Source organism: Schistocerca piceifrons, chromosome 5, assembly GCF_021461385.2.
Source record: "Schistocerca piceifrons isolate TAMUIC-IGC-003096 chromosome 5, iqSchPice1.1, whole genome shotgun sequence".
NCBI lineage: Eukaryota > Metazoa > Arthropoda > Insecta > Orthoptera > Acrididae > Schistocerca > Schistocerca piceifrons.
Window position 1 is genome coordinate 680693389 of NC_060142.1, and position 72089 is coordinate 680765477.

Genomic DNA, 72089 nt, shown 5'->3' on the forward strand with positions numbered 1-72089 from the left:
TATAACTAACTGCAAATGAACCTTGAGAACACGAACGTCCCTAGAATGTGATTTCAACAAACGTTGTTACTTTTCGGTGTCATTTCTACGATAGCACGTGATCGGTAGCAGGACAGAAGTTATAGCACTTCAGTTTTTCGATGTTCATGTGTTGAAGATTTTAATGCGCGACAGAAAAGGTATCGTCGTAGTTATGAATATGAAAGCAACTACTTTCTTTACCCCTCTTAATGGCTACGTATAAGAAATTTTTTCTTTGTGCACTTTTATCACCAAGAAACTTTCGAATTTTGTAAGTTTCATTGGGTTCATTGTATAATTAATATCAAAAATCGGTACCGGTACCTCAATTTTCATGTTCACGCTTTAACATTGTTATTTCGAGGCGTTGCTACGCTATATTCTAAACTCTAACTACACGTCTGGTTAAATAGGTGATTACTTTGGCACAACTACCGCTTTCTTTACTTGTATTAATGAAATCCAATATATTTTTGCTGTCGTAGAAAAAAGTCTACAGCTGAATCTCTAGCATTTGCTTGACGCCGTGGCCATTTTCCTGAACAAAAATCAAACACAACCTGTAGACACTGTTTCAATGTAAAAAAAAAGTATTACAGGCTGGTAGGTAGGAAAGGAAATGTAAAAATCAGATAAGTTAATGAGATAATAGGATGATGCTGAAATAATGAGATAATTTGTTCGTCGATATTAAATTCGTACCTCCTGCTACTCAGCAATCTGTAAACGACGGACGTGTAGCTATACTGGGAAATAAATCATGAGTATGTAACTTGTTAATTGACTCGTTAGAAATAATTTAGAGACATATCGTGCCAAATATCTATAGAACATGCTATAAAGGAACTAAATAGTTAAGTTCTACTCTGTGTATCGGAAACTCTTATTTTGTACTTGCAGCTGAGTTACGTACATTGTGCGTAGACTTTTACAGACGGAAGTACCGGTCAACGTGCGTACTAGGAACCCCTAAAACGCACACGAGAGCTTCCTGGTGTAGAGTGTTCTGCGTTTTTCCGCTGCCCTCACGGCGTATAATTACGACTGGGGGTTCCGCCCTCCCGGAAAGCTCAGCACGCAACCCCCCCCCCCCTCCCCCCTCCAGCGCCCACACTGCGCTACGTCTGGACACTGTGCAAGTAGAGACTCGCGCCAAACTGCCCCGAGGGAAATTCCCACAGCACGCTTAGAAAACAGTACGCCATCGCACCAGAATGCAGTTTCCAAGGTCTGCAGTCGTAATCGGTAGGAGTGTTAGCGAGCCACCTATCGACATTTAGAGGAAACTTGTTTTTCTACTCTCCCTGGTGGCTATCCCGTGAAGTACGTGATCCACTGTAGCCAATGTTGTTGTTGTTGTGGTCTTCAGTCCTGACACTGGTTTCATGCAGGTCTCCATGCTTCTCTATCCTGTGCAAGCTACTTCATCTCCCAGTACCTACTACAGCCTACATCCATCTTAATCGGCTTAGTGTATTCATCTCTTGGTCTCCCTCTACGAGTATTACCCTCCACGCTGCCCTCCACTACTAAATTGGTGATCCCTCGATGTCTCCGAACATGTCCTACCAACCAATCCCTTCTTCTAGTCAAGTTGTGCCACAAGCTCCTCTTCTCCCCAATTCTATTCAATACCTCCTCATTAGTTAGTGATCTACCCATCTATTCTTCAGCATTCTTCTGTAGCACCACATTCCGAAAGCTACTATTCTCTTCTTGTCCAAACTATTTATCGTCCATGTTTCACTTCCATGCATGGCTATACTCCATACAAATACTTTCAGAAACGACTTCCTGACACTGAAAGCTATACTCGATGTTAACAAATTTTTCTTCTTCAGAAACGCTTTCCTTGCCATTGCCAGTCTACATTTTATATCCTCTCTACTTCGACCATCATCAGTTATTTTGCTCCCCAAATAGCAAAACACATTTACTACTTTAAGCGTCTCATTTCCTAATCTAATACCCACAGCATCACCCGATTTAATTCGACTACATTCCAATGTCCACGTTTTGCTTTTGTTGATGTTCATCTTATATCCTACTTTCAAGACACTGTCCTTTCCGTTCAGCTGCTCTTCCAGGTCTTTTGCTGTGTCTGACAGAATTACAATGTTATCGACGAACCTCAAGGTTTTTATTTCTTCTCCATAGATTTTAATACCTACTCCGAATTTTCTTTTGTTTCCTTTACTGCTTGCTCAATATACAGATTGAATAACATCGGGGAGAGGCTACAACGCTGTCTCACTCCCTTCCCAACCACTGCTTCCCTTTCAGACCCCTCGATTCTTATAACTACCATCTGCTTTCTATAGAAATTGTTAATAGCCTTTCGCTCCATTTATTTTACGCCTGCCACCTTCAGAATTTGAAAGAGCGTGTTCCAGTCAACATTGTCAAAAGCTTTCTCTAAGTCTACAAATACTAGAAACGTAGGTTTGCCTTTCCTTAATCTTTCTTCCAAGATAAGTCGTGTTCCAACATTTCTACGGAATCCAAACTGATCTTCCCCGAGGTCGGCTTCTATCAGTTTTTCCATTCGTCTGTAAAGAATTGTCGTTAGTATTTTGCAGCTGTGACTTATTAAACTGATAGTTCGGTAATTTTCACATATGTCAACACCTGATTTCTTTGGGATTGGAATTATTATATTCTTCTTGAAGTCTGAGGGTATTTCGCGTGTCTCATACATCTTGCTCACCAGATGGTAGAGTTTTGTCAGGACTGGCTCTCCCAAGGCTGTCAGTAGTTCTAATGGAATGTTGTCTATTCTAGGGGCCTTGTTTCGACTCAGGTCTTCCAGTGCTCTGTCAAACTCTTTACGCAGTATCATATCTCCCATTTCATCTTCACCTACATCCTCTTCTATTTCCATAATATTGTCCTCAAGTACGTCGCCCTTGTATAGACCCTCTATATACTCCTTCCACCTTTGTGCGTTCCCTTCTTTGGTTAGAAATGGGTTTCCATCAAAGCTCTTGATATTCATGCAAGTGGTTCTCCTTACTCCAAAGGTCTCTTTAATTTTCCTGTAAGCAGAGTCTATCTTACCCCTAGTGAGATAAGCCTCTACATCCTTATATTTGTCCTCTAGCCATCCCTGCTTAGCCATTTTGCACTTCCTGTCGATCTCATTTTTGAGACGTTTGTATTTCTTTTTGCCTGCTTGATTTACTGCATTTTTGTATTTTATCCTTTCATCAATGATTTATTCAATTTGCTGTTGCCGATCCTATCGCCGCATGCGTCAGTGTTCGGAATGAGATCGTATTTTAATAGTTTGTGTCCCGTATTTTCTGAGGAAACCAGGGGACCAACCCAACATTTGCCTAAACATGCGTGGAAAAGAGCCTAAAAGGCGCAGTGTATGCGGCTGGTGCTCCAGCCACGGCCGTTAATCCACCACGCGGATTCGATCGTGTTCTGATCCATATCGATGGTGGCAAGATATTCGTCTACCCATTCCTGGGAAAAAGTGGTCTTAACACGAGGAGGGACAGACAGTCGGATAACAAATGACAAAAAATATTTTGTCATATGATATAATTACAAGTTCACACTTATCAGATTTTTTGAAACCTTGCTTCTTACCAAATTTCATGATTTCAGGGCATCGGGAACGACCGTTTTGGTCTTTATGAGTGGTTTTGCGAGCATCAAAAGTTATGAGATAAGTGGCCGTTTCGTTTGATTGCATTGACTTAAGCGGTTAACTTCTCGACATCGCCAAGGGACCGTAGACCCCAGCATATGGAACAAATTTCGACTTGATACTTCAAACCGTTCCTGAGGAAAAGGAGAGACAGGCAGCCAGATCACAAATCATAGAATATTTTATCGTGTGATATAATTATAAATTAACAATCTTCACATTATTTTCCTTTACTTTTACTGTGATACCTCGCTTCTTGCCAATTTTGTCATCGGAAAGTACTCTATAGGTTTTGTTGAGTGGGTTTGCGAGTATGAAAATTTGCGGCATAAATGTATGTATCTTTTGATTACACTTACTTAAGAGCATATATTTGTTTCACCGCCAAGGAACTATAGACCTTAATATGTATTATAAATTTCAATATGATACTTGTACCCGTTTCTGGAAAAAAAGGGGGCTTAACAGACAGACGGACAGATAGATAAATGACCCAAAAAATTTTTGTAGTGTTATAATTACAACTAAATAATTTTTTGATTATTTTTCCGTTAGTTGCATTACCAAAGCTTATTTCTTCCCAAATTTCATGATTCTAGGTCAACGGGGAGTACTCTACAGATTATGATGAATGTGTTTGCAAGTATCAAAATATCGTAAATGGCCATATCTGTTGATCGCGTTGACTTAGAAGCTTCAATTTCTTCCACCGTCAAAAGACCGTAGACATTAATATGTGACATAAATTTCACATTGATACATTAACCCATTACTGTCTAAAAGGGGTTTTTTTCCGTCTGACAGCCAAACAGACAGATGGGCAACAACGTGATCCTGTTAAGGGTTCAGTTTTTACCGAATGAGGTATGGAAACATAAAAATGAACATGTAAGGACTTCCAGAATGAGATTTTCACTCTGCAGTGGAGTGTGCGCTGATATGAAACTTCCTGGCGAGTCGAGATACTGGCAGAAGTAAAGCTGTGAGGACGGGGCGTGAGTCGTGCTTGGGTAGCTCAGTTGGTAGAGCACTTGCCCGCGAAAGGCAAAGGTCCCGAGTTCGAGTCTCGGTCCAGCACACAGTGTTAATCTGCCAGGGAGTTTCATGTAAGGACTTATAAACCATTCTGTACTCACCTAGGAATTATGGCAGTTTTAGATTTAGTTTATGTCAGGCACGGTTAGTATATTTATTCGTCTGGTCGTCAGTGAGTGAATCTTACTTACACGTTAAGTTTTCGATTCTATGTAAGTTTCAAATGAATTTCATAGAAGACGGGAGGACACAGTCGCAGATCGTAGCGACACAAAACGACCTGTAGCTGGCTGCTTCATTATATTTATTCCTGACATTTAATGCGTGTTAATTTCCACAGATCGTAATGTTTCATTTCGAACAGAACATATAACCTGAGTGACTGCGCTATTGCAGATGCCCTAAAAAGTGAAATTACTTCTGTACCGACAACTGAATGCGAGCAAAACGGTATTCTTCAATTACTAGTGAATTAAATAAAACAACAACATTAAAACATTTATTACGTTATGAACATACGTAACTACAAGAGTTTTATACCAGAATGAAGCTGTTGATAAGAAATGTATGTGCTTTATATGCATCTGGAAATTAGTTTTATTGTTTTAAATTTAGGGTAAAACTATATCTTTTTAATTGTGAATCTTTTTCTGCCACCACAGACCAAGTAAATAAATATAAATGGTTATTCCAAACCAAAAGAACTAGCGTTATGCAAGGGACGCCCTTGAAAGCTGCACTATTTATTTATTTATTTTTAATCTAGTCTTCACCCAACGTTAACGTCACACAAAATTCTTTTCAGCTCTTAATTGGTGATGTAAATAATGCTTCACTAAAACTGAACCAGTTCAGAGGAAAAACAAACAAAAACGGTTGTTACTGAGGTCTCTCCTGAATCGGATGGATGGTAGCTAGATGAGTGGTCTCAGTATACTTAGGCTGGTAACATTTTAGTAATGTTAGCACTCCTGATGCCCTTCGGATGTAACAGACATGCTGAAGTCACCCCCACATTATTTTACAGTTGAGGATGTCTAGCAACTTGTAAACCATTTATCTGAACGCTTGTCCATCAATGTTTCTGCATGTTACAAATTAAACTGATAAAAAATATTCCTTACCTTACCCCATACTATAGTAACAATGAAGAACTGTAAACTGGAGGGCAGATAAATGCGGGAACTATTGCATAATCAGCTTGACATTTCGTAAATCGAAACTGTTGGCTAGTGTAATAAAACTAAAGAAAGTAAAGGAAGTTGAGATCTCTTTCAGTATGGGGCTACGAGTAGTGAAGGCTTCCGTTTTACAGTCCTCGCTTTATGATTAATGATGCAGACAAGACTTTAGAAATATTAGGATATTTTCATAGAAACTGTCGACTTACAAAAAGCCTTTGATAATGCAAAGTTACGCAGAAAGATTGAAATCGTTACTGTAAAAGCTGTGGACTATAGGAGAGGACGGGTAATATGCCGTATTTACGAGAACCGTGAACATACTATAAGAATGGATAGGCAAAAGAGAAATTCTTGGGTTAAAAGCGAATAAGACATAGATGTAGGCTTTGTCATGACGTTTCAAAGTGTATATCGAAGAACCAACGAAAGAAATAAAAGGAAGTTTAAAATTCGCTCTGGTTGTATATCAGTGATACAATTCGATGATGACATTACATTCTATTACAGTGGTGAATAATTACAATAACAATTGAATTAAGTGAACAGTCCACTGAACAGCGAATATGGATTGAGATTAAATCTAAGGCAAACAAAAGGACGTAAATCCAACATAAAATTGTAAAAAAACTACCTGTACAAAATCGTAGAGTGTTTAGAGAAAACAAAACTTTTTAAAAGTGACAAAAATTTCAAAGGGGCACATTTTCCCCGCTAGGAGTCCATGGAGGTTTTGGCTCTAGTGATATTCGGCGAGAATGTGCAAATTTTTGTTTAGGGCTCACTTCATATAATTATTTGATTGAACTGGGTTTACGGAAACGACACGGTATGGACGGCATTCAAGAATAAAATCAGCACTTTTACACTGACGTATAAAATTATAGCAGTAATTTCCTAGTGAAATACATTCAGTTTCGTAGATATAGAAACGTACTGCATTAGTTTTCCTATGGGGTGCGTTCATAATGTAATTATTACTTCATAGTGTGTCTATTAACTAACGCATTGGCAATTAAAATATGTCCTGTACCGAGGTAATTTCGCATCGTGTATCGTCTGGAATACCGTAATATCTTTGATGTATAGTGCAAAACGACTTATACAAATCAGCACACATCTGGTGTGATGCATCAGTTTAATGAAACAGTCCACTACACAGACTTCAACGTCACCGAAACCGTGGGTCTTTCAGTCTTCCAATAAATGTTATCACTATTTGCTGTGTACACAGTAATTGACAACGGGATGTGTATATTGGATTCATTCGCAGTTGCTCACAGTAGGGGTCGTATTTGTTGTATCTGACATAATATATATCAGAAAATTACTAGCCAAATTATGGTTTTGTCAAAACTATGTTCTGTGCAGTCGAAATTTAACTAAAATATTACGTGGAGGATTGAGTTAGTTATCCAACTTTTGCATGTAATTGTTCTAGTATGCATGGAAGTCAGCAGACAATTATAAATATATAAGATGCACTCTGCGAGGTGCCGGGGCTAGCAGTGTATTTAACACTAAATTCTTCGAGAATCTTCATATATAAATGATGCTCTAAGCCCCCCCCCCCCCCCCCCTATTTTAACTCCGACTTTTGCTGTTGCACATGGACTAAAAAGAAACGCGAACTGACTGTAATCGACCCTGCAAGTGGAGTAGAAAAGAGTTTGGCACCTGCAATAATTTAATTTGATAAATAAGTTAAATAAAGGAAAGTTTCATTAACATAGTGAGAAATGAAAGGGTTGCTCTACCGATTAACAGAACGAAAGTTCTGTTCAAAATAACAGTATGATTTATTATTACTAAACTCAAAATAATAAACAAAACACACGAAACATTTACAATACATCAAATTGGCTCAAATTGGATACTCAAATAAATGCTGTGAAGGTGAAGTTGTCCCTAAACTAGATTGTGACATTTATGACGAAGTGGTATGTGGAGTCAATCCTCTGCAACTCAAATCTTAAGAGAAACACACAAACAACCCAACATTAATTGCTGCTACAATAGTGAGAACTCAGACAATGAACACCCAAGACAGAACAAAGTTAGAAAAAGACGAACAGGCGCGTTCTGCTGAGCTCTGATTATCACAGTGCAAATTCCCTAATCTGCCGGTGCTGCGGACATACATTACCAAGCTGTCTTCTTAACTGCAAGGACACGATCTGGCGTACCGGAAGCGATGGCTGGTTGCTTCGACGTCCCGTCGTGGTGATGGTAATGTCGCGAGTATAGCCCGAAACAAATTGTCTTGGTCTGGTTGTTCCAGACTAAAGACTTCCTATCAATACAAATGCGCCTCTGAGGGAGACAAAGAAGGCTCGCCACACAGTCACTGACGGTACAGTGATTGATTTTAACAAGCGAAGTCACACAGTAACTCTGATACAGTCAACTTTAGCCAAAACTGCCCAAGACAGACAACATAGGCCGCTTGTACGTAGAACGCTCAATTGCCAACTGTACTCGGAAAGTTACGTTGAAGTCGAAACTTCAGCAACTTCATTAAACAGTTACAATCAAATAAAAGTATATTAGACAGCCAACGGAAGACAGGCTGTCCAGAGCAGCGAGAGCTCAGTCTTGTAACCTACTCCGACTGAAAGGCGAGAACCGACTACCACAAGAGCACCCGCACAAACCAAACACAGAACATTCCCACCCCCACGACAATGGTCGTGGTTAAACGTTCCAATCAGCAACTCGAAAACCGGCGGAAAATTCCACTCTATTGCCGAAGCACTACCATTCCACCAATGGAGATTCTTGGCGCCAATTTCTGCGCCGATTTTGCTACGTCACCGAGCTATGCCCTGAGCAAGCGAATCACAGTTACAATTTTGCAGAAAACGCGGGAATTTGCCTGCCAAGACTGCATGGGGACACAAGTCAATCCCACGCCTCGCTGGTAGCCCCCCAGAAAGTGTTTCCACTACGTTTCTGCGAAGTAACGGAATCTCTAGCCCAGCCGCTCCTTCAGGCCCCTGCGGGCGAGTCTCCTCCGCTATTATGACAATGTCGGCGTCTAGAAAGCATTCACTCGACTCCCTCAAACCCGTCGGCTTAACCTTTTCAAGATCCGCAGAGCCCGCCTGTCACCGGACCACCCGGGTAACGAGAGACACTGCGTGGGAAGTCCGCATGTAAGGGAATAGCAACTTTTCACTGCGTGCAATTAGGAAAATCGAATTACTCAGAGTAAGATAGAAATAGGAGAGGGGGCTTCTGCCACCTCTCAACTATTCATGATACTTTGTTATTTATGAAACTAACCTGCGCACTGATCTTCGTTGAATCTTCTCTGTTCCCTTTATCAATCCTACCTGATAAAATTCCCAGGCCGCTGAACAACACTCAAGTCTCGGGCACACAAGGGTTTTATGATTTAACTCTTCTGTGGGTGGACTACACTTCCCGAGGAGTCTTCAAATTAATCTCAGCGTCAGCAGAGTGGCATCTGCCTTTCATACGATTTTTTTTATGGAGTCGGTTCACTGGAAATTGCTCCATACACGTATGTCCTAATATTTAATGAATGTGACTTATTCCAGTGGATGTTCACTGATTATGTACTCAAACAATAAGGGAGGAGACGTTCGGATTGGGGATAAATGGGAATGGAAATCTACAGTATCCTCTTCAGCGGAACCATTGCAGCATTTACCTTGTTCGATTTAGGGGAAAACCAAAGAAATATGTGGATGACTGGAACGGAATGTGGAATGTCATCCATATGGTATCACGTATCGATACCTCCCCTCTGGCGCCTCAAAGTTAGTAATGGGACTGCGAGTTTCCATCTGGTGCCCACAGCAGTCGCACGGTAACTGATGGACCCAGTGGTGCATGCCCACTGAGCCAAGTCTCCAGCAGCTCTGGACTACGAGCGCCCTAAGCCACAGCAATATAGGATGGCCAGCAGCAGCCACACAGCGAACTTGCACTTGGGGTCTCTTCACTGCGACAACATCCTTCGTGCTTAATGCAGCAAGGTTAATCCTAATTGACATTTTGAGTTCTGGACCCTATTTCTTGCTGTATTATTTGTAGTCTTCGCTCGCTTGGAGAAACGCAGGTTAAGTAAAACTTCTGTCTGCTGTGTTAACTTGTTCGCTAATTAATTCTTCTCCTGCCCAGCTTTCCTATGACGACAGTTGCTGCCCCACTCTGTAGCCCATCTCTCCTTACTGTTATGTACGAAAGCTGTACAGAACAGTCCATGCCGCTGCGAATCTAATATCTTATATACATCACAAGGACGCATGCTACGATGTCTACTTGGCTAAAGCAACTACTTCTCATGAACAATGCCAGGCAAAAATTTTCATCTTTCACGACAGATAAAAAAATGTCGTTTTGAATGCGTTAGTTAACGAATGTAGCTGGTTCCTTTGATCTGAGTATTACCTAAGATATTAAGGATGAAAGTGTAGGACAACAGATACACGCATTATCAATAAGCTTCCCTGTTTCACTGCCACATACATCATGATTTTTGTTCAAATGGTTCAAATGGCTCTAAGCACTATGGGACTTGAATCTGAGGTCATCAGTCTCATAGACATAAAACTAATTAAACCTAACTAAACCTAAGCACATCACACATACCCATGCCCGAAGCAGGATTCGAACCTGCGACCGTAGCAGCAGCGCGGTTCCGGACTGAAGCGCCTAGAACCGCTCGGTCACAGAGGCCAACTTGATTTTGGTCTGTTTCACATTAGAAAGAAGGAAAAATTTCCGAATACCATGTTCACATTTCTTCATCCACAAGGCGTAACAAAAAGGTAAGGCCAAGTCCCGAGAAAGATCTCCCACAGACAGAGAAAGAAAATACATTATCAGCTACGTGATGTAGAACTGACAACTAAATGTCACTTCTAAGGCTGCTCACGTCGACTGTTGATGATGTGACAGTGAAGTGGGAAGGTAAAGGAACAATCACAGGTAAACCAAGACCACGCAGACCCAATGTACTGACGGACAAGTACCGTCAAGCACTGTGGTGGGTGGTTGTAAAAAAATCATATTAGATCATCGGAAGGAATCACTCGTGAGTTTTGAAGATCTGACAGCAATCCAGCTAGCTCAATATCTGTATGGGTACAATGATCGAGAAGCTGCTCCTGTGTAGTCAAATGGTTCAAATGGCTCTGAGCACTTTGGGACTTAAATCTGAGGTTATCAGTCCCCTAGAACTTAGAACTACTTAAACCTAACTAACCTAAGGACATCACATACATCCATGCCCGAGGCAGGATTCTAACCTACGACCGTAGCGCCTAGATCCGCTCGGCCACAGCGGCCGACCTAACTGTGCAATCGACGCTAAGCAATGCTTAAGGTGGAGTAAAGAGCGGCGCCATTGGACATTGGACGACTGGAAACGAGTCCTTCGGGGTGATGAATCACGCTGCCCCTTGTGGCAATCCGATGGATGGATTTGTGTTTGGCGAACGGCTAGAGAAAGTTACCTGCCATAATTTGCAGTGGCAACAGTCAAGCGTGGAGGAACGGAGCTTTGGTTGTACAGTACAGGGCTGATCTTCATGGTTAGGGTGTGATCCCATCATTGCACTTAAGAAAATTCTGAATTCACTGTACACCGTGTGCATTATTGGAACGGTTTCGTTATGATTGTATCAACATGACAATGTACCCTGTCATAAAGCACCATCTGTAAGGCAATGGTTTGTGGACACTAACATTCCTGACATGGACTGGCCCGTCCGGAGTCCGGACCTGAGTCCAATGGAACACCTCTGGCATGGAACAGAACGTCAACTTCGCTCCAGACCCAGGGTCCAACTCCTTCGATTTCAGCCCTTTGGAAAGAGTGGGCTGCCATTCCTCCAGAGGCCGAAAATGTCTCCAGCAGATTTCAAGCCATCCCAGAGGTAAAGGGTGGACACACTCCATAAAAATATCCATTTGTTAGGTAGCATATGTTATATGAGCATATGTGTCGAAACGACGTATTTGTGTACTACAGCCTGTATTGTACCACTCTTCATACTACACCAATTAATCGAAATAAGTAGGAACTGAAGGTACCAGCATACAATATATACCTCTTCCTTGCGTCATATGTCAAAAGTGCTGTACATGCAATTGATACATATCTCGAACCGCAGTCACATTAATTCTATTAGGAGCAGTCAAATAAAACCGAAATAGATGGAGGAAAAGCACGTAAATTGTTTATTTTTCAAACATAATCGCCATAGTTGTTAGTCCATTGATCCCAGTGTAAGACCAGATGGTCAAGGCCTTCATGGGAAAATATTTGCTGTTTCTTACGGATACGTGGCTGTACCCAGGCGTGCACCACTGGGTCCAAAGCAAGTCGATGACCACCAGTGTCTTTCTTCAGGGCTCCAAAAATATGGAAATCGCAAGGGGGACTGGTTGTCTAATGTTGGGAGGGTACCAGACAGCGACGTCATCGGTCCAATCGGATTAAGGAATGATGGGTAAGGAAGTCGGCCTTGCCATTTCGAATGAACCATCCCGGCATTTGCCTGAAGCGATTAGGGGAAATCTCAGAAAACCTAAATCAGGATGCCCGGACGCTGGTTTGAACCGTCGTCCTCCCGTGTATGAGGATATATCGGGATTGTAATGAGGACGTGAAGGAGCTTCCCAGCGAATCTTCTGCAGCGTAGACAAAACAACTTTGGCAGCATGTAGACGGAGCCCTAAAGAAAGAGAATGGTGGCCGTCGATTTGCTTCGACAACTAGTGACTTTTCAGGGCTCGATTTGCTTCGGCCGAAGGGTTGCAAGCCTGGATACAATCATGGGTTTGTAGTCAACCACAAATATTTTTTCTTGAAGGCTTTGACCGTTTTGTCTCACAGTGGGATAAATGTATTAGCAGTTATGACGATTACTTTTGAAATAATAGACAATTTACTTACTGTTTCCATATGTCTCGTTTTCACTTGACTGCCGCTTACACTGCTCGCTGATGTATCCCTGGAGTACTGCGTATGCTATCTTAGCCGTCCGCTATACGGATACGAAAAATCTCCACAAAGTTTACTGGAATTCGTTAGCAAAGTTTGCAAATAGTATCGCTAATGACAGTCTAGTTGGCTTAGGAGCCGACGAGTTTGGTACGCCTTTTTCTATGAATCCGTCAAGCAAGCACACTGGTGGTGAACCTAAGACTAAGAATTACAGTCAAGAGGGCATTCTGAACTTTCGTGTAAGAAAGTGTTTAATGTGGTATGCTGGTACGTTCTGATCCTGTCTGCTTCCCATAGTTAATGTATTATTAAGAGTTGTGGAAACTGTGCTAACGTTATGATGTAGACTCCTGTGTCCACGAAAGATATTTTCTTGTTGTATGAGAGGAGAATGTACGCTGAAAGTCTGGCCGCACCTATTTTTGATAACGTATAGTAATGATGCCGGAACATAATTAGGGAAAGGGGTCCATCATTTCCATTGTTACTCGCTCCCAATCTCTCGATCACCACGATCTGCCATTTGCAGCAATCTCTTAAATCTTTTCCTCTGCATTCGATCGCGAAAATTTTGTCATTTGCAATATTAGCACCTCTGCGTTTTGTGTCTCATCACGTGCTCTCCACGTGGCCTACACGTACTATTTGGTGCCGTACAGGTCTGATCTTACTGTTCAGGCTCATGGGCCAATAAATTCCCCGACATAAAATTATAGACGTATCGTGTTACGAACTGCTACGACTAAGTAAAATGTTAACCATAATAACAATACTGCCCTTAAAACTTCGTGACATGTTTCAATTGTGTAACTAAATTTTCATGGAGAGGTGGCAACGGCGCCGAAGGAATGCATTCTTGTAAGTACAAGTGACTTATGTAAGGTAAGTAACAGACACCTGGCAGATGCTGCCAACACTACACCACCACATCGTAGATAATTTGTTTTGAGAATGGTTGTGTAACTGAAACTGCTCGCAAGATGCTGACAGAAAGCAGACCGTTTATGATCAGTTTCTCGAATATAGTTTTCTCGCACTGTTTCTTTAGCATGGTGAGAGCAATCTCACTCGTCTAAGCGCGGCATGTAGTTATTATATTATTATTACGATAACTATTTGACACTATACCGTAAACTGTAGTTTCAACACCGCCATCTGTTTGTACTGACGTCACTTTCCCAGTTGTAGTGAGAGTCTTTCTTTCAATTACAGGATGGAGCACGAAATGTGTTACCATTTTGTTTTTGAATATAAACTTTATTGTCAATACAATCTGAAAGGAACATATACTACAATGAAGAGCCGTCCATGGAGATTTGTTCTAACTCAGCACATACTCAACATGTCCACCATTTCGTTTCCTAACTTCCATCAAACGAACACTGAAGTTAGTGATTACCCTACGGCACATGTCTTCCGTAATTTCACTGCAAGCTTGAAGAGTAAGTCTTCTGAACTCCATTAAATCACGTAGACGTTTCGGGAAAATTTTTTCCTTTAGGTACCCCCAAAGAAAAATACCATATGGATTGAGGTCTCGGCTATTGGGGGGGGGGGGCAATTTTGTCCGTCATTGAAGCGACCTGGAAACCGAGTGAAATGATCCGCATGTTGAAATGCTCGTGTAAAAACTCCAACACAGTGTTTGCAGTATGTGGCGTTGCTCCATCTTGCATGAAGGGCAAGGCAGTAGCAAGGAGCTGTGGAATGAAGCTATTGCGAAGCATGCTCAAATAACGCTCGCTGTTCACAGTTTCTTCAAAGAAAAATGGTCCAATAAATCCGTGACTGGAAATTGTTGCCCACGCTGTAATCCTCGGAGCATAATGTTGTCGTTCCTGAAGCACTTGTAGGTTTTCAGTGGCTCAAATGCGTACATTTTGTTTGTTAACCACACCGTCTAAATGAAAATGCGCCTCGTCTGAAAAGCAAGCGTTGTTGAGAGCTTCTTCCAAATCCTCCGCCCACTGAGCAAACAGTAGTCTCTGCTGCTTGTTTTCTTCAGTGAGCTTCTGTGCACAGGTCATCTTGTATGGATACATATGAAGGTCACTTTTAAGAATGCGTTGAAAGGAGCGTCTGGATATTTGCAGTTGCACTGCTGCCTTTCTACACGATTTCCCGGGACTTCTCTGTACAGCAATTCGTACCGATTGAATATTCTCCGGCGAACAAACAGGTTTAGGCCGAGGTCGCTTCGCTTCCAATACTGTCCCTTCCTGTACCAATTTATCGTACAACCTGTGGATGGTCTTCTTGCAAGGGACCCATCGTGTGTTAAACTGTTGTCGAAAACGCCTCTGAGTCACAACAAGGCTTTTCGCTTCATGAAAAGTAACACAATTGCCGATCGTTGCTGTGTCGTCAGTCTTCCATCGTCAGCCATTGCTGCTTACTAGTCTCCTAGCGGCAGTATCGTGAATTACACGTCATTTCGTAACTCATTTGTTTTTCCAAGCTCTGCTGGTACTGCTGTAGAGATCCCAGCGGAATATCTAATGTGCGTCGTAAATTGTGAAAGAAACAATTGGTAACACATTTCATGCGCCACTCTATACTTGTCCCTAGCATTTGCGTCAAAATTGTTCATACCACGATTTATTACATGCTGCATGAAAACAGGCAAAAACGAAGTCTTGAAGACGTAGTACGATGGAAGAGAAACTTTGCGTCTTCTACCATACACAATGATCACCGCGGCTCGGTGCTAAATTAAACTGGTGTTGATGTTCTCACACTGCCTGACAGTACCCTCTCCTGCACCTTGCTGTCGCTGACGTGTGACACAACCGAAGTCCTGAAGAGGTACATGAGAAGGAAGAGACACTTGGCAGGTACTCACCGGCCCGGCACGGCTCGGGGAGCAGTAACAGCAGCAGCAGCAACGGCGGCGGCAGCGGCAGCTGTAGTACAGAGGACGGCGCCGGTGACGCAGACGTCGACGCGCCCGCGAGCGCGTGGTGGCGCGGCGTCGCCCGGCGGCCTCCCATGGCGACTGAGCCCGCCGCCGCCCCGCCCCGCCGCGCGATAGCCTATCAGCGGCCGTATCTGCGCACGTGACGTGACGTGACGTGACGTGACGTGACGTGACGTCGGCGCCCTGGCGCTACACCTGTTCCGCAACTCCTGCTTAGGCCACTTACGACGGCGACCTTGCGAGCGTTACGCGCCCAGCTGCACACTTCCTACGGCTGGGCGGTGCGCACCCCTTCCGGAGTGGGTCAGCTTACAGCGGCATGCGCTGCGTCTCGTAGGCAGTTGCAACTCATCTACCTGCCTATCTAGTTAGGGCATTATACACTACTGGCCATTAAAATTTGCTACACCAAGAAGACTTGCAGATGATAAACGGGTATTCATTGCACAAATATACTAGAACTGACATGTGATTACATTTTCACGCAATTTGGGTGCATAGATTCCGAGAAATCAGTACCCAGAACAACCACCTCTGGCCGCAATAACGGCCTTCATACGCCTAGGCATTGAGTCAAGCCGGCCGGAGTGGCCGAGCGGTTCTGGGCGCTACAGTCTGGAACCGCGCGACCGCTACGGTCGCAGGTTCGAATCCTGCCTCGGGCATGGGTGTGTGTGATGTCCTTAGGTTAGTTAGGTTTAAGTAGTTCTAAGTTCTAGGGGACTGATGACCTCAGACGTTAAGTCCCATAGTGTGTAAACTCCCCCTCACTTATCGACCTTAATGACAGTGAAAAATTAAAACGCGTGTACCTAATGGAAATTTGGGGAAAGCAATCGTCACCGAAGTTAATCTGTCGGTAAAGAGGGAGGAAAGGGTTACATCTAAATGAAAGGAAAAATGCAAATGAAACTGGTGGAAATTAATTTTGAAAAGGGGTAAAGTTAATAAAGAAAGTAAATGTGCGGTCGTTACGTTATCAATTAACTAGCGGTAATTAGATACTTGAGATTTGGGGAAAATTACGGTCGCCAGTCCTATGGACAACTACTATAATAATTGAAAAAGAAACGTTATTGCACATATAATTAGCACTAAAAGCGTGGCATCTGAAGTTTGACACGTGTTGTGTGAAAACTGAAAGTTTGTCAGAAGTAATAATTTTCGCTACACTCTGACTTCATTTAGCAAAAGAATTAATAAAACCGGAAAATTGAAAGTTAATATAGTGACTGAAATTAATAGTGAGATTTGTCTCTGAAGCACTACGAAATTCAGTAAAATAAGTTTAGTCTTGGGCTACCTCAACAATCATTTCAAAAGCTACTTGAATCTACGCAATTTAGAAATAAGAGATTTAACTTTGAACTTGAATTAAATGATTCTGGACAATTAACAATAGTAACATTTAGTACGTACCAAGCCGAGCTGCAGTCACAGGTAAGCTAAAATATCATAACAAAACTCGCACTCTTAATTTGTGCTTGTGTAATCTAAATATTGTAGCCAGCTACGAATACCTTAACTGAACTTTGAAATTAAAGCAGTGAAATGGAATGATATTACTTTAATGCTGGCGTCTGAATTTCAACGACACTCGGGTTCATTTCGGAAAAGGAAGGGATCCTGCTTGGTAATGCAATTGGGACAATGAACAACAAAGGTTCATACTAAGTTCCTGTAATCTTGTGATGCAACAATTTTCAAAGCTGAGGTCTGCCATACAGTTCTAAAACTTTACTTGCTTCCAGTCTTCCTTGTTGGTTGATTGAAGGTTTGAAGTCGTCGGTCGAGGAGGTGGCGACAGTCACTCATTGTCGGCCGTCGCTGTTGCAGAAGCTGGATGTTGCCGCGCCTCCTTCTCGACACGGTCACCAGGCGAAACGGGCTCTTGATGTGCGCCAGCTAATGCTTCCCGTCCGCGACATCGTGTCAGAAAGAAACTATCATAGGAAGCCGAGTGCAATTACATGCTGCCAAACCCCGAAAGCGCGGCAACTCGCGGAAGCGTCACACAACACTGCTCCTCCGCCCTACTCCAGCCAGACTCTGCTCTGCCCGCGCTCCACGCGGCAGACTTAACACTACCAAAGATCCTAAACACTTTGCTTCTCCACACGACCTGTCGATGTAATCGTTCGATAGCATAGTTTCCCCTAGACCAGACCCAGCGTAAAAATACAAATAATATTTACAAAACAAACCAATTATACATCTACATAAATATATATGCATTTATGTCGATGTATAATTGGTTGTTTTGTAAATATATACACAGAAATGTCATATCGCCAGGTAACAAAATAAAGAAAAAAATTTATAGTACAATAGATGGAAAAAGGAGGATACGCATTTCCGGCGTTACAAGTGCTCAGAGCCATTGAGTCAAACAGAGCTCGGATGACGTGTACAGGTACAGCTTCCCCTGCAGCTTCAACACGATACCACAGTTCATCAAGACTGTACTGCACTGCAGACTCGGAACTAATGTATGAGCATATGGGATTGCTTACCAAGTATGTGAGTGGCTCGAAGACTTCTTATGCAATAGAACCCAGTACGTTGTCCTCGATGGTGAGTGTTCATCGGAGGTGAGGGTATCATCTGGAGTGCCCCAGGGAAGTGTGGTAGGTCCGCTGTTGTTTTCTATCTACATAAATGATCTTTTGGATAGGGTGGAAAGCAATGTGCAGCTGTTTGCTGATGATGCTGTGGTGTACTGGAAGGTGTCGTCGTTGAGTGACTGTAGGAGGATACAAGATGACTTGGACAGGATTTGTGACTGGTGTAAGGAATGGCAGCTAACTCTAAATATAGATGAATGTAAATTAATGCAGATGAATAGGAAAAACAATCCCGTAATGTTTGAATACTCCATTACTAGTGTAACGCTTGACACAGTCACGTCGATTAAATATTTGGGCGTAACATTGTAGAGCGATATGAAATGGGACAAGCATGTAATGGCAGTTGTGGGGAAGGCGGATAGTCGTCTTCGGTTCATTAGTAGTATTTTGGGAAGATGTGGTTCATCTGTAAAGGAGACCGCTTATAAAACGCTAATACGACCTATTCTTGAGTACTGCTCGAGTGTTTGGTATCCCTATCATGTCGGATTGAGGGAGGACATAGAAGCAATTCAGAGGCGAACTGCTAGATTTGTTACTGGTAGGTTTGATCATCACGTGAGTATTACGGAAATGCTTCAGGAACTCGGGTGGGAGTCTCTAGAGGAAAGGAGGCGTTATCTTCGTGAATCGCTACTGAGTAAATTTGGAAAACCAGCATTTGAGGCAGACTGCAGCAAAAATTTACTGCCGCCAACTTACATTTCGCGGAAAGACCACAAAGATAAGATAAGAGAGATTAGGGCTCGTACAGAGGCATATAGGCAGTCATTTTTCCCTCGTTCTCTTTGGAACAGGGAGAGAAGATGCTAGTTGTGGTACGAGGTACCCTCCGCCACGCACCATATGGTGGATTGCGGAGTATGTGTGTAGATGTAGATGTAGATGTAAATGAAGCGTAGCGACTGGCGTATTGTGACGAGCCAGTTGCTCGGCCACCATTGACCAGACGTTTTCAGTTGGTGGGATATCTGGAGAATGTGTTGGCCAGGGGAGAAGTCGAACATTTTCTGTATCCAGAATGGCCCGTACAGGACCCGCAACACGCGGTCGTGGATTATCCTGCTGAAATGTAGGGTTTCGCAGGGATCGAATGAAGGGTAGAGCCACGGGTCGTAACACATCTGAAATGTAACGTCCACTGTTCAAAGTGCCGTCAGTGCGAACAAGAGGCGACCGAGACGTGTAACCAATGGCACCCCATACCATCGCACCGGGTGATACGCCAGTATTGCGGTGACGAATACACGCTTCCAATGTGCGTTCACCACGATGTCGCCAAACACGGATGCGACCATCATGATGCTGTAAACAGAACCTGGAGTCATCCGAAAAGCCGGCCGCGGTGGTCTCGCGGTTCTAGGCGCGCAGTCCGGAACCGTGCGACTGCTACGGTCGCAGGTTCGAATCCTGCCTCGGGCATGGATGTGTGTGATGTCCTTAGGTTAGTTAGGTTTAAGTAGTTCTAAGTTCTAGGGGACTTGTGACCACATCCGAAAAAACGACGTTTTGCCATTCGTGCACCGAGGTTCGTCGTTGAGTACACCATCGCAGGCGCTCCAGTTTGTGATGCAGCGGCAAGGGTAATCGCAGCCAAGGTCTCCAAGCTGATAGTCCATGCTGCTGCAAACGTCGTCGAACTGTTCGTGCAGATGGTTGTTGTCTTGCAAACGTCCCCACCTGTTGACTCAGGGATCGAGACGTGGCTGCACGGTCCGTTACAGGGATGCGGATAAGATGCCTGTGATCTCGACTGCTGGTGATACGAGGTCGTTGGGATGCAGCACGGCGTTCCGTATTACCCTCCTGAACCCTCCGATTCCATATTCTACTAACAGTCATTGGATCTCGACCAACGCGAGCAGCAATGTCGCGATATGATAAACCGCAATCGAGATAGGCTACAATACGACCTTTGTCAAAGTCGGAAACGTGATGGAACACATTTCTTCTTCTTACACGAGGCGTCAAAACAACGTTTCACCAGGCAACGCCGATTAACTGCTGTTTGTGTATGAGAAATCGGTTGGAAACTTTCCTCATGTCAGCACGTTGTAGGTGTCGCCACCGGCGGCAACCTTGTGTGGATGTTCTGAAAAGCTAATCATTTGCATATCAGAGCATCTTCTTCCTGTCGGTTAAATTTCGTGTCTGTAGCACGTCACCTTCGTGGTGTGCATTTAATGGCCAGTAGTGTATTTATGAAAGTAGACTGAAACGAAGAATGAAAATCTGTATCAAGGACAGATTCGAACCCAGATCTCTTGCTGAATAGGAAATTGCGCTAATCACCACGACATCTTGGCACAGTGGCGCATCTGCCTAGTGAGCCGGAGACCCGCGTTCGAATCCCGGCCTTGGTACAAATTTTCATTCGTCACTTCAGTCTGCATACATACGTAACAGACGTTTGAGAGCTGGAAATATTTCTGGAACCTTACAGTTTTATTCAATTAAGGCACTCATGCCTAGGTTTCAGGCCGGATCTCTCTTTCTTTCGACTCTGAGGCGCTGTTCTAATACAACTGGAGAGCCTTTACAATGCTGTTAGAGTTTAGGGGGAATACCAACTGGGCTGCATTGTGATTAAAATGGTTGAAATGGCTCATAGCACTATGGGACATAACATCAGAGGTCATCAGTCTCCTAGACTTAGAACTACTTAAACCTAACTAACATAAGGACATCACACACAGCAATGCCCGAGGCAGGATTCGAACCTGCGACCGTAGCAGTCGCACGGTTCCGGACTGCGCGCCTAGAACCGCGAGACCACCACAGCTGGCTGTATGAAAATCACTGGCTGTGCTGTGTCCCGTCTGTGGCTAGTTTGCATTGTTGTCTGCCATTGTAGTGTTGGGCAGCTGGATGTGAACAGCGCGTAGCGTTGCGCAGTTGGAGGTGAGCTGGCAGCAGTGGAGGATGTGGGGAAGTGAGATGGCGGATTTTTGAGAGCGGATGATCTGGACGTGTGTCCATCAGAAACAGTACATTTGTAAGAATGGGTGTCATGAACTGCTATATATATTATGACTTTTGATTACTATTAAGGTAAATACATTGTTTGTTCTCTATCAAAATCTTTCATTGGCTAACTATGCCTATCAGTAGTTAGTGCCTTCCGTAGTTTGAATCTTTTATTTAGCTGGCAGTATTGGCGCTCGCTGTATTGCAGTAGTTCGAGTAATGAAGATATTTGTGAGGTAAGTGATTTGTGAAAGGTATAGGTTAATGTTAGTCACGGCCATTCTTTTGTATGGATTATTGAAAGTTGATTGTGTTGCGCTTAAAAAATATTGTGTGTCAGTTTAGTGTTGATCAGAATAGGTAAAGAGCGAAATGTCCGAGTACGTTCAGTTTCGCTCAGCTGATTGAAAATCAAATAATGTAAGAGATTTATCAGTACAGTAATTCAATAATTTTTCTAAGGGGACGTTTCATACGTTTCCAATCCTTTTTGTGTTTTGAAAATATTTGTCAGACTACTAAAATAATGATTTTGTGTTGTATGGAGACGAATTGGACTCGCTGCAGAGCATCACGAGAATATTTTGAAATAGTTCGTGCGACTGCCAATTGGGAGCACTACTCCAGGGATGAGAAATCACGGTATTTCGTATTCCCCAATTATTCTGTAATACTCGAAGTTGATCAATATTGCAAATCACTGTGAAGTGCATGTCAGCGGTTGCTCCACATTGGACCATCGTGTAGGGTTCCTTCTTCTCCCACAAACGCCTCATTGCACTCTATAATCAGTCTAGTCTTGTCTTCATGGTTCTTATGGGGGCGACACACGGTGTAAACCCAGCTGCCCGATTTTTTAAATAATCGAACCCTCACGTATAGGACAGCAGCAGACGTCTGACAGTTTTACATCTGAGGTAATATGTCAAATATATGACGTTAAGCATATAAGCGAGAAGAAAATCGTTGAAATTATGTTTAAAATTAGTTGGTACCCACTAAGCTCTCTCATTATGAAACTCTGGGTAATTTGCGCTGATTTTTAACTTTAAACTAGTCTTCCGCGCATCTCAATATTTATAACTCAATTTCGTCTGAACGATGTGACAGACAGTGAAATAATTTTGCAGGTAAATTCAGCGGTATGTAGGGATACTGTCTGCAAAAAGTGTTGGGAATAGAGCTAGCAGCAAAAAACGTAATCAATTAAAACGTGATGCCTAAAGCTGAAGTTTTACTGTGTGAGCAGTGAAAATGTAGCTTTCCTTTCATAATTTTGTTTCATCATTTTGAAGGCGGCATCTGCATTAACATGTTTCTTAATTGTTTGTAATTACGTGTTAAGTTTGTTGGGAGTTGATAAGCGCTCTGATTCCCGAATACTGGATGGATATACGTAGCCTGCCTAAATTGTGCGCCCTATCTTATGTTACCTCAAAGACATATACACAGTTTCTAACTATAACACTTGTTTTACTGTGTTAAATCTTTACCATAATGTTATATCTCTTAATGAGTAGATTATGGCAGAACTTTAAATTTTTAAATTCGGCCAATTAGGAAACATGGAAAATCGAATTTTTCTTACCTCTGGAAGCTGTTAGTTAGGCAACCTGCAGCTGTTTACGCGTGTAATAATATCGAATTGTGGATCCTCATGTGATACTGGTTTTTGAGACTTTTTAAGTAGGCTTTCGCATGGTAGTTAGTGCTCATCTTCGTACATCTGATAATTCAGCTTCTTCACCACCTCCGCGTTGCTCTCCCATGAGTCAGCGCTACGACCGTGTGTGCTGCCCTTCGTTTTATATCGTATCTGGTATGGGCCCCACACAACTTAGTAGTTTTCTAGCAGGGGTCGCAAGAGTGCTCTAAGGAGACTCGATTGTAGACTCATTGCATATTCCCAGTACCCTAGCCATGAATCAATGTCTACAATCTGCTGTACCTATGACTGAGCCTATTTAACAATTCATTACTTTAAATTTGAGGTATTGAGTTGTCATGGCAAATTAATGACGCCAAACCGCGTTTAACGAGAATTTCTGTAATTCTGGGCTTGAACAGATTAAACCCTTGATAGGTTTAACGAGTGGTCATGAGAACTTCAAGAGACACCTGCACACGACGGAAATCGAGAGAGAGAGAGAGAGAGACTCGTAAGAACAGACTATGTGATTCGCACCGCACCACAAGTAATCATAGAACGCGAAGCACTGGGGGCCAGAGGTCACAAAATAGTTGGGTAATAAATTACTGAAATAACTGCGGCTAACGTCGATCTACTAAAGGAACATTTACTACTCTACAAGTGTATTGATCGATATTTCTAGAGCGACAGGGAGAGATACCGTACGATAAACTTGGTCTAAGTGTGGTCCACAGGAGGCTAAGACGACTGTTGTTTTGTTTTCCAAGTTAATTCAATGAGTTAACTGATTTCATTTGTGACTCATTGGTGTAGGATAATATGTCATTTTCGTTCACACAGAGCCGAGTTTTATATTTGTAAACATATGAAGCGAGTTGCCAGTCTTTACAACATTTCTGAGTAACATCAGCAACTCGAAGAATATTCCTGGAGCATTTTTAGATAGTACTTCCCTGTGCATAAATGCAACATCCGTGGAAAGTTTGAGCTCATTAAAATACAAAATGAGCATCGCGGGTTTCAACTCACTTCCCTGCGGCGCACTTGAAGTTTCATCTATATCTGTCTGTGACTCCTCATCCACAATAAACGCCGCTTCCTCTCCACTAATACATCCTCAACTCACTCATTATTTTCGTTTGATACCCCATATAATGGTACTATCATTAATAAGCGTTGCGTGAAACTGGGTCAGATACTTTTCAGAAATGAAGTACTTCATCCACCTGACTACCTTGACCATGACTTTAAGAATCTCTTGTGAGAAATGCTAAAAATCTAACCCACGAATTATCACTTGCCATGTTTACATCCAACACAGCCTTCGGAAGACGTTGATAAAATTTGGGAAACAGATTCTGTTCTATTTGTGCGTAACACCATAACTTATTCCGCTAGCCTGATAAAAGAACGGTTTTTCCGAACGTCAGTTTTTCGGCACGAATAGCATCTATAAATAAAATATTCTGATTTCATCAGCGCAATGAAGTGAGATTATCGGTATACAGGTAATACAAAGAGAGAGTACGACAGAAAACTATCTAACCAGCAAAGACATATTCTTGAACCTGTGCATAAAATAAGTGAATATCTTGTCTCTAGCCATGGACTGTGTACGGTAGAGTGGGTGTATCAATTTAGAAACTAGCCTGCTACGCAGGATGTAAGTTAGTAGTTACCTCTTCGATTATACTATCTGGTAAATATATCAGCATTTATTTATCTCTTGTTTCATAAAAAATAAATGTGCTTCTCATCAGTTAAGTAATTAACTCGCTGGTTGTTCTAGAACTTATCCTTTTCTTTCACTCTACTGAAAATCACTCGTCCGCACTGACCAAGACATTTAAAAGCAAACAGCAGTTTGACAACACAATTGCAACTCAAATGCGATAGAGCGTTCATGTGATGCCGAATATAGATTGTAGATACTGAAATTCGGCACTCAAACCAGCATTTCAGATTCGACTGTAGTCTAAACATGACTACCCAGGAGCGGAATTGGAATGGGGGTATCCTTTGCATTTCTTTCAACATTTTGTAACGCAGTAACTTTGTCAAGCACAAAACGCATGTGGAAAGGCCACAGTATCCGTCCAAACTAGTCGTCACCACAAAGGAAGAGAGAGTAATAAAATTAGTCCCTTAATTCTGGTCACGGATTCTAAATCCAGCTAAAATTCCCAGTAAATTGACTAAATTGTTACCTGACCCAGACAAGTCGATTAAGTAATTAACAGTGCATCAAACTTAATTACTGAATTTGCAGCACTAAATTAATTTTCCCAAGTCCACAGACACTACAGAGGTACTGCGTACATAGAGGACCGTCGGTTGGAGAGGCCTGGAGAAATTTAATATTCCCCATTTAATTAATATAGAAAATGCTCACGATGGCGAAATCCAGCTTGGGCTTCTGGCAGTTGTTTCGAATCGTCGTGGAAGCTAGGCGGTGGCGAAGAAACGCACAGTTCTCCCGCGTTCTGAGAATTCGCGTCTGTTCACGTCACCCAACTTGAGGGCCGGATCTCAGCCATTCCAGGCGGCCACGACAGCAGGGAGGGTTCCACCTCTCAACCCTTTTAGGTTGGTTACAAGGACGTTGCGTTTACTGCGGAGGTGCACCGTAGCTCATCGGCCGAGCCTTCAAATAACCTGGTGAGCGCCTCTCCAGCCCATTGCGCTGCAGTTTCTAGAGATGTCAACATCGCGAGGTTCAGTGGAGGGCAGTTACCACCATTTGGTGGCTAGAATTTCCCATAACCCTGCAAGCAGCCTAGCTTAGTCATCCGCGAACGACTCATGATGCTTAAGAGTTACTGACCACATCACAATTACAATGGTTCCTCCTGTACTACCGCCATGGCTGCTACGACATGTGCATGGTAAGCTGTTTTGGTCGACCCCTGTTACTGTCATCTTAAGTATTAGCCATGGTTAGTTTCTTTTGTAATAACAGCACTGTTATTTCATTTCTGTGCTCTCTCTGGGGCAGGTCTTTTTGTTCTGCAGATTGTTCTGTGGTGTCAGCTTGTGTACTTCCAACTTGTCCTATAGCGGCTACATTCTGTGAGTGATAATTTATGTAAACTTGTGACAGGGCTACCTCTCCTTTATCTGTTCATTTTTGAATACATATTTCTCCAGATCCCTTCTTTTATTGTCAGTAGCTTCCCTGCTGCCGCCTTCTTAAATCAATCCCCTACTAAGCGATGAGATACCTTCTATAATGAACGAAGTCCGACGCCTTAGGCAGTAGATACACAAGCGAGCGCTCCGTTGGGCAACTAAGTTAGTCGTTGCTTCTTTGCTAATCCACTGCAGTTACATCCACCAACACCCAAAGGCTACAATTTCCCTCTGGTAATTTAGATCTCTCCGTTCGATTGCGAAGATAATGGCCGTTCTCACGTGAGAGCTTTTTCGCAGAGTATGTATATCACCAGTACGTGACGTGAGACTTATTTATCTGTGGGAACTGCGCATGCGCACGATGCTCCCGTGCCGGCGCTCACCGCCGTACACTGTTTCGCCGCAGGCGTGACGCAGACGTGACGTGGAGTCAGGTGACCCTGATGTTGCCACGTGACCGGCAGCCAGTAGGTACACTACACTTCTGGAACACTTGTATTCAGCCCTGGTCGTCGAATATTCACTCTCAAACCCTCACCCCGTTAAACACTATAATATTTGAAGGTACGTTCAAATATTATGTGCTATATTCATATCAATTCATGTACAACGTTTGGTTCGTTTTTGCAACTAGATAACAGACTAAAAGAAAATAACAAGTAAATAAATAAATTTCTCATTGCTTTGTCATGTTCAACAGGAACTCCTTTTTTTCGTTGTGTAAGATGAGAACTGTATCTTCTTTTCTTTTTTGAATGCTTACCTTCGACTGTCAGGACGTTTCCTCGAATATATGGGTCCACTGATTTTCTTCCAGCTGTCAATGCATTCTCTCATGCTTTATTGAATCTCTGTCTCTAATGACTTCTTTGTCGACGGGGTGTTAAACCCCAATCTTCATTCCTTCTCACTCAGTCATTTCTTCTGTAGTCTTGAATTTTCCCTCAACATGTTTTATACTGCCCATACCATAGTCACTTGCATGTCTGCCGATTCGTCGTTGACAATCTTATCCCGTCTCTGCCCGTATCCATTCCGGAGGAGGACTGAAAAATCGGCACAAGTCCCTCGAGATCGATACACGCCGTGTAGGTACGTACGCATACACATGCTGCAGTTCACGGAACAACCATACATGTATTTAAAATGCCCTTTACTCTGCGCAGGCGTTTGGAATAACTATTACACTTTCAATGATTACGTAGCGTGCTGTGTCGATCTTACAAATTTTGCCACCTTAGAAAGAAAATACCGCCATTCAAAGAACAACGAATACCGTTCCACTATGAAAACGGTCGCAAGGTAATATAGTGACAGCAATGCCAACCATAATTCTGTTCATTTGTGCAGCATATGGCCCCATTCGATTACCCAGTCGTTTCGAAAGAGTTTGTTGCACCCAAAAACATATGCTGCAGAATTTCGTTGCGTACTGATTGCATACCTTCTCCCCACGCCAATGCGAGGTTTACGTAGTAGTCTGACGGAACTTCGTGTATACTGAAAGGGGCAAAATGTTTTAATACCAAAGGGTATTTTAACGACTGCGAAAATGTGTAACATTTTTGACAGTTGACTTCTGTGTTACTCTGTGGAAAAGCCGATGAGATTGATTGCAGCGGTGAACCAAGGACTCTTGCTGATGTAGGCATTGACTAGTACGGACGTCTTAGGAACATGGGCAGAGAGAACCATTTTTGGCCGCCACTAGGACAGTTTTCGCTTAAAGCATTTTACTTAAATATAAAGAGTTTTTAATGGAAGAAGTCTTTCGAGAAAACAACTATATGATTCGCTGAGTATATTTCAAGTGATTTAGAAGGTAAACATGGACTTTATTTCCTGTTTCCATCGACTCGCTTATGTGGATATGAGATATCTTCGGAGAATTTGTGTGTTTTTGTTGCTCAAGTGACCACTGTACATGCTTACACGGTTAGGTCATTGAATTCTTAATTTCATAGATGATATGCATGGAACGTACGTTAACAAGAAAATCATTTTAGCAATATTTTACGAACCTGTCATAGCTTTACCGACAGGATCTGCTGTTTCTCTCCGGTGGAATAAGTTTTCTTACAAGCCTCCTTGAACTTCGAGGGTACGATGCACAGAGTCACGAGACCAACGGAGAGTACAGTCGCATCTGCATAACTACTCTTCATGCGCATTTAACGTACAACATAGTCTCAATTGTGCGCTTAAACTATAATTATCAAAAGCTTGGTTCTATAAAAATTCAGAATAATAATTCAAATCATGTGTCCAATCAGGTCAAAGACTTTAAAATTATCTTGCCACCCATAATAATTAACAGGATGATATCAAACTCACGATTATAAATAAAAAATAAATAAAAATAGTGATAATCATATTAATCATCTAGTGACTGACTTCATGACCATATATATATTAGCTCTGTTATCAAAACAACCGTAACGCTGCAGCTGCACTTCGAGAATATCGCTGGCTGAAAGGATTACGGAACGCTCCTCGTTCTCCACCTGCTGTGCGGGGCATGATCGAGAAGTCTGAATCAAGTGGAGAACTGGGCGTCGCTCTGGAAAGAGGACGACGTCCGGTTGAACCACAAGTTATTGATGAAATCGCTGTAGGTATGGCAGACAACGTTGCGCGCAATTACCCGATCGTCAGGCAGTGCGCATGCTGTGTCACGACAGTTGAACATCCCGTGGTCCACTGTACGGAACGTACTTCGAACCATTCTCGAACGGTATCCGTACAAGATTCGTATCGTGCAGCGGCTTGCAGCACAGGACCCACAACGACGTGCTGACTTGGCTCTCCACTTTCTCGCAGGAACTGAAGTTGATGAGGGCTGGCCCTGGACCATCCTATGGACAGCCGCAGCTCATTTGTCTCTGACGGGTGAGGTGGACAAACAGAATTGTCGAGTGTGGGGATCTTCATCCAGTTCAGTCTTCTCATTTAAATTGCGAAGAATACAGGGGTTGAATGAAGACGACTTCCAGTCAATGTAAATAGGTACAACCCATCAGGTTCAAAAATGGCTCTGAGCACTATGGGACTCAACTGCTGTGGTCATAAGTCCCCTAGAACTTAGAACTAACTAACCTAAGGACAGCACACAACACCCAGCCATCACGAGGCAGAGAAAATCCCTGACCCCGCCGGGAAAGCCATCAGGAAGGAGAGATGTAGAATGATCGAGAAAAAGGTGGAGTTCATTATTTGAAGACGGGTCAGGCATTTTGCCGAAGCCTCGAAGTACAGAAAAAGGAGAAGAATTTGAAGAGAAAATATTTAACTTACAAGAATATGAAACCTTTGTCATCAAGAGTATAGATTTTGTACATGCAGTGACAGAGCATATTTTCTTTCACGATTGTTTTCTGGATGAAGACTTTTTTTATCGATCTATCCGCGGTGTCCCATATATTGAGGGCATGCGACACAGCTAATTGTGATCTGTTCGTCGGATGGGAGCACCCTTGTCTCATAATCATACAATATAAACATGAGACCACACTTTACACCCACCCACTACTGTGACTTAAATTCTTACAGATACGCTTATGGCACAGCTGTCGCACACTACGAGTGCAAGGGAATTCCGTGCGAGTAGCAAGAACAGCGTTTACGATTAGGCGGCTGCACCTACTCCTCGGGGTCTCCCAGCCGGCAGCGTCGTAGACAGCTCCCCTCTGTCTCGTCCTATGTAAATATGGTGAGCAGCGGCCGTGTGTCCCAGCTACTCACTAGGCCTTGTGTCCGCCCCGGCAGCTGAGTGGTAAAACTGACTAAACGGATCAACGAAGAACTTAAACGAGTGTCATCAGACGTCTGCCCCGATCAAATTCAACGAAAAATATAGAACAAAATGAGATCACAAGAAAAAGTGGTCAGCGTGACAGAATGTCAATCCTAAGGGCCCGGGTTCGATTCTCCGCTGGGTCGGAGGTTTTATACACTCAGGGACTGGGTGTTGTGTTGTCCTAATCATTACCATTTCATTCCTATCGATGGGAAAGTCGCCGAAGTGGCGTCAAAACGAAATACTTTCACCCGGTGAACGGTCTACCCGACGGGAGGCCCTAGACACACGACAGTCTACTAGGCCTTGTTCAGCAGCTGCTCGCTGTGCGCAGCGCTTTTGTAAGCAGAGAGGCAAATTCGGATCGTCTGAAACGTTTAGGAGTGCTGTGACACAAGGACAGCACCGTCATAAGGACTGACAAACGCCTCTGCGGCGTATCTTAGAGTAAACAGCTTCTATTGCGAGTGCATATGTACGTCAGTGTATCGTGTTTGTTTACTCTCTTAAGGACAACCTGTAACAATTACGGCAAACTGAAGGTGTACAATGAAATTACAAGAATACTACTACAAATTACTCTTCCGCACGTCATATATCGAGCCCATATATATGACACGAACAACTGCTGTAAAGACACCTCAAGATTTTAGAATTATCACTCGTACTGACAAGGGGAGGCCGCCAATTGCGAAATTCAGATTCTATTCATACTGCGCATAATAAGATCTCATGGCCAGAGGTGTAATGTGGCAAAGCACCAAGATGTACTTCTCAGCCGTTGTCGAGAAAATCGACAGTTAAAAGAAACCGTTGCGGTGAAAAACTCTCTACGATTAACAATTTTCTACAGCGTCGTGGCGCAACGGTAAGCGCTCGGGTTCGTAATCCGCAGGTCGCCGGATCGAATCTCGCGCCATGCAATATTTTTTATTATTAGTTTTTTTTGTAAGTTATATATATATATATATATATATATATATATATATATATATATATATATATATATATAAACTGTTAATGAATTGCTTATGCGTGTTGGTGAAGGCGGATCGCTCTCCAATTGTACCGCCTCCATTTTTCCGTTTGTTTAACAGGCTGCACCAGAGCTCCCACGTCCGCACTGATTTTTAACGATGTTATAAGTTGCACTAGAGACCGCATCTACCTTCTTTCGAAGTTAGCAGGTTACTATCCTGTTATGCGGCAGCTCGTTCCGTCCCACTCAACATCTGTCCTTCAAGTGTAACGAGCGAGTAACGGAGTTTATATTTCATACCTGCCACAGCAAATTTGTGTTCGTGGGGTCTCTATTCCAATTCGAACGTTTGACTTACGCTATACGCATTCGTTTCGGAATATCGTTTCTACGTCTTCCGTTAACTACACGTGGTTAACATTGTGAAGACAATTAGCAACATTTGTGAAATACAACTTTGTTTGCGGAAAACATAATGATGTTCGAAGTCGCCAGTGTTTCCACGACAAACAACTTTCAACAACTTATTATATGCATAATTGTTGAAACTGATTGCCGGGAATTATATATATATATATATGTGTGTGTGTGTGTGTGTGTGTATATACACATTTGAATTACAAAAAACAAACACTAAAAGAAAAAGGTTGCATGGCGCGAGATTCGATCCGGCGACCTTCGGATTACGAACCCGAGCGCTTACCGCTGCACCACGACGCTGTAGAAAATCATTAATTGTAGAGAGTATTTTACGGGAACGGTTTCTTTTAACTGTCGATTTTCTCGACAACGGCTGAGAAGTGCATCTTGGTGCTTTGCCACATTACACCTCTGGCCATGAGCTTTTATTATGCGCAGTATGAATCGAATATGAATTTCACAATTGGCGGCCTCCCCTTGTGAGCCCCGAAGAGGTACGATTTTAATTTCACTCTTAACTCATAAAGTTCTTCTTTCTTTTAACTTACGTCTGTATTTAACAAAGGGAAAAACGTAAAACTGTCATCAGTCCGAAGACTGGTTTGAATACCACAGCCCTTTTCAGATGTACGCCGTTACTGTGAAGATAACAGAAGCTACTGAAATGTTGAATACATTGCCTGACTAATGATAACGTACCGAAACGAACTGGGGACAAAAGAAATTTGCGGAACTTAACTAAAAGAAGTGTGGCTCAATCTGAAGCAACACGGAAACGCTATTTTGTAACTGGAGCGAAGTGTGTTAGGGTGAGGGGGGGGGGGGGGGGGGGGGATTGTAGAAGCAGAGAGAGAAATAAATACAGTAAGCGGATTCACATGGATGTAGGTTGTAGTACATGTTAGTGAAAAAAAAAAAAACAAAGAAAGACACTAGCCTGGAGAGTTCCATAACACGCCTGTCCTAGAATTTTATCGGTCACGTATCATGTACTAACTGCTCCCCACCGCTTTTGCTCGCATTTCAATCGTTCGCCGCGCGGTGTAGCCGAGCGGTCTGAGTTGTCTTATCACTGTCCGCTCGGTTTTACCCGTCGGAGGTTCGACTCCTCCCTCGGGCGTGGGTGTGTGTGTTGTTCCTAGCGTAAGTTAGTTTAAGTTAGATTCAGTAGTGTGTAAGCTTAGGGACCGATGACCTCAGCAGTTTGGTTCCATAAGACCTTACCACAAATTTCCAAAATTTTCCAATCGTTCCTCCGTTCTATTTTAGTGTGTTAAGGTGCCGAAATTTTTTCTCCTTCCCCCTGTGGTGACTATTTTATGACTACCACGCTTAATAAATCATAATCAAATGCAGCCTCAACAAAAGCTTTCCACATTCTACAGCCAAAGGTACGACCCTCCATTTATCGTATTTTATTGTTTATCTGTTTTATGACATCGACGTTGTTAGCCTTCAAGCGTTCTGGAAACTACAAGAGACGTGTGACGCACAGTGTCTAAAGTGAGACTGAGTTGTGACTGTTCTAATGTTATTTTCTGTAGCTCTTCAGGCCGTCTGACACTCTGTATCCATGTTCGGGTGGACATAAAATTGTCTGAGGTTTGCTGGATTCGAGTACCTTTCGCCGCTTGAACTCTCTTAGAACTAAGAGCTATATCAGATTTACGTTTGTGAGGCTTATAGCGACAGTTTTAAATACGGTTCTCGGGCTTACCATCCGCTTTTATTGTTGCATTTCTACCAAAACCTTCCAGCTTTGCCAGGTGAAATCCGTCACACTGGATTCGAACTTTCACGGTATAATCGATGGACACTAACAGTCACCGACCGTTGCGGCAGCATCGTCTGCATGGCACTCACGTATACTGTATCTAAAAATGTTTATATTACTCAAAAGGATGCATCTTTCTAAACTAGCCTATGTTCAAGGAATCTCCATACCAGATTTTATCAAAATCGGTTCCGCAGATCAGTCGTGAAAGCGTAACACACAGAGTTATACTCGCATTTATAATACAGGGTTATTACAAATGATTGAAGCGATTTCACAGCTCTACAATAACTTTATTATTTGAGATATTTTGAAAATGCTTTGCACACACATACAAAAACTCAAAAAGTTTTTTTAGGCATTCACAAATGTGCCCCTTTAGTGATTCGGCAGACATCAAGCCGATAATCAAGTTCCTCCCACACTCGGCGCAGCATGTCCCCATCAATGAGTTCGAAAGCATCGTTGATGCGAGCTCGCAGTTCTGGCACGTTTCTTGGTAGAGGAGGTTTAAACACTGAATCTTTCACATAACCCCACAGAAAGAAATCGCACGGGGTTAAGTCGGGAGAGCGTGGAGGCCATGACATGAATTGTTGATCATGATCTCCACCACGACCGATCCATCGGTTTTCCAATCTCCTGTTTAAGAAATGCCGAACATCATGATGGAAGTGCGGTGGAGCACCATCCTGTTGAAGTCGGCGCTGTCGGTCTCCAGTTGTGGCATGAGACAATTTTCCGTGGGCTACGCGTGAAACTTGCCCGCACGCGTTCAACCGTTTCTTCGCTCACTGCAGGCCGACCCGTTGATTTCCCCTTACAGAGGCATCCAGAAGCTTTAAACTGCGCATACCATCGCCGAATGGAGTTAGCAGTTGGTGGATCTTTGTTGAACTTCGTCCTGAAGTGTCGTTGCACTGTTATGACTGATGTGAGTGCATTTCAAGCACGACATACGCTTTCTCGGCTCCTGTCGCCATTTTGCCTCACTGCGCTCTCGAGCGCTCTGACGGCAAAAACCTGAAGTGCGGCTTGAGCTGAACAAAACTTTATGAGTTTTTCTACGTATCTGTAGTGTGTCGTGACCATATGTCAATGAATGGAGCGACAGTGAATTTATGAAATCGCTTCAATCATTTGTAATAGCCCTGTATTAGTATGGATTTCCTCTCCTGCGCCAAGGTTCGGAGTTCACATTAATCTGTAAACATAAATTCCTTCCAAAGGCCCTGGCGGCCCCACCGGTACCGACCGACCGCCGTTTCATCCTTCGCAAATAGCGTCATTGCCTGCGGTTTGGTGAGGCGTGAAGTTAGCTATTCGTTCCCCCAGTCCTTGGCAACTTTCGTTACATGGGGCTGCTACTACGGTGTTAAGAAGTTACTCAGTCAACCACCACAAGGCTGGGTGAACCTCGTATCACTCCTTAAACCGAGGAAAAATCCCTGGCAGTACCGCGAATCGAACCCGGTTCCTCCATATGTCCCTCAGCCGTGCTGACCACCCAGGGAGCCGGACACGGTAAACAATAGATTCCTATAACTGGCTGGCATAATCTCTTCAAAAGTCTGAGGAAAGAAAGTAGAACCGTCAGCATCATCTTAACGCTACCGTGGTTGCTAAACGATCCTCTGACGCTCCATGTCGTTCTTCTTCTCATTCTCTATCTCATCAATTACATCATCCTCATTGGGTTCGTCCGCGAGATCCGGAGTGGGTGAGTCTCTCGCTCGAGCGTTTTGTAAGCAACTTCTTTTATGCATGCACTTTATTTCCCTAGGATTCTTCCAACGAAGCTTAGTTTATGTCATCTTATTTCGCTACTACTATAGTTTTATATGGTTGTTCGCCCGGACAGTCACTTCCAAATCTTTTTTGAGCATAGCGGTTTACAGTGATTTATCGGCGATGGAGCGTGATCGAACGGTAAAGGCTCTTTCCGTCTGTTTTGGTACAATGTGTTACATTAACTTACATTGTGGGTCAACTGTCAGTCCTTGGAATACACGCCAATCTGCTGCAGCTCTTCCCACAATTCACTGCCATTTACTGGCATGGCAATTTCATACGTACAGCAGCATTATTCGGGATCAGCCTCACAAATTTTCCAGAGTGTTCACTAACTAACAGCGCTGAGTGGCCTCGAATGTCTCCCGTATAACAAGGAACACGTCATTAGCCTGGACGCAGTTATCTACCCCACTCCGGATCTCGCAGACGAACACAGAGATATGTGGAATCCATTTCTCCAATATTTCCAATGTATGGAATTTACATTGAGCAAAACGATTATAATAAGTAAATATAGAAGGTTTTCCTAAGTTATACAGCATTTAATTACGTGCATCTGACCCGTCATGAAAACGACGCAAACGAATGTCCAAATAATCACACTGTGATATTTTTGGCTGGGACATCTATAGGTCCGTTCACGTTTTCCACGTGGAACTCCTCTCTTATTCACGGAGTTCGCTTCTTTGCTTGGTAAGAATGTCATGACTCGTTTCTAACTGATAGTAGTTTTTAGACCCTGATACTGTGACAAATTAATGCAACAAATTATCATGAGATAGAGGGAAGCTTCCGATGCCTTATGAAAAATTGTTAACATCTCTTGTCTGCATCTGTATTGAAAAATGAGCGACAATGGTGATTTTTAACTCCCTAGAACTAAATTAAACCTGTGCTGTGGGATTCTTCTAAATAAGGACCTGCAATCTAAGATGAACAGTATTCCTTACTTGAAAATTTGTTTAGAAAGAGGTCGTCCTTAGTCGCACTTGCACTGTATATAATTGTTAAGTGTAAAACGTAATTACTAGTTCACAGTAAAAATATACTCCACTGACGAAACATCTTAAAATGGAAATTGTTGTTGATCGATACGATGAAATCTTAACTCGTGCATGATAAAGACATGCTATTATAAATTATATCACGTAGGCTTTCTCGACACCAAGAAATTAGAGTTCGAAATAACAAGGAAGTTTGTGACACATATCCACCTGGATTCGTGATATTATGCTTCAGAAGTGGGTTTATCTCGTTCCCACATCAGGTCATATTATGTGCGGACTACATATGTATAGCCAGATTCTACAACATACTTCGCCCGTTTACGAACCAGGCTAAAACATAACTCATTAAATATACTTCACGTTGACAGGTTAATACATAACAAGTCTTGGTGTCAATAATTTATTACTGATGGATTGTCTTCTCAGCATTTGTTTCAGATCCCCAGGCAAGTCGACGTTCATTCCTTCAGTCCACTCTCTCAGCCTCTTCTTTTCGAAATTGCGAGAATATCTCACTGTAATGCACTCGTTCGGAGAAAATAAAGAATTCATACTAGCAAGAGAATTAAGGAAAGCAAAAATCGTCGAGAGTTCATTATTAATGGATGGTGGGCTCAAGAATTATAGATTAAGATTAGAGGTAAGAGGATATCCATTGTTCCAACAATGGGCTCTGCTGTGTGTGAGAACACAAAAGAATCTCAATCAGTGAAACAATGTATGGAGGACGTTTCCATACGCATGATAAATTGTGTTTTTTTAGAAATAGAATCGTTCTGTTACGAGATTTAATAACTTCGTCTGCTTTAGCGTTTTGTCGTGTTATAGGTTGATACCAAGGCACACGTGAATGTATTACTGTACAATTCTCACGAATCACTAGCTCTCGGCATTCCAAGATCCGCAAACAAGAGTTCTAATGACAGCTAATGATTGATTCTGACTGAAAACTCTTTTCATTTTAACATATTTTGTCAGGTAATAAAAGTATTTTGGACAACATTACATAACAGCTTGCAAAATCCTGTCTCTTTGTATACTTTGCATCCACTCAATCATTTATTATCACATGACTGAATTTTTCGAAATCCGAAATTTGTGGTAAGATCTTATGGGACCAAACTGCTCAGGTCATCGGTCCCTAAGCTTACGTACTACTTAATCTAACTTAAACTAACTTAGACTAAGGACGACACACACACCCATGCCCGAGGGAGGACTCGAACCTCCGACAGGAGGAGCCGCGCGGACCGTGACAAGGCGCCACAGACCGCGCGGCTACCCCGCGCGGCTTGAATTTTTCACCTCATGCTTCCTTTTTTAGAAATGGTGTTCAACGTTGATAACACTTATTGCTAATCGAAATCTTATTTTATTCGAAGTGAGCGTCAGTCTGGTTGAGAATCAGGCTACTGAGGTTATTGAACTAAATGAATCGTAGCAGGAGGTCAATATCTAGACTCAGAAACCTATTTCCTCACACACAATAATATTTCAGTTAATATGAACTAATTAAGAAATAGATATGAAAACGACTATTGCTGTTCCTACATATCGCCTAGACGGTACCATAATCTTTACTTTCGACGTAATGATTTGATGAGCATGAGTATAACATTCCTTTCTGTTTTCATTCTGGTAATATTATATCAAAATTTTAAATTACGTTTCCAACACATCGAATCTCATTTCAGTTCAGTCAACGTGCTGTAGACTGCTCTTGCATGCATACAGAACTGGCACTTTGGGATGATGTCGCATTTTCTAATAAAGCACTGAACCAACGGAAAATGACCCTACAGAATAAATCAAAAGAATAAAAATTTTGAACTACTTCAGCGGTCTTGACTTCATTATGACCTGTCACAAGCAACAATATAACAAGAACCAGTCAAAACTAAGCAGGCACACAAACTGTGCTGCATATGTTAAGTGTGTAGTTGTCACTGCATTACTGTGATATACTTTTGTGGTGGCAACAGTAATTTCAGTCATCTTGAAATTGTCAGTAAGAGTCTATGGTATGATGGGCCAACATCAGACACATTTGAAAGGTGTTTCCAGCACTGTCATTTATCAGTGCCCCTCTGATGAACGAAATACGACATGCATTACCTGTTAACTTAACCTGGATATAAACGTTTCGTATAGTTTGTGGTATGTTTAATGTTGTTAATATTTGTGGCCCTATTATTTACTAATGGTAGCGTTTTATTGGTCTTATTGTTCAAATAATTAGTTTCACTTTAATTTACAGTGTCATCTAAAGATGAGGCAGAGACCACGAAACGGTGTTGTGTAAGAAACTTCATTAATAAAACTTAATACAACTCCAATCAAGAGCTTTGTTGGTTCGTCGTCTACATACGAAAAGAAACCACAGTAGGAAAAGTTTTAATTTAGTTCATTCGTTGGCAACTTAACAAGAAAAAAAATCTTCAAATTTTAGTTCTTGAAAAGCTATGGAGGGAAGAAAGAAAGAGCTCAGACCATTTGAAGATGAATATATGACCTAAAATTGTGGAGATGCTCATGTAAGAATTTTCAGTCATGGTGGTCAACATTCGGTTGATCGTGCTGTGTATATATTTCTGCGTATGTATGTGTGTTCTTTTTTTATGTACATGTATGTGTGTTCTTTTCTTAGTTTCTTTAGTTCGTTTCAGGCCAACTCCAGGCTACATTTCTTTCATCCTACTCACAAACTCTTTCACTTCCTCAGAATGAGCATTTAATTACTGTTGTTTTTACATTTGTTTTATCTCACTTAAAACCCTTGGATTTTCTTGGCTTGTAATTTGAATTGGTCGCTGTTGAGTAAGGCATCATGTGCATTTTGCTTTTCCTCGAAATATTTTTGACTTGCCTCTCTACCTATCTTCTTTGCCTGTTTTCGTGTTCAGGAACAATGTGTTTATCTTCTTTGTTGACCGGTACTCCTTCACTATCTCTAGGTGCCCATAGAGCAAAACGTACCTTTTCTGAGCTCATCTAATAATTTAGGGTAGAATATATAGTCTCAAAAATTTATTTTCACCTTTGTTCTTGATTGGGTCTAATATTTTTTGTAGTATTCTTCTTTCTTTCCTTCCTAAATCCAAATAAAAGTAGCATATCCAACCCATAGAGGACTTTACGACTGTATTATAATACAGTAGTTTAATGTCTTAAGAAAAACATTTTTATTTTACAGATTTCTCACTTTCATGTATGCTCTTTTCATTTTTTCAGTTCTAATTTCAACAACATCATTTCCAATTTTTATGTTTATATTTTCACCCACATGTTTAAGACAGGCTGTTATATTGATGTTGTCATACTCAGCTTCTATATTCATTGTGAGTTAGTTTCATTGGTCACGTATTCCGTTGTTTCAAAAGATATTTGCAGGCGTTCCTTTTCAGCTGTATCTTCCGTAAATTATAGTATTTTTCCTTGCATTCTCAATGTTTCCATCTGTTATTATGACACTGTCAAAAGGCCAAACAGTTTAACTTATAACTTTTTCCATGACACAGCAGAATATTAATGGTGATGGACAGTCTGCTTTTCTGACTCCTGATACAATTTGAAAGGGACTAGACTGAGTTTTCCTAATTAATGCTAATTCCTTCAGGGCTTTGAGGTAGGAGTCTCTGATTACGAATCATACACATTTAAAAAAAAACAACAAATATTAGCACTATCTGTTTGTTTATTATTTTTATGTACCTAATTATCTATTTAACCCATTAGCGCCCAGCGTTACAGTAATGGTACTCGTCGCAGGGCTGTACTTTGTCTGATTTTATCGTACAACAGAATACTTCTATAGTCTTGCTATGCTTACACAAGAATTTTTGAACATCTTTTCTTTTAGTCTTCAGTTCTGAGAAGCGGTCCATCACTAGAGAACAATTGGCTACTGAATGTAAACGTTTTTCCTACAGCCAGAATCTCTCATCAGGTTCAAAAACTCTAAATAGTGCCTTAATAAACCAACAATCAAATGTCATTTATTGAAATCCTTCTACTACATTATTTGTATCACAGGAAGAAATGCTAAAGTTTCATTATTACGTAAAAGAAACACCAAGCAGTAATGAAAGCGCTTTAATAATTTTGTTCTATATTTTGAAAAGTTATTCACAAGTTTTAATTTGTTAATTTTCCTTTGAGAAATAGGTTTTGGGACACAGGGTCTCTGAGAGAAGTTTATATCCCCCTAATCTGTTCCCTTCCAAAGAAGATGGAAATACGAAAAGTTGAAAGAAAGACTGTTTATGCTACCACAGGAAAGAAAAACTTCTTCTTTTGTGTAATTGGCGTGGCAACTCCGTGGCTTCTGCAGTATGAAATATAATTGGTGTGAAAATAGTAACTAATGTTTAAAGAGGCTCTCAGCAGTCAGGGAAACACGATGAAGTTCCTTGACACTCCATCCAGACAGACTACAACTAGCACATGTCTGAACTGGCGCAACAATCAAAATTTGAATCAGTTCAGGACAAATATCCATAAGAGAAAATGGCACAGCCTCTTTTAGTTTCCTCAAAAATGGAAATATAATCCCTGAAGTAAATGTTTGAAGAGAAACTGAACAAGTGCACTTGTGGAGGTATGCTACGCCATCCAAAGGACCTGGAAGTGTTCTGCACTCAAGTTCTGAAGCAGCTGAGCTCCAGTTTGATAGAATAACCATGTGATTGTGAAATTACAGCAGCTAAAAAGTAGACAAAGTGCTGGAAGAAATTTTATGACATGTACATGCACTCACTGCAAGGCATTTAATGTGGGACTCTGTGCTGAAAGTTTTAGTGCATATCATACAAAGTAATTTGTTGCTTTTGTTTTTGATTTATAATCATGTCTAATTTATTTTATTCAGTACAAAACAGTGTATTCATTCCATATTAATTATGTTTTGCTGTCAACAGTTATATAATATTTAAAACTAGAAAAGTATTTTCAGATTAATTGCTTCTTTCTCAGTGTAACTAACAAGGTTTAAATAATAAATGTAAGAATTAAAAAATAATTCAGGCTCTAATGTGTTAATGTAGTAACGTAATTCTGCTATAACTGTTCATATGTGTTTGTCCCCTTTTTATGAAGTGGGTGAAGTAAAGTAACCTTCCAATTTTCTGGAAGCGTTTGTGTTGCAGAAACTATCTAGTTTTTCTTTTTTAATTGTGACACTTAGATATCCACTAGCTATTAGAATTTATGCTGCAAGGGAATCTTTATCTGAGGATTTGTTGTGTTTTAACTGTTTGATGTTGCTTTTAATTATACTGATACTTGGTGGTTCTTAATTTTCTTTTGGAACATTATTACGGAATTACAATTTTTTGGTCAGTTTCCACAGATCAACATCTTTTCAAAATGTAATGCCAACAGCTTACATTGTTATTTATTGTCAAATGAGAGCTTTTCATTTTCTTTCCTGAAGCATGGTGACTGTGCAGTATACTCAGACATACAGCTCACGAATCTTTCGTAATAATCTGCTGTATTAAATTTTCTGAAGCGTTCGTCTGTAGTTTCAAAGTTGCTCCTTTTCGACGCCCCTCTTGTGTGCCTTAATAATTTTATCTTCTTGCTTCTTATCAGACTGAATTATTGCTTGTTTTTCTACCATATCAGCTGTTCCAAGATTTATTTTTTTTATCTAAATGCTTCTTCACATTTGTTATCTCACCATCTGTGCATTCTTTGCTTGTTGCCTGCAGCTATTTCAAATGCAGTGTTGTTAATCGTTTCTTTAAATCTGCTGACTTCAATGTCTCTTCCTTCTGCATTTTTTGAAAGCCTCATTTCTTTTCTTTCAAGGTTCTGTTGTTAATTATTTTACCAGTACTCTTTGTTTCGTGCTTTTATGTTTTGGAATAAATCTCGTGATGTTAGTCCTGTAGTGATCTGAAGCAACTTCCAACCTTCTCTTGACTCTTGTTGATTTCTTGATAATTATATCTGGAAATGGAAACATGATCTGTTAGAAACTCTCCCAATTTGGGGTTTAGTGATATCCATGTTTTTTTGCATTCTAGATAGTTTCATGAAGTGTTTTATGATTTAGAAATCGAATGATTTGCACCCTACATGCATTGAGCCATTTGTGTTAGTGTTCTTTCGTTTTTATTTCCACATTTTTCACTATACTGTGACATGACCAATTTTCAATGTTGAAAATGGTTTCGATGAAGCAGTTACCATTCTCAGATTGTCAATGGATAAAAAGAGGAAGCAAAGAATCATTACATCTGTAAAATCTGCCAAGTAACTACCTATCTTTAGATATGGTTTCATTCCTTTAACGTTGGGTAGATAGATTTTAGGCAGATTTGATAAATATAATGATGTGTATTTCCTCTTTTTATCAGCTGTAACTGGCTGATCGAAACTTACAGCATCATGAAATGGCCATGTGATTGTTGGGTTGGGTTGTTTGGGGAAGGAGACCAGACAGCGAGGTCATCGGTCTCATCGGATTAGGGAAGGATGGGGAAGGAAGTCGGCCGTGGCCTTTTAGAGGAACCATTCCGGCATTTGCCTGGAAAGATTTAGGGAAATCACGGAAAACCTAAATCCGGATGGTCGGACGCGGGATTGAACCGTCGTCCTCCCGAATGCGAGTCCAGTGTCTAACCACTGCGCCACCTCGCTCGGTGCTATGTGATTGTGTTGTGAAAAACAGAGTGAGGTATTGCAGCGGTTCGAAATGTTCAAAAGTGTATGAAATCTTATAGGACTTAACTGATAAGGTCATCAGTCCCTAAGCTTACACAGCGGTTATAACACACCACTCGCTGCCCGCAGGATAACGACTCAAATCCTCGTCCAGCCTTCAGGTTTTCGGTTTTAGTGACTTCCGTAAATCACACCAGAGTTGGTTTCTTTGAAAGATCACGGCCAATTGCGTTCCCCTTCCTCGAAACATTGACAGCTTGTGGTTCAAATGGCTCTGAGCACTATGGGACTTGACATCTATGGTCATCAGTCCCCGAGAACTTAGAACTACTTAAACCTAACTAACCTAAGGACATCACACACATCCATGCCCGAGGCAGGATTCGAACCTGCGACCGTAGCAGTCGCGCGGCTCCGGACTGAGCGCCTAGAACCGCTAGACCACCACGGCCGGCTGACAGCTTGTGTCTCGACCCTAATGACCTCAATGTCGACGGGGCGTTAAAACTGATATTCCTTCCTTCTTCCTTGTAGTGAAAAATATAACAAATAGAAGAACGTAATCAATCAGTCACAAAAATCTCCAAGGCAATGCGTCATTTCTTCCCAAGTGCATATGTGAGTGCCAGTACTCAATTTCTGACAGCTTGTAGTCGATTGTGGCACATACTTTCTCCACAGCTTCACGTTCTTATTGTGGCGGTTAAAAATAACGCCGCAGTTGCATCTGTGTTCCCAAATATATTCAAGTACTTAGGAGATAGAAACCAAGAAGGAACACCACTGTACATCTCTGAACAGAGATTTTGTTGTATTGAGATCTTGTTGCAGAGTCTGAACTATTTTATACTTCTAAATAAATTCGTCAGTTGTTTCCCGTTATCTCTACCTCGATGCAATCTGATAGTATCTATGCATTGTCTCCTTCACAAAGCCGTTACGCTGTAGCTATCCACACATGTAAGAGGGCGGCGCGGGGTTGCAGCGCGGTCGTATGCGTCTTGTCACGGTCCGCTCGGCTGCCTCCGTCGGAGGTTCGAGTCCTCCCTCGGGAATGGGTGTGTGTGTTGTCCACAGCGTAAGTTATCTTAAGTTAGATTAAGTTGTGTGTAAGCTTAGGGACCGATGACCTAAGCAGTTTGGTCCCATAAGGTCTTACCACGAATACCACATGTAAGAGTGTAACTCTTCAGGCTTTCCCGGCGATCTAATGACGTCTTGGGTTGTCGGGTGTTCTGCCGGATATCAGCGTCGAACTTGCACGATATTTCGGTCACGTAGCTCGTAACCTTCATCAGGTGCGACCTGAGACTGCTCTTCGAGTTTTTTTTTTTTTTTTTTTTTTTTGACACATTTCATTCCCTCCCTTATGGGGACGGCGGGCCTTTTTAGAGCTTGCTATTTGCTCTTTTTCGGCCGATGGTGTTGAATACAATTTTTGCTTTTTGGAGTTACATCTGCTTGCAATTGTGCCAAGCATTATTATTCTGGTATGATATGGAGTTTACATTATTATTTTGAGTAATACAGGGTTTATACTATTTTATACTATTTAGATATTCAGGAGACATTTATGAGGCTATTTTAGGAGACATATAGTTAGGTGTTTAAAATAGATAAATAAATAAAATAGAGCATGAGAAAAAAATATAAGTTTAACAAAAACATATAAATTGAAGTAAAATATATAAGTTAGAAAGAGACATATAAATTTAAGAGAAACATATAAATTTAAGAAGGTCATATAACTATGAGAGTCATATAATTAAGAAGAAGACATATGTTTAAGAGGGAAGTGTATCTATTCAGATTTTCGTTTTATTGCTATTGCTTGTTTGTGTATGTGGTCGTTGCGTTGTGGTGTGTGTATGTGTGTGTGTGTGTGTGTGTGTGTGTGTGTGTGTGTGTAGGGCCGTTGCCTACATCCTGGCGTCGAGGTGGGGGGGACAGTGGGTGCCGCTTACGAGTGGGGTCATGGTGGGAGCAAAGTCAGGGAAATGGGAGGTCGTATTTTGTGCCACTGTACGCGCTGGTTGTATGTATTTGAACTTAGGGCGCCTCCTTTCCCGGATTTCAGAGGTCAGTAAGTCTTCCATGTCTGGTCCTTTCGTCAGTATGTGTCTGCCGTAGTTGGCGCGCAGTTTCGTTAGTCGAGTTTGTAACGGTTCTATGTTTGTGATGTCATACACGTCGTTGCTCGGCGTCTGGGGGGGCAGATTGGTAATGCTGCGAAGTAGTCTTCTTTCAGTTCTGTAGAGTCTGTCCGCCTGGCTCTTCGCCAGACCAGCCAGGGGTGCGGCTGCATACTCCATGACCGGCCTGACTAAAGGTCTTGTATGTGTGCAGGGCCGTCTCCAGGCGGCAGCCATGGAGGCGACCCTGCACCTGTCGTATGAGTCCTTGTCGTTTTCTTGTTCTGTTGAGGAGGTAGTTGTCTGCCAGTTTAGAGGCTTGTCTAGGAACACGCCTAAGTATTTCGCGGAGTTAGTGAGCGTCAGTGGCGTGTTCCATAGGGTCAGTTGTAAGTCGCCAGTGTTTTGGTTTCTGTTCTTGGTTCGGTGTCTGTGTTGGAAGAATATGGTCTGTGTTTTGGTCGGGTTGGGTCGGATTCGCCACTGCGTCATCCAGGTCTGAAGTTTTTGTAGGTAGTCTGTCGTTTTCCGTTGTATGGTCCTGGTGTTTGGTGCAGTGCACCAATATGCAGTGTCGTCTGCATATAGTGCGACTGTCTCGTCTGGTGTCGTCGTGGTGGGGATGTCTGCTGTGTACAGCGCGTACAGGGTCGGTGACAGGATGCCTCCTTGCGGGACGCCTGCCTGTGGCGTGAACGGATCGGCTTGTTGATCCCCTACATGGATCCTGCATATTCTGTTACTAAGGTAGGCTTGTATGATCTTAATGAATTCCTAGTCGGCTTAGTTTGAGGAGGAGCCCTTGATGCCACAACTTGTCGAATGCACGCTCGATGTCTAGGAGTACTGCGAGCGTGCATCGTCCGTCGTTGAATCCCTTAGTGGTGCTGTTTGTGAGTTTAAAGAGAGGGTCATTCGTCGAGTGATTGGGTCTGAAGGCTGCCTGGATTGTCCCTATAACGTCCAGCAGAGAGATTGGTCTGTATGAACGGGGATCAGTCTTCGGTTTGTCAGGCTTGAGGATCATTATCGTCTTACTCGTCTTCCAGTTGGTCGGTAGCGTTTCGTAGGTGAGGCAGTAATTGAAGACAATGGAGAGAATGGGGATGAGGATGTGGGGGGGGGGGGGCTTTATGTAGGTGCAGTCGTCGGATTTCGTTTTGTCCAGGAGCGGAGTTACGTCCTGTGTGGATGGCTTCGGCTATTTCAGTGTTGGTTATTTCCTTGGTCAGGTTGTGGTCGTTCTCCGTGTCCACTGTAGCTGTGGTGAGTAGTCGATTCAGTTGTAGTTCAACTGTACGTCTGTGTACTTCGTCAAAGAGATTGTCGTTGGGAAAGGAGTAGACCTCTTGCAGTTCCTGCTTGAAGATGGTGGCCTGTTCACGTTTGTCTGTTGTCTGTTCGTTGTTTGTTATTAAGCTGAGTTCAGTAGTTCGTCGTTGTCCCGTTAGTGTTCTGAATTTTTTCCAGAATTTGCCTCCACTCCTGTAGTCTACTTGTTGGCAGGTGTCGTCCCACTGTGTTTGTCTATGTGTGGATATTATGTTTCTGACTCTGTTGTTTAGTCTGTTCCAAAGTCGTCTTAGATCTGGGTTGTCCGTACGTCTTATCTCTCTGCGTAGTCGCTTCTCTTGTTGTATTAGCTGTAGGGCCTCACGGGGGATAGTTGGTCTCCAGTTATTTATGATTTTCGTCGGGATTGCTTCGTCGGCGGCTTGTTTGATTGCGTTTTCCAGGCGTCTGGTCACTAACAGTAAGTCGTTGTCGTCAGTGGTGCTAACTGGGAAGTTTGTAAGTAGGCTGTTTAGGTTTTTTTATTGGTAACGCCACCTCTGTATGAAAATGACTGGCTGTGCTGTGTGCAGTCTGTGTCTAGTTTGCATTGTTGTCTGCCATTGTAGTGTTGGGCAGCGGCAGCTGGATGTGAACAGCGCGTAGCGTTGCGCAGTTGGAGGTGAGCCGCCAGCAGTGGTGGATGTGGGGAGAGAGATGGCGGAGTTTTGTAATTTGTCATGAACTGCTATATATATTATGACTATTAAGGTAAATACATTGTTTGTTCTCTATTAAAATCTTTCATTTCCTAACTATGCCTATCAGTAGTTAGTGCCTTCTGTAGTTTGAATCTTTTATTTAGCTGGCAGTAGCGGCGCTCGCTGTTTTACAGTAGTTCGAGTAACGAAGATTTTTGGTGAGGTAAGTGATTTGTGAAAGGTATAGGTTAATGTTAGTCAGGGCCATTCTTTTGAAGGGATTTCTGAAAGTCAGATTGCGTTGCGCTAAAAATATTGTGTATCAGTTTAAGGACAGTCGTGCATAATTGTTCAAAAGGGGACGTTTCATATGTCGACCCTTAGCCGAGGATACCTCCCTGGAATCTTCTGATTTTTTCTTGTAGTTTGTGTAATTAGTGTAGTTTTTGTTTATTGCCAGCGCGTAATTATAGAGAGAATTTTCTTTGTAGTTGCAGTCTTTCATTGTTGTACAGTAAAACAGTTGTGGCATGCATGTAGATTTGCAGCAAGTATTTCGCAGCTGCGCTTCAATTAACGAGATATTATGTTCAGTGCTATGTTAATGTGTTCTCTTACTGTTGCTCTTCAAATTGTGTTTTTCTGTGTTATCGTGTGAAATATTGTGACAATCATGGCGTGTGAAAAACGTAATACTAGGCTCCAAAGTAAACTGAGAAATGACAGTGAAGACGAAAGCAGTGTGTTAGCGCCGCAGAGTAATGAATTAACTAATGATCAAAGTAGTAATTTGGTAATAGTGCATAGGGAAATGGAGCGGGCGGCAAACAATGGCGTAGACAGTGAAACAAATAGTGAACAGGGAAGCATTATCGATCGATCGGTCGGCAACAGCTCGCCTCAGGAATCGGGAATGACAGGACACAATCTTGCAAATACTGCAGATTCAGGTTTTGGGTCCTCACCGTTTTCTCAAATAAGTCAAGACACATTTTCTGCTTGTCAAAATGTGAATGTTGCCGGTGCAAATGCACTGCTGAAAAGCGTAGAGGAACAGATTCCAGACACTAATGCATTGTTATTACAGTTAATGCAACAAATGGGACAAAAGCTACAAATGTTAGACACAACACTTGAACAAAATCAGAAACAAATGGGACAAAATCTTCAAAAGTTAGGCACGATGGAACAAAATCAGAGACAAACACAGCAACAGCTTCAAAAGTTAGACTCATTGGCACAAACTCTTGAACAAACATGTGAAGACTTAACTACTGAGTTACATAACATCGAATCGAAATGTCAAAAAGTCTGTAATGACGTAAAAACACAAATTTGTGAGCATTTTCAACGTATTTTTTCGTGGCATGAAAATGCATTACAGAATCACGAAGCAGCCATAAAAGAACTGCAAACCATTGTTCATGAAAATCATGAGACCTTGTCGGCTAAAATTGACTCAGTTGCATCTACCGATTCGGTTATGCAACTTGCAAAAACTCAGGAAAACTTAAAGGACACAGTAGATTCGATTTCAACACAAATGGACACTCTGAAACTTGGTTCAGAAAAACATATTGAGGAAATGTGTTCACTATCAGAGAAAGTAGCCGAACTTTCAGATCAGTTCACTAACTTATCTACGAAGGTAGATGATAATCTGAACGACACAAAACCGGTAGTCTTTAATGACACAGAAGAGTGCGAACAAATTAGGAAATTCAAACAAAATCCGGGAAGTACAAGATCAGCTGACTCAGGTAATACAAGAATTACGTATTTCAGAGGCCACTCGCGCTCCAATACGGGAAGAGGGACTTAGAAATACGGAACAACCACAAAATAATAACACAGGACACTTCGGAAATTATGAAAGAAATTGGCAATGTGCACCGAATTTTGAGATTGAACCGCCGACACGACGTAACAATGACCGACATGCGACTCGCCGACACGATGATTTTGACTATAAGCTGTTCATTACTACACGTAAATTCAAAACGTTTAAGAATTCTGGCAACGACATTCATCCACAAGCGTGGCTCCATCAATTCTCTCATTGTTTTCCTCCCAACTGGTCGTTAGAACATAGATTAGAATTTATGTGTGGCTACTTAGAGAATGAACCAGCTGTAAGAATGCGATCAGTCATTCACGATTGCCACAGTGAAGGAGAGTTTTACCATGCCTTCCTCTCAGCATATTGGTCTCAAGCCACACAAGACCGAGTAAAACATAGCATCATAATGATGAAACGTTTCGAACAATCTGAATTTTCCAGTCTTATGAAATATTTTGAAGACATGTTGCACAAGAATCAGTACCTGTCAAACCCATACAGCCCCTCAGAACTTATCCACATTTGCTTAATCAAATTGCCTGAACATTTACGACACATTATTTTGGCAGGACGTTGCAAAGACCGCATTGAAGCTTTTCAGGGACTGTTACAAGAATTGGAAATTGACACTGACAATCGCGGAATGCGAAAACAGGAACACAACAATTACAGGTCACATCCGTCACAATTCCGCGATAATAACTGGACGCGACAAGGCTATTCTCACAACACAAATCGTGACCAAAACAGACACCACCTGTATGACAACCGTTGGCAGAGTAGTAATAATTACAAGGAAAGATCACCTCTCCGCGGTAATGACTATCACAGAGACAATCAGAGAAACAGACAATATGGGAACCAAAATAAATATTATCAGGGGAGACAGAATAACTTAAGGTGCAACGGTCCAGCGCGCAGTTACGATTCAGGGAGAAATTCTCCACCACGTGACCGACACGAAAGAAACTATGGCATCTACCAACATGACGGCAGACGATATATTCGTAACGACAGACCTGAATTGCATCAGAACTGGCGGGATTCAAACAGGGTAGGGCCTTCTCGTCAGAGTGAATTTGTAGAAGTTAGGTCTCCTAATCCCAATAACGGCGCGCGCCAACAAAGAGACAGACAATGACTCGCACAGCAGGCAGCCGCTTGCGCCCGCTGGCTCCGAGAAAAATAACATAAGACGCTAGCCTTGAGAAAAATTTTAGCATTCTTTACCGACGCATACCACATGATAATTGGGTTGAAGTTGAAACTCTGCGTACTAGGAAGAGTAAAGGTTTACACCACATTTCACATGTAAAACCGTTTATTGAAAGATAATCTGCTTTTTAACTTTGTCTTTGCCATAAAACTCTTAACTTCACATTTCCAGTATGCATTGTCAGACTTAGAATCTGTCACCATGCAACAATGTTTGAAGTTAAATATCCAATCAAGAACCTAGGGAACATTTTTAAACAGAAATTAGGAATGCATTGTTATTGTGAAGAGACGACCCAGTGTTATTGTGTGTGTGCATTCTTGCTTGTTAGTTGCATGATTATGTAACGACTATGAGGCTTACATACTTAGAACATTTACCGGTACTGCTAATGAGATTTTAATGCAACATTTTGGTTTATTTGAAAATACATTCTGAATTTAAAGTGCTTTCTGAGAGATACCAGATGACACAGAGGTTAGTTTATGTGACAGCTACACGATTTTTATCACGACGCTACTAATGAGTGACAATTTACAATGTTGCTTTTGCGGTGTATCTGTTTTATATCTGCACAGTTTTCTGAATTCTTCTGGAAAGAAAAACATGTTTTAGTAGTAACTTTTGTGGTATAGCAACAACGAGACAGCCTTTTTCGTGGCACAACAATACGTTACTGTACAGTACTTTCTTCATCACGCCAATAAGCATAATAACAACGATATCTATACGCAAAGCATTTCACTTTTGTTTATCATGAGGTAAGTACATTGACTTATGCAGAACTTAGCTTTCGGAGGACGATAACTACAACACTTCCACAGAGATTATGTTACAAGACGCACAGTTTAGCGCTACAGTACACGTATTTGAGTGATTAATTTTATACTTAAAACATTTATTTTTAAAGATTTTTGAATTAGAAAGAAAGTTTTCCGTGATACATTTCATTCCATTGGTGTAATCTGTAACACCTGAGGGTATAATTACATTAATCCTCAGGGGGGTACACGCCTACTTTGTGTACCATGTGTTTGGCAAGCACAAGGAGCCCTAGCTAATATGGTATTTGCTTATACAACTTTACACATCGGTACCATATTTCTCTAACACACAAATTACACAGCTATCTGATCATTTAACTGAGAGATAAACATTTTTTTTTACTACATCAGTGACACATGTTTACGCAATTTCACAGTTGGGTAACTTCACACTTATGAAATTGTATTTTGTCTGTACTTTGTGAAATGCTCATATTTTTCCGGAACCATTGTGATACCATAAGAGCTTTGAATGATGTATTTGGTATGGGATTATGATTTTTAAAGTGCGTTTGAGGCAGATGACACTTTTGACATGAGCAGAGAATTTTTTTAGGTTTTGGAACTATTGGAGGAAGCTACGACGATTTTGAGATTTGACTGAGGTGTTATGATGTTATTTTTACGACGACGATGTGTATTATGCTGTTGAGGTATGTTTATGATGATACCATATATGAGGAATTTGATTATACTACGTGTTTCTCATGATGAAATATTGAAGAGGTGTCGACGAATATGTATATGTGTAATAAGGTAAAGAATAATGAGCAGTGGTTAGGGACTCTGACTTGTGAAAAAGGATGTTGGAAACCAAGAATCATACTTTAAGAGTTATGAAATGTGTGTAAATACTTGAATGTACCACAATGCTGACGAAAATTTTTTGGACACTGTTATATTTACAGGATTTTGTTTCTACACATTTGTAACGTAAATTTTCGACCTGTGAAATTTTTATATGAGATGGTCACTGTAGCGGAAACTGGTGTCGTAAATATTTCGGTAAGTAAGTTAAGTGACCACCTGCACCTAATGCGTCATGGGCACCCAGCTGGGCGACAGTCGCCTTGAAAAAAGCCATTAGCGTGTGCCTTCCAGAGGCACAGGAGGGAAAAAAAAGGGAGGCCATTATCCTCGCTATTGACATTCCTTTGTAGAAAGCACCGCAAATATGACACGCTCATTACTTGGAAAGATACTTACATCTGCACACCTGATTATGATAAGCGTCTTTCTCGAGAATTGAGAGAATTTCTTTACTACCTTACGAAATGCCATATGGCTAATGAATGATGTTTCATGCCTTCCTTTGTACATATTTGCTCATTTTCTTTAATATCTAGTCTCTAGCTGCACTGCAGCATTGGTTAAAATAAAATTTAATATATGTACTAATATAGTTATTTTATGCCTACAGATCCAGTCAATAAGAAATTTATGATCTACTTCCAAGAAAACGAGGGCACATAAATAGACATTTCCCTTCAAAGGAATTGCATAAATAATTTCTTTACGATTTGGTAACTTATCTGCTAGTGTAAGTTCTCGTGATGCATCACTCTAGTGTTAATATGTGACATAGGTATTAGACATGGCCATTTTTAGTGTAATATTTTTTCTGCTTGAGCTTTGTCATGTTTAGATGCTGCTGCTGTTTGCCAGGCGTAGTGCTACTAAATTTCACGTTGCATTACTCTGTTAAGCCAGTTTTACTACGGATTTAGTTTTCTTGTTTGCTGCACAGTGCCTTACATTAGTTGTAATATTGCAATTGCTTTGACTTTTGTATTTTTTATCATTGCTGTTTGTGTTAATTGTTTTGTGCTGCTGCATTGCCTCATCCCTTAGTTTAGCATCTGAGCTCAGTAGATTTAAGTTAGCTTAAGAGGGGGTAGACTATATAAGAAACTGACTATGGACAATAGGGAAAAATGCATTGAGAAGTTATATGAAAAAGATTTGGGCCAAAATGAGTATTGTACACTGAGAAATAATTATTTTGAAAGAAATATGAATAGAATACAGAAAGCAGGTATAGATAGGACTTTTCGGGAATAATGATGAATGAAGGGAGATCTCCAAGAAGTAAAGGAAGTTTTGTTTGCAAAATACTGCACTACAACAAACCCTGTCCTTTCCTTTTGTATTATTCCGCTATATGTTTGCGTACCCTTGTGTATTTGTGTTTTTCCTGTCTTTATGTGTTTAGCTGATATGAGTTATGTTGTGGAATTTTTCTAATAATATGTTATTTTCTTTGTAAAGATGTTTAGACATTATTTATTCTGTTCTGTTTTAATGCTCATGTGTGAAGTTGATGTTTCAAAAATTATTCTGATCCTTTATGTATTTACTTATGTCATAATTCCTGTAACACTGATGTATATGTTATTTCGATTCTTTTCTAAAGCCCATATTACTACAAATGTTATCTGTATTGTTATGTTCTTTAATGATGTATTTTGTACCTATGTAATTGTATTCTTATGTTATAAAATTATTAACTTGTAAGTTCCATTTCACTGCACACGTTTCTGTTGGTCATAGTATATGGACAATATGTGAGAAGTAGGGACTGTTAGTGTTTGCACGTGTGTTAATAATTCAGCAAGGGACTGGATAACAGCATTGCTGGTTCTAAAGACAATTCCAAAAACTTTGTGAGTGCACAAGTGGTGGTTATGGACTTGCTATATTATCCGCAAGACTCTTCGATGGTGATTGTGCACCTGCACAGTCGCAACAGATCGCAACAGATGGCTGCTGGCCGTCTCTACATGGACTACAGTGGGTCTGCACCTTCGATGGCCCACCAATACCATTATTTCTACAAGGACTGCAGTGGGTCTGCTCCTCTGGTTGCCCACCAATACCATACTCTCTACCAGGACTACAGTGGGTCTGCTCTGTGATGACCTACCTATCAATACTCTTCAAAATTTCGACTGACTCTCATGTGGGTTTGCTCTGTTGTGGCCCATTAGCTGTCAGCATGCCAAGAGTCAGCACTGTCTTTCCGTTGGAAGGACAACACTACTTCTTCAAGACTGCATGGAAATCCACAACTTCTGTGTGCATTTTCTTTTACTGCTCAGACTTTGAGAAAAGAAACGGCAATTTTACTGTGACGAATGATGAGGACTGTCTTTATAGACTGTGAGAAAATTTTAACTTTTGACCAACATTGTATCAATAAGTGTGTGCATTTGATATCTTTGTTATTGTAATTACGAAAAATTTTATCAAATCATTATTGGCCACTGCCCAAAACAATTTGTAAAATTTTTTGTGGGGAGCATGGGGGATATGTAAGTAGGCAGTTTAGGTTTGTTTATTGGTAACGCCACCTCTGTATGAAAATGACTGGCTGTGCTGTATGCAGTCTGTGTCTAGTTTGCATTGTTGTCTGCCATTGTAGTGTTGGGCAGCGGTAGCTGGATGTGAACAGCGCGTAGCGTTGCGCAGTTGGAGGTGAGCCGCCAGCAGTGGTGGATGTGGGGAGAGAGATGGCGGAGTTTTGTAATTTGTCATGAACTGCTATATATATTATGACTATTAAGGTAAATACATTGTTTGTTCTCTATTAAAATCTTTCAATTCCTAACTATGCCTATCAGTAGTTAGTGCCTTCTGTAGTTTGAATCTTTTATTTAGCTGGCAGTAGCGGCGCTCGCTGTTTTACAGTAGTTCGAGTAACGAAGATTTTTGGTGAGGTAAGTGATTTGTGAAAGGTATAGGTTAATGTTAGTCAGGGCCATTCTTTTGAAGGGATTTCTGAAAGTCAGATTGCGTTGCGCTAAAAATATTGTGTGTCAGTTTGACAGTCGTGCATAGTTGTTTAAAGGGGACGTTTCATAAGTTTAGTTGGTCTGTGATGACTTCGCCATATCGTTCCCAATTAGCATTTGCGTAGTTGCGGATGGTACGTCTAGTGGGAGGAGGGCCTGGAGGGTTGAGTGCCTCTGTGGAGAAGGTGAGTGGTAGGTGGTCGCTCGTTATGGGATTGCCGATCTTTGGGGAGGTGATGGTGTCTGTCAGTGTGGGGCTAAACAGGATGTGGTCGGGGGCAGACTGTCCGTTGTGCCCTATGAAGGTGAATTCATAGATGGGAAGGCGGTCTATTGATTGCGTTGCTAGGATGTCAAAGAGTGTGCGTCCGTTTTGGTTATCTGTCCAGTCTCCGAGTTGGGGGTGTCTGGCGTTGAGGTCGGATAAGAGAATGAATTTGTCCAGGGTTTGTAGGTGTTGTAGGAATTGGAGTGGGAGGGGACTGTCGGGGGGGTTATATAGGCACGCTACTGTGATTGTACGTCTGTTGGTTACCCTGATTTTCACCATTATCGCCTCTAGGTTTTGTAGTGCTGGGGGGAGGGGGATTTCGGTGGCGGGTATCGAGTTTAGGACGTACAGAGCTACGCCTCCCCTACCGTCAGCCCTATCTTTACGGAAGCAGTTGAATTTAGGGATATTGCAGTCCCTTCCCTCTTTCAGCCAGGTTTCGGCCAGGATCTGGTCCAGTATTTATGCCTATGGCCTTCCCCCTCCACCAACGGCTGCAGGCGCTTCCTCTGTGGTCCACGCCCATTCCCTGCGACCTGCTGGAGCGTTGCCGCTCCGTTTTTCGTCCGCTGCGGCTCTGGATGTTCCCTCTGCGGTCCGCGCCCACCAGTCCCACATCTGGGTGTTCCATCTTCGGTCTGGTGCGCCTGGCAGTCCGACAGGGGCTCGTTTTCCATCTCCATGTCTCTGGTTCTTCTATTTGTGTAGTGTTGCAGCTGGCCCCATTGCTCCTTTAACAATTCCAGAGCCGGATCCCAGGCTCTGCTTAGCTGGTACCCTGTGTCACGGTTCATAAGATCGTCAGCCATTTTAATTTCTATCGGTTCTCTTATAACACTGTCCCAAAATCTGGGTGTTTGTGCTAGAATCTTGGTATCCTCATACTTCATGGCATGATCTAGTTCTAGACAGTGTTCAGCAATGGCTGACTTAGTCACCTGTCTTAATCTAGTGTGCCTCTGATGTTCTTTGCACGTGATCTCCACAGTTCTTGTCGTCTGGCCAACGTAGGACATGCCACATTGACAGGGTATATTGTAAATCCCAGGTTTTTGTAACCCCAGGTCGTCTTTGACACTCCCCAGCAGTCCCCCAATCTTGTTGGATGGACAGAAAACACACTTGATATTGTGTTTACGGAGGATCCTACTGTTCCTTGCAGAAATAGAGCCAGCATAGGGCAGATATGCCACCTTCTTTGTTTCATCTTGGTCTTCTTCAGGAATCTGTGGTATAGTGGCTGGTTGGAGTGCCCTCTCAATTTGTCTGTCCGTGTATCCATTCTGGAATTGTTAAAGGAGCAACAGGGCCAGCTGCAACACTACACAAACAGAAGAACCAGAGACATGGAGATGGAAAACGAGCCCCTGTCGGACTGCCAGGCGCACCAGACCGAAGATGGAACACCCAGAAGTGGGACTGGTGGGCGCGGACCGCAGAGGGAACATCCAGAGCCGCAGCGGACGAAAAACGGAGCGGCAACGCTGGACCTGGCGTCTGGCATTTAATCCCTCCAAAACCCAAGCCCTTATCATCTGCCGACGCCGTATTCCCATTCGGCTCCTTCAGGTGGCGGTCCTTGGTACCCCAGTCCCCTGGACTCGTACTGCAAAGTACTTGGGTGTTACCCTGGACCAACGCCTAACCTGGCGCCCCCACATCGACGAGGTGCATCGTAAGGCAATGGGGCGGCTATGCCTGCTCTACCCTCTCATCAACCCAACCTCTTCCCTCCCCACACACCTTGCTGTTAGACTGTACACCTCCCTTGTTCGCCCCATCCTTGAATACGCGGTGGTGGTGTGGGGCAATGCTGCCCCCACCCACCTCCGCCGACTCCAAACCGTCCAGAACCGGGCTCTCCGGCGTGCCCTCCGCCTCCCCTTCGACTTCCCGACCCGCGAGCTCCACCTCCTGGCTGAAGTGCCGCTCCTTTGTACCCGCATCCTCTCCGCCGCCCACTCCTTTTACCACAACACTCGTCACTCTCCTAATCCCTTAATCCTTTCCCTGGGCACCCGTGTTCACCGACTAGCCGCCACTCGATGGCCCGACCTTTTATTTCGCCCCCCATGACCTCGCCTGCACCAGGCACCTCATCTCATGCCGACTACCTCCCTCCCGCCATAGATTATTCCCCCCCACATGCCATGTCATTCGTTCCCCCGACACGCCTCCCCCTTCCCCCCACGCTACCCCCACTGATGGCCTAATCATGATAGGCCCTTCCTTTTTCCACTTCTTCAACTGTCACCCTCTGACTTCTTTCTCTTCCCCCCCCCCCCCCCCCAATTCGCCATTTCAAGACTGCCTGCCGCCGCCATCGCGTCGCCGCTACGAAGCAGAAGAGGCCAGGATAATGGCCGTTCGCTTTCACTCACTCTCACTATTCCTCCTTCTGTCCTTTCTTCTGTAACTAATCGTAATTCCCGGCCAGTCAATTGGGCCGTTCGTTTTCCTTTTCTCTCACTGTCTCTCTTACTATCCTTTCCTCTTTCTTTTATTAAAAAAAAAAAAATTGCACAAAGAATCAAGCAGAACAATAACGCCATGAAATTTCCCTAGCCAAACCGTCATGCCAGAAGGTGAAGCGCCTTGTTGCGCTAGTACTTCGCCCCCAGTCGAGGATATCTTCCTCAGTCCATTGTGCAGGTTCGAGCGGCAACGCTCCAACAGGTCGTGGTGAGCGGGCGCGGACCGCAGGGGGAACGCTTGGTACCCCAGACCGTAGATGAAACCCCCAGGAGCGGGTTTGGTGGACGCGGACCGCAGAGGGAATACCTAGAACCGCAGCGGACGGAAAACGGAGCAGCAAGGCTCCAGCAGGTCGCAGGGAATGGGCGCGGACCACAGAGGAAGCGCTTGCAGCCGTTGGTGGAGGGGGAAGGCCATAGGCATAAATACTGGACCAGGTCCACTCGAAGAGCACTCTCAGGTCGCACCTGATGAAGGTTACGAGCTACGTGACCGAAATATCGTGCAAGTTCGACGCTGATATCCGGCAGAACACCCGACAACCCAAGATGCCACATGTAAGAGGTTTTTAAGTGTTGTTATTATGTACCGTTAGTAACGAAATAATAGGTCGCCCGCAGATGCCGGTCTAAGCAGCGTTGGAAATGATATTTATTGATTATAATGCTTTAAAACACTCAACATTCAAATATACAGGGCAGAGGTGTCACCTTCTAACACCACATTCAATACTTTAACTAAATAAAATCAGTATCGTGTGACTAGGGCCTCCCGTCGGGGAGACCGTTCGCCGGGTGCAGGTCTTTCGATTTGACGCCACTTCTCCTACTTGCCCGTCGATGAGGATAAAATGATGATGATTAGGACCACACAACACCCAGTCTCTGAGCAGAGCAAACCTCCGACCCAGCCGAGAATCGAACCTGGGCCCTTCGGATTGATATTCCATCCCGCTGACCACTTAGCTACCGGCGGGGGACAGTATTTTAACTAAATCCACCCATTGATTCGTTAACAGTTAACTTGACTCGTTCCATAATCTGCAGGTTCTTCTTCATACATCCTGCAGGTTCTTCTTCATACATCCTGCAGATTATGGAACGAGTCAAATTATGGATTAAAAGACGACATGTAACTAGCAGAAACTAACATGTATTCTGTATTAACAATTAACTTTATTCCATAAGATTCATTGTAACTTAGTAAATCAGACGTAAAAGCATTACTTTAAGAAAACAGCTGCTGCCTCCTCGGTTGTATTAAATAGCTGTCGTTTATCTTCTCGAAACAAAAATCAGGGTAGCCCCACATTCAGGAGATGAGCGTAGGGGAGCAGATGCAGGAATCCTCCGCTGCGGTTCTAGGCAAGGCGCTAGTGGCGGTGGTTTGCCATTACCATCGTCCTACCTGTTCGTGAAGTGTGAATTGTGAAGCACACGTATCGCGTGGCATACTATAATGAATGATGCTTACACAGTGTAGTGTTAGGTTCATAATGTTACGGATGAATCAAAGGGGCAGCGTGAAAGGCGGTGCTGTCGCGTGGTCTTCTGCTGTTGAATAGCGCCAAGGCGGCCACCGAAATTGACGTCCCCATCCGACGGACGGGTTACCATCGATACTTGTCACATGCCGTCACTTCGTGAGACACGGTACAGGGGTTTGAAATTTAATCCAGGACACTGGTGCCCTGCTGCTCAGGAACTTTACGCCATCACCTCTCCTCTCTTGCTGGCCACCAGCATTCGAACCGGCGTACTTCCGAGTACAGCGCCGCCGCACAAGTGTGCGCTAGCGACCATAACTAGGGACGCGCCTATTGGTTGTTTAGTATTTACTCGATTACATTGTTGTTTCCAAAGAAAATTGTTATTTGGTTCTAAAAAAAACAATTCAGGCATAACTGAAAATTTTGTACGTGGCTGGAGCAGCAGCCATAGAGTGAAATCCTCTTGTAGAAATAGTAAAACAACAAATGAGTTGCAATTTGGAAGGTTTATAAAAACGTCTTCTTTAAAAGGAAAATATGAACAACTCTGTTTTAAAGCGACATATGTTTCTAGAGGTTTGATGTTCACAGTTTTTCCGATATGTTGTATTTGAGTGTATTCTTTCATTCTATTCCTTTTAAGTTTATGTAGGAATGGTGTTTGTCTATTTGTGTACCTATGCACTTTGCATCGTGGTACGTAACTCCATTGGAACAAAGAGACAACGTCAACATGAACATATTTTTTTTGTTTTGTACTGTGACAGTGGAAATCACACCACATTTTCGCTATCAGCGACTGAACCCATTAACGACTAAATGTGCTGAGAAAGTAACAATAGTATTCCAGGATCTACTCTAAATGCAGTTCTCAGTGTTCGCCTTCACTAACATAACAGGTGGAGCGCAAGTAACTTCCAGATTCCTAACTACTCAAAAAATGTGTGTGAAATCTTATGGGACTTAACTGCTAAGGTCATCAGTCCCTAAGCTTACACACTACTTAACCTAAATTATCCTAAGGACAAACACACACACACCCATGCCCGAGGGAGGACTCGAACCTCCGCCGGGTCCTAATTACTGTAATGACTTTCATTTTCATTGACCCCCAACACATCCATAGCAGTTCAGCTTCTAGTCGCCTGGTTTAGCACTGTTGCCACTAGATACCATCGTCATTCACTCTCATGCACTCGACTACTATTTGTTTTTCGTCCTTCTTCTGACTGATTTGACGTGATTCCTCTTCTTCGCTAATCTCACAGTCTCAAACTAGTTACGACACCCATACTTCTCGATTAGTTACTATATAAATTCTAATCTGTGTCTTCCTCTATAAATTTTGCACTGCTCGGCACCATCTAGAAACATTTTCTTCCTTTCTGTCTTTTCTCTTAGTTACTGCTCTCCACATACTCATTTCCTCTCCTGTTTGTTGGAAAACTTGCTCATTACTTATCTTATCAGTCTGCTTAAATTTTAGCATGCTTCAGTAGCAACATATCTGAAAGGCTCCAATTCTCCTCTCTTCCAACTTTCCCGCAGTGCATCATACGTTCCTATACAGTGTTGTATTACGTAATTACATCCTTGTAAACTTTGTTTTCATACTAATGACAGCGTTCCGCACCAGTAGATTTCTATTGGAGAGGAAATCTCTCTGTGCCTCTGATAGTCTGATTCTCATCACCTCCTTTAATCCTCCTGGGATGCAGAATATCTTCATGTAACCTAGTAAAATTATGCCCAGCTTTGGCACTAAGTATGTTGCAAATCTCATTTCTGCTGCATTTTCAACTTCTCACGGCGTAATGAATAATCCATTAAATTTCGGGCATGCAGCCGTCAAGTCTTGTGACTCGCTCTGAAGATGGCCGGACGATACGCGGCCGAAATATCAGTAGAAGAAATTTTATTTGCGCGGCTGCATGCCCGAAATTTAATGGATTACTCATTTCTGCTGCTCCTTAATACATTCGTCTTTCTTTAACAGATCATGTAATTCTTCCTCATTCTGATGGAGGAAAACAATGCCCCCAGTAATCTTATCATTGATACCTTATCACTCTGAAATTTAATTCCGTTGATCAACCGTCCTTTTGTTTCCATCATTTCTTCTTCGGTAAACAGGTTGAAATACAGAGAAGAAAGACTGTGTAGATGCTGTGCACGTGCCTCATACCCACTCCTCCCTCCCCCACCTCCAAAGGATAGACCTGTCAATACTTAAGAGAATTAAAAAAAAATGCTCTTTGTTGAGACTTGATAGCTATCTTAGGTGCTGGGTAGCTGCCTACGGTCTCACACTTCAGCATGGGATGCTGAAATGTTAGAGTTCTCACAGTGAGGGGTACTGAGCAAGGGACAAAAATTCAAATGGCTCTGAGCACTATCGGACTTAACATCTGAGGTCACCAGTCCCCTAGACTTAGAACTACATAAACCTAACTAACCTAAGGACATCACACACACCCATGTCCGAGGCAGGATTAGAACCTGCGACCGTAGCGGCAGTGTGGTTCCGGGCTGAAGCGCCTAGAACTGCTTGGCCACAGCGGCCGGCTAGCAAGGGACATGTTCATGTTATTTAACTGTCTCGGTCAATGGAGTTGTCCAAGAGATGTCACATGGTACCTTACGTGTGGGCTGTCCAGGGACTGCGGGAAGATGCTGCCCTCTCATGTCCACCGGCGCTTGTCCTGCAAACACGTTCCTTTGCCACTCCTGCATGCCATATGTTAGATTTCTCGAGCTAAACTTTGGGTTTCTGTGGTCACCTCTCCCTTTCTTCAAATGGTTCAAATGGCTCTGAGCACTATGGGACTCAACTTCTGAGGTCATCAGTCCCCTACAACTTAGAACTACTTAAACCTAACTAACCTACGGACATCACACACATCCATGCCCGAGGCAGGATGCGAACCTGCGACCGTAGCGGTCTCGCTGCTCCAGAGTGTAGCGCCTAGAACCGCACGGCCACTCCGGTCGGTCTTCTCCCTTTCTCTAGGCACCAATGTACACCCTCTTTCGGAAATAAATCTCTTCGTGGGTTTGTTCTGTTTTTCGAATAACTTTTTGTTGTTCATTTGACCCTATAATTTGGATGGCCGTTGCATCACCTCTTGCGCCTTCTTGCACAATTATGGTGCTGGGTAAGTGGGGTACCTCTCATCATTAAGTCCAGAGTAGTGGTCCATTCATTGCTGGTTGCTGCCAGTATCCCGATTGTGTACGGTTAAAGTGTGCCAGGCACAACGTTTGGTGTGACCTGTGACCGCCTCTGGCTCAAGTTGGGCCTGTGCTGTCACACATCTCTGTCATAGTACCACTGGCACACACATGTGTGGGTGGAAGTGCTGTCATGCTGTGCGTGGGCCATCTAGTTCATGCTGCTTCCACTGCTGTCCTCTGTTCCGCTGAATTTTAGCCTGCCAACACTCCACAACCGCTCAAGTCCTGTCGTACTCGTTGCAGGTTGCTACCTGCCCACCTGATACCTCATGCTGGGCCGCGTTCCGTGCCTTTGTTGCCTGTTCCTCGCACTTCCGTGTGAGTCCCAGAATCTATTCGATGCCCGAATTGTCCTCTCCTCGTCACCGCCATTCCCACACCACTGCCATCTGCATGTTATCCAGACCATCTTGATGCATCACCACCACCACTATGACCACCATCATTACTGCCGTCTTCACACTACATCATTTACGTATCGGAACCTCTGCTTCTGAATCCTGTCACCGACCTTCTGGGGATGTACGTACCGCCTAGGAGCCTGGAGTAGTATAAATTCCTCACCCAGTACGGTTTGCTTTATTTGTTACGCTATTTTGATTCATTATTGTTTCCTACGTTCCCCATTTGTTATAATCATACCTCCAAAAAGCAGATCTGGAGGTGAAAATGCCTCAGAAAATACCGAGACCTTAATGATGCCATGGTAAAAAATATAGATTTAGGAGAGAGAAATGCTGAATACGAAGCTTAGCAGCCCAAGCAGCTCACCCCAAGGTAGACTGCAAAGTTGAAGTTACACTTCGTGAGGCGATGAGAGTTGAAACTACCCCATCTAGTACTGCCAGTAGTTTTCTCGCAGTCAATATTATTATCTACTTCTCGTGGAAACCAACATGAAATGCGGTAACCTTTCTGCAAAATGTTCGTGACTTGAGTCGCTTTTGCGCTGATCCTGACACTTTTCTGTTGAATGTGACACGATTGAAGTTAACTGGAAATGCACATGTCTATGTAGAATCAGTTGACACCTTAAAATGTGCTGACTGGTATGAATCCCTGGAAAAAGGTTTAGTAGAGTGGTATTCTAACAACTTGGTGTAGTTACTAGCGTGACACACTGTCCACCCTCACACAAAGGTCGGGCAAAGATTTTGAGCAATTTGCATTAGAACTATTTCATTCAAAACTGAGTGTATATTATTGCTTGGATTACAACCCGCAGTGAGTATTCCTTGAAAAGGCTGAGGCACATGCAACTGGTGTCTTCATCTATGCGGTATCCATCCACAAATTGGTAAAGCAGTCTGTCTAACACTATTACTTCAAGAAGCCGTACGCTTTGTTGCGGCTCCGCAGCGTACAGTGAGTCGTACCGTTTGTTTACTAGAGAATCAGTTTGTGGCCGATGCAGTTGTAAGCCGGTCGTACTGATGACACTTGTTTAGTGCTTTATGGTCCTAATTGTTGAGGATTTGGGCACTTAGGAATGCACTGCCCACAAAACTGAAACAGATTATTTTATAGCCATGGCTCTCCGTGGCTGTGAAAATACGCGCTGTAATCAGAGAAACGGCAGGGGCAGGTCCAGTCAACATTCACGTCTCCAATAAAGTCAGTTAACATCGCAAATTAATGAGGTTTGTGGGAGATGGAAAACGTGATTTCCAGTGGAAATAAGCGAATTACAACGGTCCCAATTTTTGTGGATATAGGCGCAAAGATAAGTTTAGTGTCTCTTTCTCCCGGTGACAAGAAACCAATGAAACCATCCTGACGTCGTGTTAGTGGTTTGGGTATTGAAGTTATAAACCACGCAGATGTGTGTCAGTAAAGCTGAAAATCAATGACATGACCTACGAATTTTGGATGTAAGTGATAAAGCAGAAGTGGCCGTGCGGTTAAAGGCGCTGCAGTCTGGAACCGCAAGACCGCTACGGTCGCAGGTTCGAATCCTGCCTCGGGCATGGATGTTTGTGATGTCCTTAGGTTAGTTAGGTTTAACTGGTTCTAAGTTCTAGGGGACTAATGACCTCAGCAGTTGAGTCCCATAGTGCTCAGAGCCATTTTGATAAAGCAGAGAAGGCCTGATTTTGACGTCAAACGAGAAACGAGTTATCCAGCCGCTGTGGTCGAGTGGTACTTGGTGCTTCAATCCAGAACTGCGCTCCTGCTACGGTCGCAGGTTCGAATCCTGCCTCGGGCATGGATGTGTGTGATTTCCTTAGGTTAGTAAGGTTTAAGTAGTTCTAAGCCTAGGGGACTGATGACCTCATATGTTAAGTCCCATAGTGCTTCGAACCATTTCAACCATTTTATGAGAAACGAGTTCCTGTACAATTATCAGCACGTGACTGAGTTCTGGTCCCACAGTACCAAATTCGGAGCGGCAGTTCTCAAATTTGGGACCAACAGCATCTCACAAACGCGAGGAAATCCAGGGAAATAGCCCATTAACCTAAATTACGACACACTGTGTATCTTTTGCTGAAAGCACCCACCGCCGTACTGGTAACTAGAGCCACCTGAAAAGTTCTCTAGTTGACTCGAAAAGCAGGAGTCTAGCGAGACCATCCTTTTGACTGCTCCCGTAATTCAGAATGATGCCCGCAACATAATACCAATACATGTGGAACGAAGCTTGCGCAGAGAAGAAACCATGGAGAGAAATGAAAATTCATGTGTGTTTGGATAATTTTGGAATCTGGGATGTAACAATACGAAGGGAACAAGCCAGTATGCAAGAAGTAATCGAGAATAAAGAATCTGTTCTCGAAAAGAAACGCAAGGAAAGAATGAAATCATTACGTTCAAGAAGCGTACACAGTATCAGCAGAAGCAAAAATTGCAGAATAAGTGGTTCCACTTAATCAACTATGAGCAAAGTTAACTATACCAGGTTTTGAACGTGAACTCATGGCTATTCGAAAAGAAACAATGCCTTCCAGCTACTGACCCTGTATACCATGAGATTTCAACTGGAAATGGGAGAACAATTGTCCAGAAACCATACCGAATTCCCTATCATCAGCTTGATACCCAAATTATTCAACCACCAGCCAGTCCCTGGTCGAGTCTGATTGTCACTGTCACAAAAAAATCTAGTAATGCCAAGAATACCTACTGTCCATATATGGGCATGTGTGAAGTAAACAAGGTTAGCAAACTGATACCTATCCCTCTCCATGTACTGATGAAACGTTGTAGAGGTTAGGAGATTCTAAGTTTTATACTACTTTTGATGTGTGCGAGGGCTACCATCAGATCCCAGTAGCCCCCCAGGACCGGCCTAAAACAGCTTTTGTACTACCTTCTGGCTTGTACGAATTTCTGCAGACGACTTTTGCTTAAGAAATGCCCCTGCCACATTTCAGAGGTTTACTGATTTGTGTTAAGAGGTCTGAAATCCACTACATATCTGGTTTATCTGGATGATATCATCATTTTCTCCCGCAATATTGAAGAACTCGCAGAACTGGAAAACGTGTTGGCGAGGTTAAAATACGTATCTAAGTTCGAAGTTGGAAAAATGCTCACTTACAGGATCTCAAATGAAGTACTTGGGGGTACATTATCAGTAGCGATGGGGTAAAAACAGATTTGCGACTGACAGAACCCATGGATAAGTTACCTGTTCCAGCCAACATAAAGAAATTACAAATCTGTTTGAGGTTAAGTAATTAATAACGTCGTTTTGTAAAGAATCATGCCACTATGACAAAGCCCTTAACACATTCTGGACGCTGCCTGTCGAAATTGTGGGTGTGTTGTGATTTCCCTAACAGTCAGCACTCAAAGAATCTCCAAGTGCGCCTTTTCAGATTGTTAATTCAAAATGTATTATTTCCAAGCAGTGACGGCCTTAAGTCGGTCGTTTGTTCTTTTAGTACTTCGGAGAGCTGCTACATGGATGTTTCTACTTCCACAAAGTGTTGCGTGACATAAAAAATATGTTACAGCTGTGAACAATTCCTGCACATTTGTTATTGAAGTTTTCTTCTGCAGTTGTCGTAATTGCAAAAAATACGGGATAGTCTGACTGATGAAGAAATCCTGCTGCTTGAAGAATCTGGTTCCAAAATTGATGACGAGGTTTTTGAAATCAACGACAGTATTTCTGAAACAGAAAGCAAGAGCCACACAATGCAGTTAACAATGTTTATGACTTCTAAGAGACTGCAGCAGTGACAGTAGTCTGACCGGAATGCGATAACTGATTTACTATAGAGAGGAATAATTTTTGAATGAACCACAGAATGTGAAACTGCCATACAAAAAGTCAGACAAGTTAGTTCAACTCTGCTGATATATCCTGACTGAAAAGCCTTATACTCTCGTGTGATGCTTTTGACTTAACTGTTGACACTGTTTTCAGCAAAAAGCACAACGCCAAAAACATATTTGTTAATGTTTCTCAACTGCACAACGAAGCTGAAATCAATTAGAGTATTACAGAAAAAGAGTTGTTGATTTTATGTTCGATGTTAACTACTTTCAATTCTACCTCAGCCGCAGAAAATTTATCATGATAACTGACCATGCTGCCTCGTCACAGATGTTGAATTTAAAAGATCCCAGTATCTGCCTGACACAATGTGCTTTGGAACTAGCGGAGTATGAAAAGGAAGTACATCATAAATCCAGAAAACTGCACCAAAATGCAAATACTTTCAGCAGAAAGATTCGAATAGTGGAGGCAGATGAATTAGCAATACCAGAATTAAAAGACAGCAAGGAAAAAGACTCCGATTGTCAACAGTGTACCACAATGTTTGATTTTGTGTTAGTAATTGTATCGCAAAACTCCAAAGTGGAACTGGTTGGTGATAACAAAGACACTCCACCCTCATGAGCGAAATACATTATGAACACTTGTTCAATGGCTTGTTTGTCCGTCTTCGGAACGAAATACAGGGTGACCAAAATTTAAGTTGAACTTTCAAAACGCTGTAGAAATAACACCACAGGTCAGAATGACTTCAAATTGCAAAGGAATATTATCGGAGAAGGGGGAAAACGTATGGCAGAAGAAAAAAAAATTGTGTGAACATACAGCAACAGATGGCGCTGTACGTGTCAGAATTCGTAAAGGAAAACACCTGTCGTGCGCACGACCCATTGAAGTTGGTATAAACAATCCGGGTACACAGTTTTTTCTCCTTCCTCGTCTGCGACGTTCGCTATGACTGCCTCAATGCAGGATCGTGCTGTGCTTGTAAAGCTGTTTGCACACGTCGCTCTACACAGGTTCCGGAAGGGTTTGAAAAAAGGAGTTGGTCTGATGACTGCCGTGGGTCTGGAGAAAATGATTCAGAAATTCTAAAAGATGGGTTCTTTTGCTGTGCAACATGGTAGAGGGAGGAAACGAACTGACTCGACGTCAGTGGAAGCAGTGGCCACAGCAATGCAGGAGGAGACGAGCGGTGGTGTGCAAACGTGTAGTGGGCGGAGAATTGCCCGATCATTGAACATACCCGTGAGCACGGCGCGTAAAATCCTACAAGACATCCTTCTTTGCTATCCATTCAGAATTACCCATGTGCAAGAGTTGCATCCTGTTGACCTGCCAGCAAGAGAGACCTTAACTTTAGAATTTCTTGCTCACATGGAGGTAAGTAATGAGTGGCCGTGGAAGACTTTGTGGACAGACGGAGCCCACTGCCATCTGAAAGAATAATCAATACACAGAATTGTCGAATATGGGCAACGGAAAATCCACAAGTTAATCAACCAATACCACTTCATCTTGAAAAGGTCACCGTGTGATGCGGGTTTACAGCATCACTTATCATAGGGTCATATTTTCTCGAAGAGGCATGTGCTTCTCGTTCAAATGGCTCTGAGCACTATGGGACTTAACATCTGTGGTCATCAGTCCCCTAGAACTTAGGACTACTTAAACCTAACTAACGTAAGGACATCACACACATCCATGCCCGAGGCAGGATTCGAACCTGCGACCGTAGCAGTCCCGCGGGCTTCTGGTCCTGTTACCTGTACCGTCACTGGTAAGCGCTATGAGTGTCTTTTGCGCAACCACGTCATTTCAGGTCTCCAACAGCGTGGATGTCTGGATGGAATGATTTTTATGCACGATGGCGCACCTCCGCTCTTTGGAGATCCAGTTAAGCAGCTGTCGAAGCGCCATTTCGGAAACGCTAGAATTGTCAGCCGCGATTTCCCTAGAGCCCGGCCGTCTCGAGTAACTGATCTTAATCCGTGTGACCGGCTTGAGACCATCCGAAAAATGTGTTCAGTGGTCCGATTGCAAACTTAGTTTCATTGAAGGCAAGACATTCTGAATGAGACCCTGGAAACACTTTGAGCAGTTTTGATTATGATTGATGCTTTTTATGTGCTTTTTGGTCTCAGGACAATTAAAAACCGGTGTGACTGATGCTTTTTATGCGGTTTTTGGCCACAGGAGAATTAAAAACCGATTTTTCCCATGCGATGTGATATGACCTTGCCGTGGTGAATGGGCTTACGTGACTAACAGCATCACAGCTGCACACCCATGCACACCGTGTAGTACAGTCTGTTTTAACGTCAAACGTACATCTTAGGCATTGTTGTGTGATTCCTTTGTCATTTTTAGTCGACCACTTTTAAATTATGACGCTTACAGAGCCATCTATTTCTGGATTTTGTAACTATTCCTCTTCTGCCATACGTTTTACCCCTTATCCGATAACATTCCGTTGCAATTTGACGTCATTATGACCAGTGGTTTTACTTCTACAGTGGATTGCAAGTTTAACTTTAGATTTAATCAACCTGTATATTACATTAACTGTTGGGTATACTACTCTGCCCCACACAATTAAAGACTCGCTTCTTCGAAACTCTTTAACTGTCTCCCAGTGCGACGCGGAAGTTTTAAATTTGGCTCAAGGATGCCTTGTAACGGTGCAAAAGCGTGGCGCCCTGCGACGTCATGCCCGGGCTCGGCTACACTTCGAATAGCTAGGTGTTGGCACTTGTGAGGGGAAGGTCAAAGCATAGATGTTCATGTGAGTTATAAGCTGGTTTATAGATGTCATATGGGAATATATGACTGTCAGAGACAGCAAAGGACTTGGAAGAGCAGTTGAACGGAATGGACAGTGTCTTGAAAGGAGGATATAAGATGAACATCAACAAAAGCAAAACGAGGATAATGGAATGTAGTCAAATTAAGTCGGGTGATGCTGAGGGAATTAGATTAGGAAATGAGACACTTAAAGTAGTAAAGGAGTTTTGCTATTTAGGGAGTAAAATAACTGATGATGGTCGAAGTAGAGAGGATATAAAATGTAGACTGGCAATGGCAAGGAAAGCGTTTCTCAAGAAGAGAAATTTGTTAACATCGAGTATAGATTTAAGTGTCAGGAAGTCGTTTCTGAAAGTATTTGTATGGAGTGTAGCCATGTATGGAAGTGAAACATGGATGATAAATAGTCTGGACAAGAAGAGAATAGAAGCTTTCGAAATGTGGTGCTACAGAAGAATGCTGAAGATAAGGTGGGTAGATCACGTAACTAACGAGGAGGTATTGAATAGGATTGGGGAGAAGAGAAGTTTGTGGCACAACTAGACTAGAAGAAGAGATCAGTTGGTAGGACATGTTCTGAGGCATCAAGGGATCACAAATTTAGCATTGGAGGGCAGCGTGGAGGGTAAAAATCGTAGAGGGAGACCAAGAGATGAATACGCTAAGCAGATTGAGAAGGATGTAGGCTGCAGTAGGTACTGGGAGATGAAGAAGCTTGCACAGGATAGAGTAGCATGGAGAGCTCCATCAAACCAGTCTCAGGACTGAAGACCACAACAACATGGGAATATAATTCACCCGAATTCTTCCCTACGCCACTGTGGACGTGTACACTATGGGAAGACCGTCACACCCCTCTCAACCACATTTCACCCCTCTTCTTCACGCCTCTGGGATGAAAGCCAAAAACCCTATGTCCAGCGTTGGAATTACGCGGTTTTCTGATGAGTAGCCGAGAGTTGAGAAGAAAAGGCCACTGGGGGTGGAGGGGGGAGCGGCGGGGTGGCATGAAGGGCGTCTATGAAATCACCCCATTACTAGCGGTGTCGATTTATACACGTTTCCTAATAGAAAACGACAGGTCGCAGTGTGATGCGCAAAAGGACGACGTTCTTGACAACCTTTGACACTGCTGTCAATCCACGGACGATTCAATCCTTCTCTTAAGACATGATGGAACCGCAACGCGAGTGAACGCGATCACACCCCTTTGGATTGTAGCACGACCCTAATACCTGCTAGGTGGAACCACTCCATGGAATTTGAACGTGATCTGAAGCAGCAAAGGGTATTTACGCTTTTTCATTCGGCTGGTTTGGCGTCCTCCTGTGGCGGGATCACTGGGCCGGGTTTTGCCGGGGTGAGGAGGGGGCGGGGCAGGAGACGGGGTGGGGGATGCAACAATGACATATGCGAGAAGAAAACTGCAACCCCCCCCCCCCCTTCCTTCCTTCCTACGGCCACGTAATCTGGTAACACCCGCGGTGGCACCAGTGCATCTTTGCTGAGCACTCTATAAATGTACAGTTACAGGCATCTCTTTCGATACCCCTTAAGTTTCGCCTGCAGCCAGGTGTGAGATTTTGAGTAGGAGGTGGGATGGCCTTCTCATCGTGTGACAGGTCCACGGTAGTGTTCGACAGAGCTGTTGTGAATTTGATGCCAATGTGACACTGATAATCCAACTTGCACCTCACGTGATCTTCCGAGCTCTGGCCCTCTTTCGCGCGTGTCGACACCTTGCTGTTTCAAGCTTCACCGAACCCATGGGTTCATGCTTTTGCTTCAACTCATCTTCACCAGTAACACGCTTGAAGGTCAGCATCGATACATATTGTCCAGCAGCACTTACGCAGCAAACATTGTTGTAACTTAACGCTCTGCACTCGTGATGGATCCAACTTGTTGTATCTCCTTGTTATATTCCTTGTCTGTGTTTGTACTGTGGAATGACCAGGATCATATACATTAAAAACTGCAGAAACTTACAATATGTTCTGATCGATTATCTTCGTGAGATTGTCAAAAAAATCTACAACTCACTCTTTGTTGAACGAGTGGCACCAACCATGGATGTGGCCTCTGGCCGTATCAGCAAGACTTTTTTGTATCTCTTCATAAAACAGTTTGTTTTGTTTGTGGGGCGCTCAACTGCGCGGTCATGAGTGTCATAAAATAGTAGTACCACTTCTTGCCAGCTATCTTTTTCTCGCGGTTGAACCTCTGCGGCATATTTTCTCTTATGGTAACTTCTAATACTATCATTCATAAGTCCTTAGGTATGAGAACAAAAATGCACTCTTCTAATTGCGTCACATGTGAAACGTCCCCTTAGAAAAATTATACATGACTGTGCTTAAACTGACACGCAATATTTTTTTGCGTAACGCAATCTGACTTTCAATAATCCCTACAAAAGAATGGCCCTGACTAACAATGACCTATACCTTTCATGAATCACTTACCTCACAAAAATCTTCATTACTCGAACTACTGCAATACAGCGAGCGCCACTACTGCCAGCTAAATAAAAGATTCAAACTACGGGGGCACTAACTACTGATAGGCATAGTTAGCAAATGAAAGATTTTAATAGAGAACAAACAATGTATTTACCTTAATAGTCATAATATATATAGCATTTCATGACATCCAGTCTTACAAATTTGAAAACTCTGCCATTTCTCTCCCCACATCCACCACTGCTGGCTGCTCACCTCCAACTGCGCAACGCTACGCGCTGTTAACCTCCAGCTGCCCAACACTACAATAGCAAATTCCAACAATGCCACTCAGCCACAGACTGCACACAGCACAGACAGTGATTTTCAGAGCTCTACGAGGTGTTACCAATATAAAAACCTATACAGCCTACTTACACATGTTCACATATCTCTTGCTCCACTTCAGAAGAGAATTCGCTAACGTTGCCCTTTACTTCTTTATCCTCCATAGTAAACCAATTTTTTCCATCCAGATGACGCTGGAGAGTTGCTTCGGGAACACAACACTTCTCTGCTGCAACATTCAAACCGAGATCACCATTTCGACATCATCAAGTGCTCGTTTCATATTCCTTTCGTTCCATTTTCCGTCTGTTACACATTTGGACGTTTTGAAAACTGCAAAAGAATAGTTCAAATAAACTTTAAATAATCATAAAACTAATGTTACATACAAAACGAATTTCAAAGCCGTGAA